The sequence below is a fragment of the Glycine soja genome, chromosome 10 (genome assembly GCF_004193775.1).
Source record: "Glycine soja cultivar W05 chromosome 10, ASM419377v2, whole genome shotgun sequence".
Taxonomy (NCBI): domain Eukaryota; kingdom Viridiplantae; phylum Streptophyta; class Magnoliopsida; order Fabales; family Fabaceae; genus Glycine; species Glycine soja.
The window spans coordinates 17,988,639-18,060,727 of NC_041011.1; the positions used below are offsets into that span (position 1 = coordinate 17,988,639).

The 72,089-nt window shown below is 36.6% G+C and overlaps 1 protein-coding gene, 1 long non-coding RNA gene, 1 other non-coding gene and 2 pseudogenes across 3 annotated transcripts; 4 read left to right on the forward strand and 1 right to left on the reverse strand.

The window, feature by feature from the left end:
* Window positions 1-421: 421 nt before the first annotated feature.
* On the forward strand, window positions 422-6,438 carry LOC114371492 (annotated as a pseudogene).
* A 1,806-nt stretch (window positions 6,439-8,244) lies between these two features.
* Window positions 8,245-9,577, forward strand: LOC114370398 (annotated as a pseudogene).
* Window positions 9,578-11,658: 2,081 nt separating this feature from the next.
* LOC114370399 lies at window positions 11,659-23,129 on the forward strand. The gene is made up of 3 exons (XR_003657825.1): window positions 11,659-11,887; window positions 17,018-17,064; window positions 23,023-23,129. It is a non-coding gene; the product is annotated as an uncharacterized LOC114370399 (long non-coding RNA).
* A 594-nt stretch (window positions 23,130-23,723) lies between these two features.
* Window positions 23,724-25,750, forward strand: LOC114371493. Its single transcript, XM_028328912.1, has 6 exons — window positions 23,724-23,980; window positions 24,080-24,820; window positions 24,899-25,152; window positions 25,259-25,426; window positions 25,505-25,609; window positions 25,693-25,750. Exons 1-6 carry the CDS (start codon window positions 23,813-23,815, stop codon window positions 25,748-25,750), a joined length of 1,494 nt encoding a protein of 497 aa, XP_028184713.1. The 5' UTR covers window positions 23,724-23,812.
* Window positions 25,751-52,306: 26,556 nt separating this feature from the next.
* On the reverse strand, window positions 52,307-52,413 carry LOC114372784. Its single transcript, XR_003658347.1, has one exon. It is a non-coding gene; the product is annotated as a small nucleolar RNA R71 (small nucleolar RNA).
* Between the last annotated feature and the right edge of the window lie 19,676 nt (window positions 52,414-72,089).

A 72,089-nucleotide genomic window follows, 5' to 3' on the forward strand; every position in this document is an offset into this window, starting at 1 on the left:
AAAAAAACCATTATATCCAAATCATTTTAAAACTTTTATTAATAAACATACAAACACGAGCAAGAATTTAATAACACTTTTCATATATTAAAGAAATTGGAATATTAGTGATAATAACAGAGAGTAACAAGATGTTACTCCTACAGGACCTGATGCTTTTGGTCTTTCTGCATTATTTTTAGTAGTGGAAAGTGGAAAGTATATGATCTTAAGGTATATCTGCCCTAAAGATCTCATAAGAATCCTTGTTAAGAAGGATCAAAGAACTGAAAGTGCTAATATCCTGCCAAGTTTAGTTGATTGCAGAGTTTTAAGAGTTGTTGTAATACTTTATTTTATATTGCTTTATCTTAATTTTAGGCACATGTAATTTTTGGTTTTAGATTTAAGATAACTATCTTAATCTTTCAAAAAAATTCCGATGACCCTAGTTATTGAACTTGTTTTGCTGTCTTTTTTGTTCTTTTTTATTTCTTACTTATCATGCAGCTGGTATATTACCTAGTTTCCTTGGTTCTTTTATTAGTCTTCTCAAGAGGAGGCTATAAAACAGAAGGATGTCCTGGCTACAGAAGTTTCCTCTCTTAGAGGAGAGTTGCAACAAGAAAGAGATGAGCGAGACCAGCAATTATCTCAAGTACAAACTTTAAGTTCTGAATTAGAGAAAAAGAATCTAGGAAACACTCCTACACTGAATTGGACAGCTTGACCTTAAAAGCTAATGATCTGGAGGTTGGTTTGTATACCCTATTTATTTTAATTAAATATCACACCATTCTGTTATTGTGGAGTCACGAGAGGATGAGCTTCCTTCCTCCAGGAAAAATGTTATTTGAAAGATAATCTTATAAAGGCATTGGAAGAGCAACTAGCAAGTGCAGAGAAGAAACTGCAGGTAATCAAGAATTTTTTTAAAAGTTGTATACTACTAGGTATAGAACCATTTGATATATTTGTCAGATAAAGAATGTGAAATTTTACCTAATTGCTTAATTCTTTAGTTGGTCCTTGACATATATACATTATGATGATTATTTATCTTATTCATAGATTTTGTTCCTTGTTAGGTGTCTAATATATCTGCATACGAGACAAGGACAGAGTACAAAGGACAACAAAAATTTGTGAATGAGTAACAAAGACGCTTAGGAGTAGATGCAGAATATAAACTTATAGAAAAGGAGAGGCTGAGGAAAAAATTACATAATACCATTTTGGTAATTCCCTGAACCAAAACGTTGATAATAATAATAAAATAATAATTGACACCTTAATAATCTTCATATTAACAGGAGTTAAAAGGGAGCATTCGTGTATTCTGTCGAGTGAGGCCTTTATTAGCTGATGAAAGTTGTAGCACAGAAGGCAAGATTTTCAGTTATCCAACATCAATGGAAACTTCTGGACGAGCCATTGACCTAGCCCAAAATGGTATATCTGTTGTGATCATGTATTTTAAACAATTCTTATTTCATTTTCCTTGAATTAGATTGTGCTGTAAAAATATCAACTCATGTTGCTCTTGTTTTGTTCTTAGGCCAAAAAATTCTTTTACATTTGATAAAGTTTTTACACTAGAGGCATCACAAGAAGAAGTTTTTGTAGAAATTTCACAGCTTGTACAAAGTGCTCTTGATGGTTACAAGGTAATTTCAAAGTTCTTCTGTCATCTCTAAAGCACTATTCATTTAAAATCGTATGTACATATGGATCAACCATTTAATGCACTATTACTAGTCAACTTTGGAAAAGCAGAATTCTAAAACCCTTTATTTTCTATACTCACTTTCATGTTGTATTGTATTTTTGCCCTTCTTTGCCCTTTGATTCTTTGGTTCAGACATATCAGTGTTATGAGACACATGTCTATCTGTTAGATTTGGTGTTGGATGTTGCCTTTCTAGCATGAATGTTTGTAAATCAATATATATACTATATACATTGATGTCTAATAATATGGAGATGTTTTTTCTTTTCCAGGTTTGCATCTTTGCCTATGGTCAGACAGGGTCAGGGAAAACCTATACAATGATGGGAAGGCCTGGACATCTAGAGGAGAAGGGCTTGATACCTCGTTCATTAGAGCAAATATTTCAAACAATGCAGTCTCAACAACCTCAAGGCTGGAAATATGAAATGTAGGTAACAGAGTATTTTTCTTCTTAATTTTTCACCATTGCAATGTGTATAAAATTTTAAATATGACACAAAATTGCCGATAAGGTTTTCCTTGCAAAATTTACAGGTGTCAATGTTGGAAATATACAATGAAACGATCCGTGATCTGATATCTACAAGCAAATAGCTTAAGAGGTTGCATTTCTTTTAAATCAAACATGACGCAAATGGAAATACACAAGTTTCTGATCTCACAGTAGTGGATGTTCATAGTGCTAAAGAGGTTGCATTTCTTTCAAATCAACCTGCAAATAGCAGGTAACTAATTTCTAGTGTTTATTCTATTGTCTTGTAAGGTGTAACAAACTAATTTCTAGTGTTTATTCTATTATCTTGTAAGGTGTAACAAACTATTGCATCTTTTAGCTATATAGTGCAAAGAAACGGAAAAGGAAAAAATGATCAAATCACACTGAAACGGAAAATAACTGAGATCGTGGCAAAGAAAACCCAAAAATTTCAAACTCGAAATCCAAAATCACAAAAACGCTAGCCATGCAAACGAAATCCAGCAAGCAAAACAACTAACTGTCAAGTAATTATTCAAAAATCGATGATTTTGTTTTTGAAAACTAAAATATCAAGAGACAAACATTAAATGAGATAGGGGACCCAATAAATAAGCTATTTAGAAAAAGTAAAAGTCAAACACATACTTAAGAAAGTTAGATTTGAAGAAATGTATTAGTATAATAAAATCTATGATATGAGCCAATTTTTTTTTAATTAAAAATGTAAATATGTATATTTTAAAAACATTATGAAAAACAAAAGTCAAATGTATAAATAAGAATGTTAGATTTGAAAAAATTATTATTAGTATAACAAAATGTATGGTATGACACAATTTTTTTATTTACTTAAATTTAAAGAAATTTAGCTTTAAATCATTTTGAAAAAGAAAAATTCAAACATATATAAAATAAATTACATTAAAAAATTGTGATTATAACATTTAATTATGTTAGTATAATACATTGAATAACATTGGAGCTAATTTAATCCATCTTTTTCTTCTTTTTCTACATTATACTTGATAATTTCTTTTAATTCTTATAGGTACGTAGTGAATTTATTGTGATAGATTTTAAAAATTAATCAAATGTTACGGTGGTAACACTACAAGAAAAGGGGCTTATACCGACAATCATAACAAATTGGCTTAAAAATCTTAATTGGACATATATTTTTGAAGTTTTAAGCTGTTTTTAAACTTTTAAATATTTTTCTCTTGCTCTTGTGACCATTGGCCATCGCAAGTAGAAAACAATAAATCGAGACCGATGGTAATGCCACCATGAGCACCGCCATGGACAAGGAATGAAATAGGTTGATATCCTCTACGTAAATTGGTGACAGAAGCATTAACAAGGTACAAAAAAATTCCATCAACTTTCTCCTCTAAACCTTATCCTGATTTTTTTATTTCTCTTCACTTGCTAAAGAATGCAAACACAAGTTATTGTGTTGATTTGATAAAAAAAATATTGAATTAGGAACTAATCTTTTTCTATCAACTTAATTAGTAGAAACATTTAAATTGCTTAAACTAAGAGCAACATGACAAATTTTTTTTGTTTTGAGCTTTTATTGTTGATAGCTAACAATATTTATTTATGGTTGCAATGTATTTTCATGCTAGATCATTAAATATGTTTCAGAATACAGAATAATTTATTCTTCTTAAGAATTGTGATTTTTAAATCACAATTGGATCTAGATTGGTCTCGATTTAGGCACAAATTACGATATTTTTCAGATCAACAAAAATGTTGTTGTTTGAACATTTTTTCTCTGTACATAATATTAATTTATGTATATCTAATTTTTAATATTTCTATTCTTTATTGTTATTGTATTTTTCTAATTATCATGTGATGTCTTGGATTTCATTTGTTAGGTTTTTTTATCATTCTAATCACATTGATAATGATGTTGATTCAACTATGTTATTTTTTTCTGACCTTTCTCTTAAACAATAGTCAAGATGTACATGTGATTGATAACACCAATTCAATATATACCCTATATTGTATATAAGATTATATTTATGAGACAATATTTGCCTTCATGAAATACTTGATGTTAAATATAAAGTATCCAAAACTACAAATAAAAATAAAAATTCTAACAAAATCGTTGATGTTTTTCTCTCAATCCCTCTTCATCTCCAAAACCACCTTCTCTTTCAACCCTTCTTCATCCCTAACTTCTCATTTTTCCTTGTCAAGATCATTAAAATACCCTTTGCACACTTTTCCATTAAAGCCCTTTGTTTGTTTTATTGTTTGATCCAAAAAACAAAACACTACCTTCTCTAGTCTTGGGGCTATTGTCCATCGCAAGTTAAAAACAATAAATCATGACTAATGATAATGCCACCTCTAGCACCACCATGGACAAGGTATGAAAAAGGTTGACATCCTCTACTTGAATTGATGATAGGGGTGTTAGCAAGATACAAAAACTATTTCATCATCTTTCTTTTCTAAACCATAACTTGATTTTTTTTATTTCTCTTCTTTTTGCAAAGGAACACAAGCATGAGTTACTGTGTTGATTTGATAAAATAAATATTGAATTGGGAACTAATCTTCTACTATCAGCTTACCAAAATCATTGAAATTTCTTAAATTAAGAGAAAGTTAACGGATTCTTTTGTTTTTAGCTTTTATTGTTGATAGCTAACATTTTTTATCGATGATACCATTGTATTTTTGGCTAGATCATTGACAATATTTCACCATGCAGAATAATTTCTTCTTTTACAGCATTGTGATTTTTCAATCACATTTGGATTTAGATAGCTTCTGATTTAGACACAAATTATGATATTTTCTTGATCAACTAAAAGGTTGTTGTTTGTACATCTTTTTATCTGTATATGATATTAATTTATGTATATCTAATTTTTAATATTTCTACTCTTTATTGTTATTGTATTTTTTTAATTATCATGTCACTACTACAAAATCAGCTTTCTACGTCAGGACTTCTACGACGGTTGCAAAGAACCGTCGTAGAAGGTGAACCGGTGGCATGTTTGTAATTAAGCGCATGAGAACGACGACGTTTGCCGTTACCCGTCGTAGACATCCAACTGTAGTGGCATTTCGTAATTAGGTGGGTAAGTTACAAAGACGGTTTTTGGGGAATAACCGTCTTTGTATCGTTAATGGTAGCATGTGGCAACCACCTGAGTGGGCCCACCAGAATACAAAGACGGTGGTCTGGTGAGACTGTCTTTGTTTTTAAAGTACTTTCACATGCCAGCCACGTGATTTGAGGATTCAAAATCCAAAGACGGTCGTATCCAGATACCCGTCTTTGGATTGTTGGTGGTTTCACGTGTAGGCCACGTGATTGGAGGCGTTCAAGTACCAAGACGGTCCTCTCGAACACCCGTCTTTGTATCGTTAATGGTTTCACGTGGAGGCCACGTGATTGGAGCCATTAAAGTACAAAGACGGTCTTTGGCCAAAACCCGTCTTTGTATGGTTACAGTATAAACACGTAATCATCTTCGTCATTTAGTTACGAAGACGGTCTTGCCCTAGACCCGTCTTCGTATTTAATGCGTCAACATACAAAGACGGGTTTGTTAGAAGAGCCGTCGTTGTATGTTTTGTACAGACACGTGGCGGGCGTCATTCAAAGACGGTCTTTGCTAGGACCCGTCGTTGTATCCCAAATTGTATCACGTTTACGGCACGTGCTTGTTACTTTCTCTTACTTTGGTGCGCCGTATCACTTCTTTGCTCCATTTTTCGACTACTTACCCTTACTTTGGCGCCCTAGCTACACAGACCTTCTTCTCTGACAAAGAGCTTCGTCTCCGACAAACAGCATCTCGTGTCCGTTGCCTCTTGTTCCGTTTGCAGCCGCCGCCGACAAAGGTAAGCCTGCATTTAGGTCTTCTTTGGCTATCCCTTCATTTGCATGTGTTATATTCCTTCATTCATTTGACGATTCTGCTTCCTTGTCGTCTCAGGCCCTTTGTTGTTGTTGGTTGTCTTCATCGTGGTGTACATCGTAGTGTTTAAGGAAGATAAGGTGGTTCCATAAGGTAAGATACATTGTGTGTTTTGTGACAGAAACTATGATTTTTGTTTAGGTTCTTATGTAATCTGCAGCTATGGCTTGTAATTTTATTTTTTTGCGTTTCAGTGGGGTTTAAAATCCAAAGACGAGCTTCGGGAACGGCCTGCTGCAATCCTTCATCAGTGGTGTCATCCTGTGCCACATTATCAGTTTCGTTGAGCATCGTTTGGTCTATTGTGCAAGTTAGTACACTGAACTTCATGAAACCCCCTATGTTTAATTTGAGCTTTAGATTTGCTCTCCATCCTTAGTTGTGTCTATAATTGAATAAACTCAAGAATAAATTATATATACGGTTGTTGTTAGCAGTATATTTTGTTCTATCTTTTGGTTCCTTACCAATCAACCCTTTAGGATATGTGGAATCAAAAAGGCTGAAACAAAGAATTTATTTATTTTGATCCCTCCTCTGTTTTGATAATTAATTTTTGTTTTTAAATAATGTTCTTAATTATGTTATCTATACCACTTTCATCTTCACCTTTTTTGTTCCAAATGTTATCTATGCCACTTTTTATGTAATAAAATTGATTGGCTCTGGGAGGTAGAGTGAATGTGAAGTCAAGAAAAAAAAAATAAGAACTACAATATAATATTAAATAATTTAAATCAAATGGTTTTAAGATTTAAAATGCACTACATATTATAAAGAATTCTTAGAAGTGTCTTCTCTTTTTGTCTCCTGTTTGATTAGGACCACGACTAATAGGGAAAATGCTCGAGCAAGTTAGAACTTGAAAGCATTTGAAAATTGTTGTTCAATGTAATAGAGGCTATGTTGGTTATTAATAAAAAGACAAAAAGTTGATAATTCTAACTCTTTTAATTGAAGCTATGCCAATTATGCTTGGTGTTAGTTAGTGTGTCTTTGTGCAAGGGATGATGACTCTGCCTTGTGATCTTTAAAAAACAAGGAAGCTCTAACACATGTAATCATCAAGATCTTGTCTTTAATGAATGAAATCTCAGTAATGCCCCTTGTCCCTTGCCCCCTCTTTCTATAATTCCCAAGGGAAAGGGTTTATTGAAGTCAACATCATCTCGAAAGATCTCTAATTTGTCATCTTACCGCCTACAGAAGGGTTTATTCACTTTTTTGTTCCAAATGTTATCTATGCCACTTTCTCCATTTATTTATTATTTTAAAATATCAAGAAGGTATTGCTTTTTTCCAATAATATCTTAAAAACAAATGTACTAGTAGAAGTATAACTTTAACTATACAATATAATTAATTATTTATAAAATAAGAAAACTTTAATCACATTAAATTATTTTATTATAGTTAGAATTAATATAGTTAGGTTGATGAATATAGGGGTTTATCATTACCCACCAAAACTTATCAGAATAATGCGCCATTTGAAAACAGGAGTAGCGAACAGTGAAATGGATCAAGTTTCTTCTTTTTTATGTATTATGAATTTTATGATACTGTTTTAATAACTTCAAATCTGTGTGTGGTGTTAAAATAACTATGTAACCTCGTGACTCAGATTAAAAAAAGAAGTCTTCGGGATTTTGGATTTTATATATTCAGATACTCTACAAGTTATGGGGTCCAACTCACTCGGGTGTCTTGTAGCACCAAATTAGATTCCTTTCGGTTCTATTTACCAATTATGTGTAAAGAAATTTTTGTTCTTTTTTTTTCCTGAGACTTGAGAGAGAGAGAGAGAGTAGGCACAGCAGTACCATATAACTGACTTTTATTATCTTTCCTTCAGTTAGGTTCACTTCACTTCATCTTTATCAACTGCAGAAAGCAGGAGAATTATCTTTTCTTTCTGCAGCCACTTTCTCTCTACAAAAACAATCCAATTCCTCCTTCATTTTCTCAGTACCCTCATTTAATCATTTTTCGTGCTCTCACATACAGCCTGTTTGCCTGCCACACTCTAACACATTCTACCTACCCCAAAAGTTCTGCGACTAATTCTCCAACCCCCCAAAGCACCAAACTGATCAAAAGATTTGGTGAACAAAACAAACAAGTTGTACTTGGTAACCATATCCTTCCTTCTTCTACTTCTTCAATCTGTTACATCTCAATTTGTTACACCTCTTAACTCTGATGGGATTCACCTGCTTAAATTCAAATACTCCATCCTCAGCGACCCATTATCAGTCTTAAAGAACTGGAACTACGACGATGTAACACCATGTTCATGGCATGGTGTTGCATGCATGCAGTGAAATTGGAGCCCCTGGTACCCCTGACTTTTTCAGAGTAACTAGCTTGGCCCTTCCCAATAGCCAGCTTTTGGGTTCCATTTCTGAAGACTTAGGCTTGATCCAATACCTTCGCCACATCGATCTTTCCAACAACTTCCTCAATGGCTCTCTACCCAACATTATCTTCAACTCTTCTGAACTTCAAGTACTTTCCCTCTCAAACAATGTTATCTCCGGTGAACTACCTCAGCTAATTGGTAAAATGACAAACCTTAAACTTGTCAACCTCTCCGACAATGCCTTTGTCGGTTTGATCCCAGAAAAGCTCTCTACTTTACCAAACTTAACCATTGTTTCTTTGAAGAGTAACTACTTTTCTGGTAGTGTCCCTAACGGGTTCAACTACGTGGACATTCTGGATCTGTCCTCCAATTTGCTCAATGGTTCTTTGCCAAATGAATTTGGCGGCGAAAGCTTGCGCTACTTGAACCTCTCTTACAACAAAATTTCTGGAACAATACCGCTAGCATTCGTGAAACAGATTCCTGTAAACACAACAGTGGACCTCTCGTTCAACAATCTGACAGGGCCAATACCAGGATCTGAAGCTTTGCTCAACCAGAAGACAGAGTTTCTATCAGGGAATGCTGATCTCTGTGGTAAGCCTTTGAAGATTCTTTGCACTGTTCCCTCTACTATGTCCTCTGCTCCACCCAATGTTACCACATCTTCACCAGCCATTGCAGCCATACCAAAAACAATTGACTCAACCCCTTCAACAAAGTCAACAGGAAGCACCACCAGTTCTCAGAATGTGTCACAAAGTGTCCTAAAACCTGCCACCATAGCAGCGATTGTGGTAGGAGACTTAGCTGGCATGGCCATTCTGGCCCTCATCGTTCTCTTCATGTGTTAACGTTCTAGTAGGACATTTTCTGTATTTGATGACCATAAACTGATAAATAAATGTTATTTTATATGAACAATCTATAGCCCTTATTTTTTTTTTTGTTTAGATTGAATCTTTCTTGGTAACTAATATGAATTTTGTTATTCTTATGTTATGAGCAGTAATTTGGGCTAATTGGAAATTTAATTTCAATTACTGCTTTGTTTTAATTCATACACTAGTAGCATATTGGTATAATTGCTTGTAATTAATTATATTGAGAAAGTACTGATATTTTTATACTGTGTCTATGCTGGACAAGAAGCATATATATATATATATATATATATATATATATATATATATATATATATATATATATATATATATATATTACTGAAAAGGTTAATAATTAAACTCTTTAAGTCGGTTGTACTTGTATTGGTTAGCCAAATTCAAATTGAATAGTCCAATATTTACAAATAAATAAAAATATAGCTAAAAACAACTTTGCAAAAGCAATACTTCTATATTTTTTCAATCAGCATGTGATTTATGATGTGTTTCACTTGGAAGCCGAATAGGTGACTGGGTTTATATAATTTGTTGGTTTGCTATTGGGAAGTTTAACCAATTACAATGAGCTAACATGAAGTCAAACTGACTCTAATTTGTTCCTTATGTAATAAAGCAAATGCTTTGGATATGTCAAGCTAGCATTCCTTCCTGAAGCTTTCTAGTTTTGTTTATTTGTTATTTCTAAAAATTTGTGGTGTAATTGATTTGTTTTATTAGGCTGTCCCCTCTTTGATATGGTTTAAGTATTGTTGTTTTTTGAATTTTAGTCCTCTTTTGGATAGATCTCTGGTAAAATTTGATTGCATTTTGGGGAGAAAGGGGAAAGCCTGGAAGAGACAAGACTTGAGGAGTACTTTCTTGGAGGGGGAGGGATACAAATATTATGCTCAAGATAGTCCTCTAATAGAGACCAATCAAATAACAATACTTCCGAGTTCTTGACTTCTTTTACTGCACTATTCTTTGTCTTGTTCTGAGTTTGCCCTCTACATCTAGATTTGGAGGTTCCGGTCTTCATCTTTTACATCTCGCCTTTACTGTCTTGATCAAGTTTGATTAGGAGGCTTAGCCATTGTCTTTTGTGCTAGGGTCTATTCTGAAGGTTCTGGTTTGTTCTGGTTGTTTCTTATATTTTCCCTTTGTTACAGATATTAGTTGAATTGGCTATTAGATGATTGGTTATAGTTAGTTGAAGTTGTTAGTTGATAGGTGTTGATTCTCTTCTTTTATGCAAGGGACATTATGCCTAATTGTATTGTTTTCCTCATTTTTTCAATCAACTATTAAACATAATTTCACATATAAAATCTGGAATTCAATCATATTCTATATTAAACTATTAAATTTTATGAAGGCCAGCACTTGGGTTTCCAGCAACTTTGGGAGATTAAAATCCCTCCTAGAGCCTTATCTTTTGCTTGGAGATTGTTATGGGATAGACTCCCTACTAAGGACAATTTAATTAAGAGACAAATTCTTGTTGACAATGACCTTTGTCCCTTCTGCCATAGCCAACCCGAATCCGCCTCTCATTTGTTCTTCTCTTGTGCTAAGGTTCTGCCTCTATGGTGGGATTTCTTTTCATGGGTGAAGGAAGACAGGGTCATCCATTGCAGGCCCATTGATAACTTCCTCCAGCATCAGCCTTTAGCAGGATCAAAGGGGTCTAATAGAAGATGGAAGATGTGGTGGATAGCAGTTACAATTACTATCTGGAAGTCCAGCAATGAGTTGATTTTTCATAACAAACCATTCGATATCTCTAAGCTGGCTGACTCAACTCTTTTCCTTTTGTGGACCTGGTTGAGGGGATGGGAAAGGGACTTTATGGTTCCTTTCCAGTGTTGGTCTTCAGCAATGCCTCTAGTCTTTAAGTAATGTTTCCATTGTAGGGCAGGGTGGGGGCTTGTTGTCTATTGTTTGTTTTTGTTCCTGCTAGTACAAGATTCCTTCTATGTATATCTTGAAGTACCTCTGGTACTTTTTATTAATATAAATTATCTTTGCATTTCAAAAAAAAAAATATACTATTTAATACCTTTAACAACTAGAAAGAGTAAAAAAAGAAGAAAAATAAGAACAGAAATACCAAGATATTAATGGATGTATAAAATTATGAATGATTCATATATTACTAGGATGTTCTTATATGATAGTATTGATATACTGTTATACAATGTACAAGATTTATTTGTTTAATCATAATAAGTGCAAATTATTGTGACTGCTTTACTTAATGGATGTCTTACGATTGAATTTCATTGTGACACACAATATGTTATGCTTAATTTTGGACACCTTGTGGATTTTGCATTAATTTGTTGGATGTTTTGTGCAGTCTGGATGCTGTAAACCTGCAGAAGAATGCCAGTTTAGCTATGTGAATCCAACGACATGGACGAAGCCCACAAATGTGACTAATCAGAGCAATCCAATTGACTCTTGAATTTGATATTGAGTATTGAGGTGATTATTACATAACTCTCCTCATTAACCCGTGCTTAGGACAAGCTATATATAAGACCATATAGGTATATACAGTTCGCTAAATATCTAAACATAGCAAATATTACTACCTTTATAATAAGTTGCTTTTTGACAATATTTTAGCTTTTTTTTTTTCTTGTTATATATGCTCTGATCTAATATGAAGTGGAAATTGAACTCCTGGTTCCAGAAAATCCTGTATTTAATCATGATAATAGTATTTTCTATGAACAAGCTGTTTTGCTTTATTTTTTTCTGGGTTGATTCTGATATGAAAGCATTGACTTGAATTTTATTTCAAAGTATATTATGTGCTTTAGTATAGTTCATGTGATATTGAAAAATAATAAATTTGGTAGCTTTGTGTTTAATTTTCTTATAATCAGCAGTATGCAACTTGGATTAAAAAATTAAATTTCAATTTATTGTTGGTTGTAATTGATATGGTTAAGGACACTAGCATAACTCCTATCTTATAACTGTGAATTCAAGTATCCAAAGCTACCTTCCTCAAATAAAGTGCCTCAAATAAAACAACCCCAAATGAGTACACATCTGATTTCTTGGTCAATTGATGCCTCCTGAAATATTCAGGATCCAAGTATCCAAAGCTACCTTTCAAGGGTGTACTAACATGACCTTGATTGCGGATTTGATCTTTTGATAGCCACTTTGAACCCATTATCAATAACACCCTTGTAAACCTTTCCAAACCCTCCTACCCCTATCACATTTGACTCATCAAAATTCTTGGTCGCTTGTTTCATCTCTTGTAAGGACAAATAACAGCACAATCCTTGAGCCATGGCTGATATGTTGGCACTACCAACACTCTATAATCAGATGAATATAAGGTCTAATATCTCCAATCCATTACGAAATGTAAATATGGTAGATCCATTTCCTCTCTTTCTCCTTTTCGGCTTAAATTTCCCCCGTCCCTCTCTTCTTTTCATCTGATATGAAGTTGATGCTATGGACCTCATTCCCCTATTATATGTTCATTCTTCCCTACCATGTTCTTTTCCATTAAGTCCAAATATCTCCTTGGACATTCTTATTCTTAAACCTTTTCTCCATTTGTTAAATTTCGTTGTTTGTTTGTTCATTTGGCTTAGGAAAGCTGTGATTGCAAAGGACGAATTGCAGCTTCTTATCTCATATACAACATTTGTTGTTCTGCCTCCCATCATCATGCTTTGTATTAGACAACACTGAGCATGGACCGATCTTGGATTACAGCACCTCGCATAAGCGAAGCTTATCAACATGGGGTTGAAGAGTTTTTGTCATTTGCCGAAATACATTCAGCAACCACAGATGGCAACTTTTTCTGCCCTTGTGTTAAATGTGTCAATGGGAGGCGTCATTTGTTGGATGACATTAGATCGCATCTGATATGTGATGGCTTTAGCCCAACGTACACAAAGTGGATATGGCATGGTGAGTTGGTTGGTCATACAGCAACATGTCCACCTCATCCGGTTGAGCTACAAAGCGGAGATCTCATGGAAGACATGATACGTGATCTTGGGCAAGAAGGCTTTCAGGAATGTCATGCAGATATTTACGATGCTCTTCAAACAGATGCGCATACGCCATTGTATGTTGGATGCAAAAGCTTTACTAGGTTATCAGCTGTGCTAGCTTTGGTTAACCTAAAGGCTAGATTCGGATGGAGTGACAAAAGCTTCACAGAGTTGGTTTTGTTATTGAAAAATATGTTTCCTGAACATAACAACTTACCAAAGAGTCACTACGAGGCGAAAAAGATATTATGTCCCGTAGGCTTGGAGTACCAAAGAATCCATGCATGTCCGAATGATTGCCTTCTCTACAGAAATGAGTTTCTGGATATGCGATTCTGCCCCACTTGCGGACTTTCACGGTACAAGGCCAACATTGGGGAAGGTACTGAAGGTTCAGCCACCGCTAGTAGTCGTCCAACAAAGGTTTGTTGGTATTTGCCAATAATACCTAGGTTGAAGCGGTTGTTTGCGAGTGAACAGGATTCTAAATACTTAAGGTGGCATATAGATGAAAGAAGAATGGATGGTATGATCAGACACCCCACTGATTGTACACAATGGAAGACATTTGACTCCTTGTATCCATCTTTTGCACAAGAGCCTAGAAACCTAAGGCTTGCGCTTGCCTCAGATGGAATGAATCCCTTTGGTAACTTGACCACCAATCATAGTTCGTGGCCGGTATTATTAATGATTTACAACTTTCCTCCATGGTTGTCCATGAAGCGCAAATATATGTTGCTCTCTGTGATGATAGCAGGTCCAAAACAACCCGGAAATGATATTGACGTGTACTTGGCTCCTTTGATAGAAGACTTGACCAAACTGTGGGTTGATGGGGTTGAAGTGTATGATGCAAATGCTAAACAGTCATTCAACTTGCGTGCAATGCTCTTCTGTACGATTAACGATTTTCCCGCTTATGGTAATTTGAGCGGATACAGTGTCAAAGGACACCATGCATGTCCTATTTGTGAAAAAAATACTTGTTACATCCAACTAACCCATGGGAAGAAGATAGTGTATACAAGGCACAGAAGATTTTTAAGCCGAAATCACCCATATCGGCGTTTGAAGAAGGCGTTTAATGGAGATAATGAGGTTGAAATAGCGCCTGAACCATTATCTGCTCATGATGTTTACCAAAGGGTCAGAGACATAGAAACTACCTTTGGTAAGACACAAAAAAAGGACATGTCTGCGAAGAACATTTGGAAAAAAAGGTCAATATTCTTCGATCTCCCATATTGGTGCAATCTGGATGTTCGGCATTGTTTGGACGTTATGCATGTGGAGAAAAATGTGTGTGATAGTTTGATTGACACCCTCCTTAACATTAAGGGGAAGACAAAGGATAGTGTAAAATCTCGACAGGATTTGGTTGAGTTGGGTATACAGGAGCAACTACATCCAGTTTTACGAGGTGCTAGGACATATTTGCCCCCAGCATGTTACACAATGTCCACAGCTGAGAAAAAAAGTTTTTGTCATTGTCTAGCAAATGTCAAAGTTCCTCAAGGATACTCTTCAAATATGAAGAGGCTTATGCCAATTAAGGAATTGAAATTGATTGGCCTGAAATCCCATGATTGCCACGTACTAATGCAACAACTTTTACCAGTGGCCATTCGTGGAATCTTGCCTGAAAAAGTTCGTAATACCATCACTCGCTTGTGTTTTTTCTTTAATGCTATATGCAGCAAGGTTATTGACCCATCGCAGTTGGATATTTTGGAGAATGAAGCTGCCATTATTTTCTGTGAATTGGAGATGTATTTCCCCCCCCCCCCCTCATTCTTTGACATAATGATCCATTTAATTGTTCATCTGGTTCACGAGGTTAGGTTGTGTGGCCCGGTTTATTTACGATGGATGTATCCGGTTGAAAGGTTCATAAAGGTGCTGAAAGGATACACAAAGAACCAATATCGTCCAGAAGCAAGCATAGTTGAAAGATATGTTGCTGAAGAAGCAATAGAGTTTTCATCAAATTATATAACTAACGCACAACCAGTCGGTGTTCCTCAAAATCGGCATCAACCCTCGAGTCAAGGTAGGGGAACTCGAGGATTTGATGTTGTCACCATGAATTTGCAAAGGCTGTCCCAAGCGCATCTATATGTGTTAAACAACACAGCAGAGGTGATGTCGTACTTACATTCTCACAAAAACCAATTGTCAGCTAAAAACCCAAGAATGAACAAGATGAGGTTGTTGCAGGAACATAATAGAACTTTTGTCAACTGGTTCAGGCAGTGCATTTTTGCCGATGCCACAGCTTTCGAAACCCTCCGACTATTAGCCCTTGGCCCAAATCTGAATGTGCCCACCTGGCAGGGATATGATATCAATGGCTATGCTTTCTACACAAAGTCACAGGATGCAAGAAGTACCATGCAGAACAGCGGGGTTAGTGTTGAGGGTGAGGCAGCTCACTTTAGTAGTGTTTCTGATAACAATCCCATTAATGCGTCAATGCCGTACTACGGAGTCATTGAAGATATATGGGAGCTGGATTACGGTCAATTTAGAGTTCCTGTGTTTAGTTGTCGATGGGTTCATGCGAATACAGGGGTCCGCAAACACAAAATGGGCTTTACTTTAGTTGACCTAAAAAACGGTGGTTACAATGATGAGCCATTTATAATGGCAGTGCAGACCAGACAAGTTTTTTATGTTGAAGATCCGTCTGACCCTACTTGGTCCGTGGTTATACAAGGCAAAAAATTTGATATGACCGACTATAGTCATTATGCACCCTTTGATGTGACTGATATACCACATGTCAATGACCAAATACCTGTGATTGAGGCCACCGACGAAGATGATGTTGAACATGCAATGAGACATGACCATCATGAAGGGCTATGGGAAAATAACGACACCTAACTGCCTATCATTTATGTGGTAATGTTAACCTGCATAACTGCGTAATTTACTTAGAGTACAATAGTGTCAACAATGACACCAATCAGCTTTTGTCGCTCATTAACACAACTGACATTATTCCTCACCCACACCCCGCTTCCAAAATTAATCTATAATAACCACTCTCTTGCCTAAATATTCATACTTTCACCATTATTAAATACTCCATTTAAATTAGGTTCAACTAGGTTCAATAAGTAAAAATAGGTTACTAAATTGATTCCATCTTTTTATATCCCACCCTATAACTTCTTTTCATAATATTTAGTAAGTTCATTTACTTTTATTATGACTTTATTATTATTCTCATTTATGATAAATATATAAGTATTTAAAACTAAATAAAATGTATAATAAAAAACAAAAACTGATATTATCTTTAATTTTTATATGAATAAATAAGTATATTTTTTCTCTAAAAGTAGTAGTATTAATTAATAGTCTGATGTCTCTTGATAAATTAATACTCCTTTCACTCATTTCGTAGTATAAAATAAATACTAATTAACTAGCTAGCCGCGCCCATAAATTCATAGTTGTAATGTCAACATTATGTTTGTTTTTAAAATGTGGTTTTGCTTAGTGTGTGTTGTAGTCTGAAATTTCACAGATGACATTTCATGTTCCTAATTGATGGGTTTTTCTGGAACAGGACCATTACAGCAAGTGAGGGATCATCACCAGGAAACAGCTCTCATTGTAAGTTTGCATGCTTAACATACCTTAGTTGTGTTTGCATCTCCTTAGGAATACTATTTTCTTATGAATGATGACTATGCTTTTGTGTTTGCATTCTGTGAATTTAACAATTATTTGGTCTGTTGATAATTTGTTTGATTAGTTTAACTATTTTAGTTATTTGATTATGATATAAACATGCCTAGGAAATGAATTTGGTAAATGAAGTTATCTAGTTAGTAGGATGAATTTTCACTATACTAACTGGTAGTATAAATTATGTTTATAAATTACTATAAATTTTTACATGTCTATCACATATAAATAAAATGTCTGATGTGTAAGACTGAGACACATTTAACATGTCTTAGAACTAAAAAAATGATAAATGACCAAAGCCTAACAAATATTTAATTAGTCAAAATTTAATTTATTAAAAATGATAGTTTAAGAGTGAGACACATTTTACATGTCCTCTAATTAGTCAAAATTTAAGAAGTTGTGTTGTGTTGTGAGTGAGTTTGTTTAGTGAGGGGTGAGAAGGTTCTTATATAACTAGCTTTCTTCCAATACCTTGAGCTGTTCTAGAATTTGTAACCTCTCTTCCTCAAAGTTGGCCAATGATTCCTCTAAATATATATTGGCAGATCATAGCACATTCTACCAGTGCCCAAGGAGAATAGAGAACAGAACAAATCATGTGTATAATAAGTTCACAATTTTTTTTTTTGAAAGGCAAAATATATATTATATTAATCATAAAAACACAGCAGTACCAGAAGTACTATTGGTGATATACAAGATGCAGAGCATCTAAAACACCCACCATACAGAATTAGACAACAAGTACCCCCCACACATGCTAATAGAGACTAATTTAGCCAAAAAAATCTCCAAGATTAGATGACCAGTAGTTAAAGGAAGTGCAGAAGTTTTTATCCCTGGACTTCATCCAAGACCACATTTTGAGTTAAGAATTCAAAACCAAAGCTGATCTTGGTCAGAGGATAAAGCCCATAGCCATCTTCCCAACAAGGCTGCATTAAAACTAGTAATGTCCTTAATCCCAAGACCCCCCATCTCCTTGGGAAGGCAAATTTAAAACGATAACTTAAAAAAATGAAAATTGAGATGGGTTTTGTGTTACGGACCAGCGGTAGGATATTTATTAGTGTTAGGGAGCAGGAGCAGGGATCAACCTATTATTGGCCTTGGTGGTGTTGTCCCTCACCTGAGAAGTGCTTGACAACCAAATGCTCTTCCCAGTCATTGGTGAGACTCTTTCATTATGGCAGAATACTCCTCCTTTGTCATCTCCTCAGGCTTTCTCATCCAAATGGGCTTGTGCTTGTTCACCAAGGAGCATTCATGTGACACTTCCTTAATCTTCTTTTTCTTTTTTTCTTCCTTCTCCTTCTCTTCATCAACATCCTCCACCTAAGTAGATGAAAAAAATAGATATTGAAGTAAAATTGTAATTAAAAAAATACCAAAAAATAAAAAAGTAACATTTTAAATGACTTGTTTAGATGTTATTCCTTATGGTTCGAGTAATAATAACGATTTCTTTTTTGCATAAAACAAAGAGGGGAACGAGCAACAATTTGAAGGTTGTACATTCAGGAACTAAAGAATTCAAAATAGCTAGTAATAAGAGGGATTTGTTTTTAGGATTTTCTGAGCACCAAGAGCGGCTACGCAAGAAGTTTGCACTTGAGGAGGGAAGGATATTTGTAGCTAATGAACAACTTTGTTAACTATTTGTCCTTTAGACTTTCCTGTTTCTTTTTGTTAATATGTAAATAACAATAGTATAAGGCTATGGCGTAAAAACATGGTCTATATTTACTTCTAAAATTGTTAGGGGTAAAAAAGACCATGTCCATAAGCCATAGCCTTATACTATTTATATTTACATATTAGCAAAAGAATTAGTCAAATCTGAAGGACAAATAGTTAAGAAAGTTGTTCATTAGCTGCAAATATCCTTCCCTCCTCAAGTGCAAGCTTCTTGCGTAGCCACTCTTGGTGCTCAGAAAATCCCAAAAACAAATCCCTCTTATTACTAGCTATTTTGAATTCTTTAGTTCCTGAATGTACAACCTTCAAATTGTTGCTCGTTCCCCTCTTTGTTTTATGCAAAAAAAAATTGTTATTATTACTCGAACCATAAGGAATAACATCTAAACAAGTTATGCATAAAATGTTACTTTTTTATTTTTTGATATTTTTTTAATTACAATTTTACTTCAATATCTATTTTTTTCATCTACTTAGGTCGTTTTTTAATATAAATATGAATTTAAAGGTGATATACTTATAATATAAATTACTTGCTAATTTAAAGGTGATATACATATATATTATTGACATAAAACTTAAAGTGGATTCTTGAACTTCAATTTTTTGCTGATCAGCCTTTCAGGTTTGATCACAAAACCACATGGACCAAACAGTTCATTTAATTCAGAAATAATACACGTAGTCAACCACTAGTGTAGCAGGAAAATAATGGAATCTGATCCCCCACCGTTGCTTGTTTTTGACCATTTTCTTTCAAATCAAGCTCATTCACTACCATCTGTTGTTGACATCATCATCTTTTCTCTTACCTCATATTCATGAACCTTCATTCTATATACTTGAAGCTCCTTTTCTAGCTCCACCAAAAGTTTCTCCCTCTTCATCATGAGCTCATTCAAGAGTTGCAAAGCCTCCTGATCATACTCAGATTATTCTTCCATCATTCTTTGATACTGCAAGGCTTCCATCTGCATTGCTGCTTTCTCTTCTTGAAGCCTATTTATCATTGCCATTGTTTGATTGGCCGCTATAGCATATGCACTACTCTCTTCTTCAAGTTCTGCATATAGAGTACTTAAGGCTTTCCTTTCAGATTTCAATGTTGATTTTAAGTTATCAATTGTTACCTCACCACCTTCTATATCACTTATCACAGTTCCATCCAATGACTCTTCTGTTCCTGATTCTTTTTTTATTAATTACTTTTTCATTGACCTTGCAAAGCACAGGTCCAGTGTTGTAGCAATTTAAGCATGAATTCCTTCCCCTTTCTTTTCACATTCGGAGGCATTATCAAAGTGTGTAGGTGCTAGGTTCTATGCTTTTTGTTCCTTCCATTTTGAAGAGGAAAAATAATATAGAAAAAAATAAGGGTATTTAAGTCTGTTTAAATAAACTTTCCTATCCCTTTCTTTTCACATTTGGACGAATTATTAGTGTGTGAGCTCATGCTTTTTGTTCCTTCTTTCTGTTTTTCTAAGTGCTCCAAACAAAGAAAAGAATAAATAATTTGGTGTTTTTCATCCTTTCCATTTTTTTTCTAAACTAACTGTAAGAGGACTTTGGTAGGGGAAATTTTTTCATTTTCTAGAAATCAAAGGTTAGAAAACTTAATTTTTCATGTTAGGTATCAATTTTTAAAAAATAATTATTGGGAAAGGATATTTTTTAACAATATTTTATTAATTAGTTGTCCATGAAAACTATTCAATGGAAAAAAGGTAAAAATCTTATTTTCACAAGTAATTTTTCTTTTAATACAGTGAAAATATCTTCTTACTCTTTAATAAATTATTTAATGTATCTTTATTAAATTATTTAATGTAGTAAAAATATCATATAACTCTTTGGTTGGTTATTGGAATCTTAAATAAATTTCTTAGAAAATATAATTCTTAAAATTCATAATTTTCAAAAATCATGATTATTGGTTATCATAATTCTTAAAATATCATATAACTCTTTGGTGGGTTTGTTCATCAATCAATTATTCTTATCGAATAAGCTTGGTTATAGAGTTGCCATAACCTTAAAGTGTCAGCAGTCAAAACAAGCAACATTTTTATACTCTACATTGGGTTGTACAGGGAGAGGCATTCTTGTAAGCTTTTCTGTTTGTGTCTGTCTTTGCCAGCAAATGCTTTTCCTCATGGGATTGGGGCCATGCCATGTGTGTTTGTTTAAGTTTTGTGATCATACCAATTCTCACATCACTACCCATAGGCTTAGGCTAGTTGAATCTTTGTGGTAGGACCTTTAGAATTGCAAGCAATCAAATATATGGTATCATAATTGATGCAACAAATGAGTTGTTATAACAAGTCTACAACTTCTGCTTCCCTTTAGAATTGCAAGCAATCAAATATATGGTATCATCAACTTTAGTATTCGCCAGGTGAACGTGGGGACCATGTTAGTACCACTCGTGATTATCCACAGCATGAAGCTTTCACAAAATATTGACATCCAAAACAAAAAGAAACACATGACAGAAAAAAGTTCATTTAGCAGTTAATTTAGGACCAAGCCTGTCAGAGTACAAAGTTAAGATTCCCTATTACCTATAACAGATCAACAAGTACAGAAGCGAGAATCCCACTGGACAGTGCATTATTTCATTCACTACTGATATCAGTTTTCATTCTAAAATCTAAGTCACCTGAAAGTATTTCCCTTGATCCAAAGTTCAGAAGAAAGCCCTGCTTCCATAAAACACACGGGAGTTAGTGCTCCTTGGTGTCTGTATCTTCTGTTCAGAGCTAGAGTTTCCCGAACTAGTTGGTACACTTTCAAAGTCCATAGGAAGCTTCATTTTCGCCAATCACTCGGTGAATTGCTGCATGCTTTTCATGTACATGTCTACAAAATCCATAGAAATGTTCAATAAATTTTTCATTTATTGATTTCTTAATCTGTGCACTTAATATACTAGTTAGCAGAAGAAAAGATAAAAAGGAATGAAAGACAGAAAAGAAACAATTTTCGATATTCTTCACTTGCACACACATTATTTATGTTAACTAATTCTATTGGCAGAGCTCTCAACTAACTAAAAAAGGTGATTTTTCCTTAATTCATTCAGAATAATCGAATCATTCATTTTTAATAGGATTTTGATCGAAAACCAAACCAATTACCAATAGGTTCAGCAAAAGAACCTAGTGAAGTCAACATTCATGCTCATCTAAACAACTACTTTCCAGCTTTGCCAAATACTTTACAAGTCCTACGCAGAGGATTCAGGATGGCATTTATTGACAGAACATGACCAATATGAGATTATCTTATATATAATGATGTTGCGCTATTTATTAATTAAGCATTAGAAGATAGAAACATATTATTCCTATGACATGAAGGACCAAATGCCTTAGCCAAACCATATACTTCAAGACTGCTAGTCACTTCAATAGACAATAGCAATATATCAACATAATTAATATTCATGGAGTCTATGATGCCAATTTTAGATTTCAGTTTAAAAAAACTAATTGACACTAGATAAAGTAGCTCAATAGATATATAAGTTAAACTCAAAGAATTGAAATAATCTATGTGAGACTTTTTAACAACCAAGATATGATTGATACCAGAAAATACATGTCTTTCAAGTTTCACCATGATCCATATAATACTCAAGTTTAGAAAATAAAATATATGTTTCATATGCATAAATGTTATGCAACCACAGTTTTTCAATTTCAGGGTTAGGTTCATTCTTATATACCAAAAATTTGTAGATGATTAATAAAGAATTCATCTCATAGAGGCAACCACAATTTTCTCATTACATGATGAATAAAGAAATAATCTCATAGAGGAAATCACACTTTTTCGATTTCAGGGTCAGGGTCAATCTTGTATATTGAAAATTTGCAGATGATGAATATAGAATTTCAACTCAGAGGCAACCACACTTTACTGAATTGAGGAACATGGCCATTCTTGTATACTGAAATTTTGCAGATGATGTGTGTTTCTGTTTGAGAAACATGCTTTTCAATTTCAGAATAGGTTTCATTTTACTCTCCGAATGCAACAATGTGTGTGTTTCTGTTTATGTGTATCATATATAAGTGTTGCATAACCACTGAATGCATAGACAAACAATGCTAACAATTTGTGTGCAGTAATCGTTACTTGGTGACTACTTAAGACTGTATTTTGTTTCAGCAGGGTCATTCGAATGACGACACCTCCTCCATCTCCCACACAGTCCGAGATTCCTTCTGATGGGACGTCTAGGAAAACTAGACAAGCCACTCGGCTAAGAAGATTGACAGCAAGAACATTGGAGCAAGCAAGGGCAACAGTCAGTGTGAATCCAGCGACTGGTAGAGGATCCGGACCTCACAAGGATCAGTTTCACAGTTACCTTGGAGTTGTGGCACGAGACAAGATTCCAATTGTTCACGCTAGCTGGAATGATGTACCTGAAACACTGAAGAACATGATATGGGATGACATATTGGTAAGTCCCTCATGCTGGTCATTTAATATTTGTTACATACATTCATGTTTATGCTTTTTTGTTTGACACACATGTTTTGTAGGCAAAATTCGACATCCCCGAGGGTGATAATGCCAAAAAGAAGGTGATGTCAACTGTGGCAACGCGTTGGAGGCAATTTAAGTCGGCGTTGACAACTAAATATGTGTATGGTAACACTGACGGCCAAGCAAAAGATGATCCTTTGGTTAAATATGGCATTAATGAAAAAGATTGGGCCGAGTTTGAAAAAATGAGGCAAACCCCTACCTGGCAGGTTATTTCCAGTTTTAATGTTTTGAGTATGTTACAAACTGTTAATGCTTTTCCTTGGAATACATGTTTTGCATCATAGTTGACAAATGCTCATTTTTTGATTTCAAGGGGATACGGAAAAAGGCACAAGAAATTCAAAAGTACAATGACTCTCCGCACCTGTTGTCTAGGGGAGGCTATGAGCTGCTAGAAAAAAAATTAATGGCTGAAAAAATGAAGATACGAGAAGAACAAGCAGCATTTACCGAGGACCCTTCATTGTACCTCCCACCATCACCAATTTCTAGACACGAGAAATGGAAGAGTGCACGCACAAAACAATATGGCCAGATGACATCTCAAGCCGCCAAAGAAATTGCTGACAAAATTGTAAGCAACTCTTATCATTAATTGTTACTGACAAACAAATCAAAGTTTTCAATGACAACTTCCTTTATGCCTTGGTCTTGTTTTGTGTTATATGAACAGGACTCTTTGGAAGAGCAAAGCAGGCAGGGCAGCATTGTGCCTTCCGGACGTGACGATATTTTGAACATGGCTATTGGAAGACCGGAGCATCCTGGTCGTGTACGTGGGACTGGGACAGGGGTTACAATTACGCAGTACTTTGGTCCATCATCGCGTCGGTCTACCACTTCATCAAACATCACTGTAGAACAGTTGGCTGATATAATTGGTAACCTAAAAGAAGAATGGAAAAGACAGGCTGAACAAGAAAACATTAAAAGAGAGGAGGTGTGGATGAGGAGGGTAGAAGAGGAAAAACAGCGCACTATGGACACATTTAAAGGACAAATACAAGAAGCTATCAAGTTGGAGTTGTCACAAATTGCATCACAACATTCAGCCCCACTTCAGCCAAATGATATACAAGTATTAGCAGCAAGGGTAAGCACGAAGGGAAGCTGTGCAACAGCAGAGACAAATGCATTAGCTAAAAAACCCTCTGAGTTGAATGGTGACAATGTCGGGCTGCATGTAACCGTTGAGAACTCCAACAAATTAGTGGCAGTGGGCAAACGGTGCGACAGTTTTGGCACCATCCACAACGTGCCCTATGCTGATGATGTTGTTCGCGTGAGTGTGGTGGAAGTTATTTTCGGTGATGCGGAGGTTCCAATCCCTACATCAGAAATAAAGTTTGTCAAAGAAGCTTTAGGTAGTTTTGTTCCATGGCCAACACATTTGGTCAAACCCATCTTGCCTGAGGTACGTAATAACATTAATTCCTATAATTTAAAATGGTTACTTACGTAAGTCTTTTTTAAATGTTTTGTACTCCTGTAGGAAGCAGAGAAGGATGTGAGCTCACCATTGAAGACTGTTGAGGAGGAAAAGGCAGCTGAGGTTATTGATCCATTGGGAGAGTTGGTGAAGAACTTGTTCGACATTTACCAAAGGCCTGTTGAGGTGTCATGGGATGGTGCTAAATTTGGGATCAATAATGTCAAAGATGGCTTCTTCATCACACACGCTGATGTGAGCAAGATAATATTAGGAGACAAGTGTTTAAACATCTCCATTCTACAGCTATGGCTTATGTAAGTGTATACCCATATTACCTCAAACATTTGTACACTGTAAATTGAGTTAGCTAGTTTAAATAACCTATTAACTGTATTTTATGACACCATGAATTTTACATAGGTTTATTCATGATTGGAGTGCGAGCATTGGTTATGGATCATTGTATGGGTTCCTTGAACCTCAGTGTATCCACAATGCAAGCAGTAGACGTCAAGAGTGTGAAAATTACATTGGAAGGTGGTTGAAGGAAGCAGGAAAACAAATTTACATAGCACCTTATTTAAACCAGTAAGTTGAGCAAATAATGTTGGTCGAGTACGGTAATGTTTAACATATTGACTTAATGAAGTATCTTTACCTGTTCAGGGCCCATTGGCAGCTCGTTGTATTGTGCCCAGGCGACAATGTAGTGGTTTGGTTTTGTTCTTTGAAGAAGAAGCCGGATGCTGCCATCAAGGGTGCAGTAAACAGGTTAGTGCTGCCTCTACCGTGCCTCAATACTCCTACAGCAAACCACCAATGATCGTAATGCTTTGTTTCTATTTTGAAAATAGTGCAATGAAATCAGTCACCAAAACTGCAGAGGGAAAGCCACCTCAGCATGGGCCTTAGTGGATTGAAGCAAAGGTACATGTTTATTTAAATTCCAAATGCCATATGGATGTCATTTCTGTTTGCATTGACTGAATTCACAACGTAATGTGTGTGCGTATGTCGTGTAGAGTCATCTTCAAACAGGAAATTACGAGTGTGGATACTATGTTATGCAATGGATATGGTGCATCGTAAGTGGTGGATTGAAGGATGACTGGATTCACGTATGTTTCTGATTATTGATTTACTTGTTAATGTAATTAGACGTCATTAGTTTTTACCTGATGCTATGTGATTTACTAAATTCATATATACATGTGCAGTGGTTTTCTGATCGATCACCGCTAACAGAAGAGACCATGACCACACTCCGGCATAAATGGGCGGCCTATTTTATCCAAATGAAGAAATGCGAACCAAGAAAAAATTTGATAACTTAGGAACAGTTTTCGTTTCCGCCAGAATTTTATTTGTCTGCTGAGAACAGTACATTGTTTAGATAACTTGAGTTGTATATTGAATTTAATTTTCTCTCAGCTTGAACAATTTCCTATCCAGCCCTTCAATGTGGTCGTGTGCCTTGAACAGTACATTGTTTCAGTTAATGCTTGAGTTGTATACTGAATTTAATTTTCTCTCTGCTTTTTGTTTCACTTAACATTTGATAACTAACTTTTTTGCTTGTACTTAATTGTCTATCATAATGTCGTCGTGTCATTAACTTTTACTGCTACAATTGCTGATTTAAACCCAGCTAGGTAACTTCTGCTCAGGGTGGTGCTGACAAGGACTACAAGGAGGTACCCCCACCTCCTTTGTTTAAACCTGCAGGTGACCTGAAATTACCATCAGGGTGGTGGTCACTTTGTTGTTCCTCTAAATTACCATATTTAAGTCTATGATCTATTGGGTTTGTTTGTTCTTGTTGTTGCTACAGGGGGACACATCAACCAAGCTGTGACCTTCAACAGATCTTATTACAAGGTAATCACTTCAATGAACAAATGGTTGAGTCACTAGGGATCCTTAATTAAGCTCTGTGTCTTAATTTAATGACATTAAAATCAACAAACATTATATATCATGCATGTATCCTTCTAAGAAGCATTTTCATCTGCTTTTAGGATTTTCAAAGTGCTTATATCATCTTTTTATTCCTTAATTATGTGCTCTTATGATTAAATTTGACTAATTAAATGTATATTTCTCCCGATTATTATGATCAGGTTCAAATTATAGGACAATTGTGCACGTACTATATCCTGAACAGCCATCCACAAGGCTTGGGTTAAAAAAAAACCGTGGAACCAACACATTATTACTGCACAATTTGCTGTTAAAAAAAAAACATTCCACGACGGTTCTAAGGAAATGACCGTCGTAGAAATGTGATGTTTCTAAGACGGACATACACAGCAAACCGTAGTAGTATTAATTCCCTATTTTACGACGGTCGTCGGCAACAGAAGACCGTAGTAGTATGAATACAATTCTACGACGGTCCATGCCATACAACCGTCGTAGAACACGTTTATCTCAACGATGGTGTTGTTACGTGACCGTAGTAGTATTAACACTGTCTCTTACGACGGTCGTCCGCAACAAAACACCGTTGTAGTGATATGACCCTTCTACGACGGTTCTGGGTAGACAACCGTCATAAAACAAGATTTTTTCTACGACGGTGTTGTCCCCATGGTCGTCGTAGTCTGTTGTTACTTCTACGACGGGGCTGTTGGCAGCCGTGTTAGAATTGTGGACCATTCTACGACGGTCCTTTGGAAACAACCGTCGTAGAACAAGATTATGTCTACGACGGTGCTGTCCCCATGACCGTCGTAGTCTCTAGTAAGTTCTAAAGACGAGGCTGACCGACAGCCCGTCTTAGAATTCTGTAATATCTACGACGGTTTTCTATGACCGTCTTTGAAAGCCATTGAATTTATTATGTCGTCACAGACAACGACGGTCTTCAACTGACGTAGTATACCCATTTTAACCGACGTTGAATTCTGCTTTTGTAGTAGTGTGTGATGTCTTTAATTTCATTTTTTAGGTTTTTTTTTATCATTCTAATCACATGGGTAATGATGTTGATTTCATTTTAATTATCATGTGATTGTTACCCTATATTGTATGTAAGATTGTATTTATTAGACAATATTTCTCTTCATGTTAATTTAACTATGTGATTTTTCTCTTGACATTGTGAAACGATAGTAAAGGGAACCTATGATTGATACGGTTGAATTCAATATATATCCTTTATATATTGTGTATAAGATTGTTTGCATTAGATACTATTTGTCTTCATGAAATACTTGAGTGGTAGATGTACACCCCATCACAATTGTAGCTTATGAATGAGATCCGTTCAGATTGATAGCTATATTCAATTTATAACTATAATTATTTTACATACTCTTTTATTTACTTATTTAATGTGAAATTTGTTAGAATTTAATTATATGAATTGAATAATATAAAATATATCATTTACTAAATCATTAAATTGTATACATTAATTGTATTTTTGTATTAAATTAAATAATACATTAATGAAGGAAAAGTCCCTAGAGCAAAACGTATCTCTTTGAAATCAACCACTCCTCTCATATTACAAATGCGGGTATGAGGGCGGTTACGTGTATTGCTTATCATGCGAGTATGAGGATGTTTACTATTATACTTTTCCTACCCTACCTATTGTCATCCCTATTGATGACCCATTTATGTGTTGTTGCTCATGATGATGATTTCTTTATACTAGTAATGAACATAATTTAGATTTGTAATAAAATACTCATATAGTGTTAAATGATTTTTTTAGAATAGTTTATAATGCCATTAATATAATATTTGTCTTGGTTATTATTTTATCAAAATTTTAGAAACATTAGTAAACATGTTATTCTGAAAAAGTAAAAGTCAAACAAATATTTAAGAAATTAGATTTGATGAAAGGTATTACTATAATAAACTCTATGGTATAAAACCAATTTGTTGTTTGATTAAAATTTTAAATAAATTATTTTATAAAACATTATGAAGAATAAATTTCAAATATACACTCATATATATATATATATATATATATATGAAAAATTTATTTGAAAAAGTATTAGTATGATAAAATGTATGGTATGACACAATTTTGTTATATAATTAAGTTTTAATTTCATTTTGTACATCATTCTTGATAATTTCATTATGTGGTTATATGAATGCAGTGAGTCTATTCAGAGAGATTTTAAAAAATAATCAAATGTTTTGGTGGTAATACAACAAAAGGGGGCTTGAATTTTTAAATGATTTTCTTTTTCTTTTTTGACACATGTCCCAACATTATTGTGAAATTAATTAAAATTAATTTTATGAATTTATTAATTAAAATATATCATTAAATTTTATACATTAATTGTGTTTTGTATTAAATTAAATAATACATTAATGGTGGAAAAGTCCTTAGAGCAAAATGTATCTGATTGAAATAAACCATTATAGTCATATAAATTTATGTTGAAGGTTACAAGTGTCTGTGGGTGGAGAATCACGCTTTCTAACTTTTTGCTAAAGGTTCTATCTCAACACTTAAGCAAGGTAGGACGGTCAAGAGGTGAATCTAGATAAAATTTTGAAATTATGTTTTCCTTGATTCAAATTCTCAGATTTTCTTTTTTTGCTTGTTGACCATATCTCTATCTGTCCAAGTAATCTATTTTTGATTTTGTAATTCTTGGTTGGATTTGATAAAGGGTTTTCAATAGCATCAATCTGAAAATGAGTGAGAATGAGAATACCCAAAACTTGGACATTGGAGGTGAGTTAGTCCTTAGCCTCTAATATATAATTATGATGTTTTACTAGCATATTTTAAATATGGTTCTTAGATATAATATGTTGATTTACTTAATTATTTTATGTCATATTTCCTCTCTTGATATGATTCTTATGCATAATGGAAATCAAGAATATGTATATGTTCAAGAAAAAGTGTTCCATATATTTTTTGGCAAGAGGATGTGAAGGAAGAGTAGAAAAATTAAATTTACGATACAAAGAATAGCATAAATTTTGAAATTACATGATTAAAGATGTTGGAATGTCCAGGGAACACTCAATAAAGTGAAAAAAATATTCAACCATTCATTTTAAAATGAGTAAATCTACCTGTTACAATAATGCTATGCACAATGGGATACTAGTTGGGCTAAAGGGAAAAACAAAGGTAGGAAATGTTTTGCTTACTCATTTCTTTGTGAAAATATGAAACACGGTAGCATGAAAAGTTCATGTAAAAATGTTTTGACAGTAGAATTCAAATAAAAAAAAAATATTTGTTGATTTGAATTCTACTGTCATTGGAGCAAGTGAGGCAATTCACAAGAGAATCCTTAATCTAGGTGAATGCTCAAACACTAACATGGATATTGATTCGTATAGAGAAACAATCTTTGGTAGGTAATTAATTGATTTTGATGGACAAACAATGCCCCCTAATGATACCTCTAAAAGGTATTGTGGGTTCCATAGAAATCTAGCTGAATTCACTATAAAAGAACTAGGGAATCCCTACATGTTATCGAAATCTTAATCCAAACATTCTCACATATTCCACAGAGCTATTCATGATACTGTTTTTCTTTGTTGCTGTCAAGTGTCACCTTTTCTTTCAAGGTACCTTTTTTGTGCGACTCCTATTACGATTCATACTTTCTCTCTCTTCATCTTACATGTCTTATGACTAAAGATGGATAAACCTCCTACAAAGTATACAACCAGAATTTTCCATATATTTTTTTAATGTCTTTCCATTTCTACGAAATGTTACAAAGAATTTTGGCCATTCTTGCTTTGCACAAAGTATGCTCTCTTTTAGAAGAAGTTGGGTTGGAGATTAGATTTGGTCTTGGTTATCATCTATAACTTAACTGGTCATGGTTTTAATCTTGCTTCTCCTATGGATCTTATCCTGGTTGTTGGCAAATTAGTTGTTCGCCCGCAAGCTAAAGATGTTGTTCTTGCTAGTTTTATCTCTATGGTTTGGGCGATCTTAAGTTGCCAAAATCAAGCCTGCTTTCATAATCTTTTTGTCTCATAGCAGCAAGCAATGATCCTTATGTTTGCTCATATTTTGCTTGTGGGCCGGTTATCTTACTTCAAGCTGTATGAGATCCTCTTTGAGTGAGTTTCAGGTCATCAAAGCTTTTAACATCAATATTCATGCACCCAAGGCTGGTAAAATCATTTCATGGTTCCCTTCGCTATGGTAGGTTATTTCATGATTACTCTGGTGCTTTCTTAGGAGGATATGTTTTATATGTGGGTATCTTTCTTTCTTTACAACTGAACTAGAGGGAGTTGTTTTGGCTATTTCTATAGCTCATTCCAAAGGTTAGGGCAAGCTTTGGCTGCAGGTGGATTCCCTTTTAGTCCTCAAGGCTTTTAGTGTTATCAATGTGGCTCCTTAGGATTTAAGAAATGTCTGGATGAATACTTTATTCTATTGTGGCCCAAATGGAGTTTCGTGTCTCCCATATTTTCTGAGATAGTAATGTATGCGCTGATCATTTGGCTAATTATGGTGTAGAATTACTCTATTATGTTGGAAGATAAACTTTGAATTTGGATGAGGTGTACAAGGGGAGATACTTGGTATTGCAAGGACAAAAAAATAAAGGTAACCTTTGTTATTTGGATGGACAAGCCTTGAAGAGAAACCATGATTGCAAAGTGAAGAAGAAAATGAAGTTTTCTAATATTGTAGAAGTGTTGGGAGATACTTCCGTTGGAGGAGGAGTTTGTTCACTTTCAAATTGATCGAAGGATATTTCTCTTTTGGCTTGAGGGGGAGAATTGTAGTGTTTCAAGCGAAAAAGATAAGGTGCATTTAATACATAGTGGGAATTGAATTTTTATCACAAAGGTTTAGCTGGTTTAAATACAAAGTGAAAGATTGCATTTTACTAGATGAAACGTATTTGATTGGATGAATTGGAAGTTGTTTTTCTTTCAACTTCCTAGAGAACTTAATTATTTATTATAGTCAGTGTCAATCTTCACTATAAATAGAGAAGAGAATTAATGGAGAAGATACGCATGAAGAGAGTGTGTGTGAAAAGAGAGATTGTGAAACAAAGTCACTTTGTTGAGAGAAAAGTGTCTTTGTGTGAGAGTGTTATCATTTCTCGTAACCGTTGAGTGTGGTACTCAAGTTTGTAAAGTGATACACTATTTGGGGTGGATTACAATCTTCTAATCAATTATGTGATAGGAAAATATTGTTGAGACAGTTCCGTGGACATAGGTAAGAGGTGTCGAACCACGTTAAATTATTGTGTTTGTTATTATTTTTCTTCCGATGTAATCTTTGTTGTGTTCTCATGATCCTTTGTAGGTGTGAGTAATTTGAGGGAGCGTTGATTATAGAACAAATGTATACCTTCCTTTATACATGTTATTTCCCAAATTGTTAATTAAGATAACATCCACATTCCTTTTATATTGGTCTTGCTAAATATTGCTCCTTATTCTCGATAAATTATGATCCTTACAAATTCAATGAATATGGGACCATAATTGATTACTATCTTATAAAGTTTTTATAATATTGAATGTATTACACTTTTAGAATGAGTTAATTTGCTCAGTGAAAATTATTTGGATGTGTTGAATTTGAAGATTTGGAGAAAGATGAGGTTTCAAAAAACAAGGCAAAACAAACAGACATAAACGAGGTTCAAGAAGCATTAAAAACAAGGTATAATTTTTTTTAATAATCCTCCTATTTATTTACTAAGTACTACTAATAAATTTAGTCATTTTTATACTTTTTAGTGTATATTTAATTTCTGATCAACTATATATCTTTAACTTTTGCATTAATAGTTCTAAGAAGACTACTTCGGTAAAAAAGAAAGAGACAGTAGCGGGAGAGAGTTCAACATCTACAACGAAGAAAAGAAAAACTTTACTAATTAGAGCTTCTAATGACATTGATGTATGATAAGCTAATTTTTTATTCTTATTTAGTGTATATTTACTTTTTTATAACCTGAACTTATAGTTTACTTCTGAGTTTTAGATACCATGTAATAAATTGTTAATATATCTTGTTTGTAACTAGTGGTCTTGTTTGCTTGTATCCAGGTCATTATGGAGCTGCGTAAGAAACGGCATACGACAAATAAAAGCTCTGGAACAAATTAATATTGACCAATGACGAGACAATCTTAAATTATATATTGGGATGCCTTTAATTGTTGTTTAATTATTATGCCATTTTGATTTTGTTGTTGCCTCAAATTTCTTGTTAAACTTTTCCATATTTTTCAATTCCTCTATTTACAACTAGAATGAGAATCAAACATGTCATAAATGCTTGAACTTTAGATGATAATTTGCAACTACACATTTAGTTGGAATTGGTAAGAATTTTTTATTTCAATATTCAATATTCAATTTTTCTATTTCTTTTATCACTAATTGTGAAAGTTTGTTTATAAAATGTGAGATCAACACTTGTAATCATTCTCGCATCATTTTACCAACAATTACATAATGGAGAAAAATTTTCTCTGTTAATTTTTACGATTATTGGTATTAATATGGTATTAGTAGTATCATTCACCATATTGACTTGATCTGTTTGTGTCAATTCACTCTCAATCTGCTTCTTCTCTTCAAAGGAAGACTTGAAAGTCATTTTTTCTATATCCTTTCTGTAAACATGGCTTGGTTCTTGCTTCTTAGTCATTGATTAGTGTGAACTACAAGTCTTAACCTGGGATTACATAAATTGGAGTTTTTCCATCCTTCATACATTGTGCTCATTATATAGATCCTTATCTATTCCCAGAACAATGAGGAGCAAGCCAACCATTTTCGTTCAAGTCTTCCATTTTCAATGAAGATGCTCATACGAAATTCTAAGATGGTGTTACACCTTTGAGTTGCTCGCTTGGAAGGACTGTGCATTTACACCTTTAAGCCACTTGTTCGAATTAAAGATGGTCTTACAAAACTTATATCAAACATTGGGAGACTCAATTTTGTAGCTTTACCTTATCGTTGAAAAAGGAAGGAAAGTTAGAGAAGGCAACACAATCCTTGGAAGACTCATCCAAAAAGTGTGTTGAGAATTAAGATTGCATGCGTAAAATTGACAATTTCAACTAAAAATTATGAGTTACAAGCTTACCAGAAGCGCCAATCAGTGGACTTTGTTGCTGGCGATTTTGTCTGAGCTATCATGAGTAAAGATCGTTTACCCACTCATTAATACAACTAGCTTATTGCTAGCAAAATCGAGTCATATTCATAGTCCTGATGCTTTCAATGTTAATTTCCTTATTGTGGTAATGCTTCTTCTGATGATGAGATGGCTTTTGATCTGAGGATGAATCTTCTCCACCCCAAAAAGGATCCTGCAGTGCAAGATTGAGCAAAGTTGACCAAAAAAAGTCATCCGTGTCCATTTTTTAACAAAGGAGTACACCTTTTCCAATGGAAACGACCTTCTAAGGAGACTGCATTCCCTACTAGCAATGTGTTGATTGATATTTTAGCCAAATTCTATTGTTAAAGGGTAAAATTTGCAATTTTATCTTTATTGTTTTTTAGTCAAATTCTATCGTTTAAGAGACCTTGAAAATACCCTTTGCACATTGTTCCATTAAAGCCCCCTACTTATTATATTTTGTGATCTGAAAAACAAGACCATACCTTCTCCTACTCTTGTGACTATTGGCCATAGTAATTTAAAAACAATAAATCGGGACTGACGACAATGCCACCTTGAGCACCGTCATGTACAAGGTATGAAATAGGTTGATATCTTCTAACTGAATTGGTGACAGGGGTATTAGCAAGGTACAAAATATTTTCCATCATCTTTCTCCTCTAAACCCTAACCTGATTTTTTTTATTTCAATTCACTTGTAAAGGAACACAAACACGAGTTACTGTGTTGATTTGATTAAAAGAAAATACTGAAATGGGAACTAATCTTATGCTATCAACTTACCATAAGCATTTAAACTACTTAATTAAATTAAGATCAAGCTAATGATTTTTTTTTTTGTTTCAAGCTTTCATTGTTGACAACTAACATTGTTAATTGATGACCGTGATGCATGTATGTGCCAGATCATTGACAATGTTTCATAATGCAGAATAATTTATTCTTTTGCAGCATTGTGATTTTTCAATCACACTTGGATTTGGATAGGTTTCGATTAAGGCAAAAATTATGATATTTGCTTGATCAACTAAAATGTTCTTTGTACATATTTTTCTGTGTATATAATATTAATTTATGTATATCTAATTTTTAATATTTCTATTATTTATTGTTATTGTATTTTTCTAATTATCATGTGATGTCTTGGGTTTTATTTGTTAGGTTTTTTTATCATTCTAATCACATTGGTGATGATGTTAATTTAACTGTGATTCTATTTTTCTGACCTTGCTATGAAATGATATTAAAGATGTACTTGTGATTGATACAATCCAATTCAATATATACCCTATATTATGTATAATATTGTTTGTATGAGACAATATTTGTTTTCATGAAATACTTGAGTGGTGGATGTACACCCATCACAATTGAAGATTATGAATGAGAACCATTTATATCAATAGCTATATTCAATCTCTAATTATAACTATTTTACATACTTTTTTATTTACTTATTTTACATAAAAAAGTGATTAATGTGAAATTAATAAGAATTTAATTATATGAATTTAATAATACAAAATATATAATTTAATAAATCATTAAAAGAAAACTACATTTGAAAAACTAATTACAATAATTAATACTATGAATATAATATATTTAATACCATTAGAGCTAATTTAATCTCTTTTTTTTTTCCTTTTTTCTACATCATACTTGATAACTCCTTTTAGTGCTTATATGTGCATAGCAAATCTATTGTGAGAGATTTTCAAAATTAATCAAATGTTTTTGTAGTGACACTACAAAAAAGTGGTCCTTTACTTGCAATCACAACCATCTGCCTTAAAAAATCTTAATATGAAATATATATTTCAGTAGTTCTATATTGTTTGAACATTTTAAATGTTTTTCTTTTTCTTTTTTGACACTTGTCCCAGCATGTCACTTATGATTCTTATTGTGGTGGCATGTTTTTTGTTTATCGTGTCACCTTCATAAATATTAAATATAAAGTATTTGAACAACAAATAAAAATAAAACCCAAAATAAATCCTTGAAAACCGATGTTAATGTATGATAAGTTAACATCAGTTTCTTCTAGAAAACTGATGTAACATTAACATCATTTTGTTAACATCGGTTTTTTTTATTTATTGAAAACCGATGTTGGACTTACATTTTCAAATATATCAGACACGAGCCCTATTTGCTCGCGCTTTCTTCTTCTCCATCTGAGCTCTCTTCTTCTCTATCTAACCTTATTCTTCTCCACCTAGGTACATTTCATGACTCTTTCTACTCTGTAGCATGTTCTATTGAATACCTAGGTCTGTTTGGGGAACTTGTGCTCACTGCAAGGACCTTTGTTTGTTTCTACTGCAAGGATTTGGTTTGTGGAACTGGTGTTCACTTTGCAGTTTGTTTGGGGTGTTCACTCGTGCTCATAGGGTCTCATTTTGATTGAGGTAAGTCGTGCTCACTTTGTAGACCTTTGAATGCTTAATGTCTATTGTAATGTGTATAGCACCATGGCGGCCACTTCTCACTTTGAGTGCGATGTTCCAATACTTGTGACCACTGCAGTTTTGGCAGAGTTTCCAAAAGTAGAATAATGGGTAGCATAGTGTAGTGTAGTGTTGTTCATTTTGATTGAGGTAGTGCAGTGTTTCAATAGTTGTGATCACTGTACTTGGTCTCATTTTGATTGAGGTAGCATAGTGTTTTTCATTGGGGCAGGGCATGAGGAGATTGAATAATGGGTACGTAGTGTTATCACAAAACCCCTAAATACTTCCCTAGATCAGAAGTGAGCACAAAACCTGATAAATGACTAAGATGTCTTGCTACATGATGGTTGAAGTTATGCATTGTATCTTCTTGAGCCAAAACAATGTTGTGAGTGCATGATTTGTCTCCCAGTGACAAAACTACACTTGCAGTGATCAACCAAGCTTCCTATGTGCACTAGCAAATTAAAAAGGCTATGTGGGTTGGCTGACTGATTAATTATAAGCAACAACTTGTATTGAACTTAATTATATATATGTTTTGGTAACATACTGTCTTGTTTCATACTAGTGAGTTTTTTTCTTAATTTGTCGCATTTGAAACATAAATACTTTGATGATAAGAGAACAAAAGTTCACTGCTTAATTGACCTCATGTAAATTTAATTTAACAAATCCATATGATCAGTCCCTCCAACTCATTTGTCCATTAGTACTCATTCGATCATTTGAGACTAAATATGTTGATTGTTGAAGAGTGAATGTACTACTTACTTCTGAATATATGATTTTTCAAACTTCCTTTCTGAATAACTCACAAAGTAGAAGCTTGTTTTTACAATCGGTGCAGTAACCAATAAGTTTGACCATATTTTCGTGGTGAAGCTAACCAATCTGTTGGATAAACAGGGAGTTGTAGGACCAACAAAACTTGCAGATAGGCCGGATCATGAGGTCGATGATCCCCTATATTTGATGACATTAACCATCCCACAACGTTTTCTGAAGCCATTACAGGTTATGTGGGATGCTACCGTGTTTGGGGTGTTTAATGAACACTTCCCCTTGTACATAAAGAATGAAGATCTGTCTGAAATAGCACACAATGGTTAATGTCTCATCATATCTATTATACAGTTGTAGATTCTATAAGTCAATTTAGATTATTGTTAATTACCTAAATTATTGTTTTAAATTCATACATAATTTACTTTGTGTTAACAACAATAGGCATATGACTGAGACAAGTATGACAGAGATATAGGCAATCGTAATTTGAATCAAAAAGTTACATGAAGAACTGGATGTCTACCTAAGAGCCTACCTGAATGGGTAAGTTAAACTGAACAAACGAATTTAAATAATGTATAATACTATAATAACCTATATTGGTATCCACTGCAGTGCACATTGGCAAATGGTCATCATTTTGCCTAAGGAAAATCTTTTCGTCTGGTTTTCTTTATTGCATAATAGGTCAGACAACTACCTGAAAGGAATAATTAACTGGTCAGTGTTATTTTTCAATACATTTGCATTAGCATTAGTCAGGAACATCAATATTTTAATTGTACAATAAGAATCCTTGATTGTATTCAACAGTGCTTTGAAAGGACTTGACGATACTCCACAACCTAAATCCAAGGCTGGTGCTAGGTGGATTGTTGTTAAAGTAAACAATGCTTCTACTTATATTTTATGTATGTGTAGACTAATTTGTAGTTAACGTTGAATATCTAAATTTCATTATGTATTTAGTGTAATAGACAAAAAGGAAGCACTGAGTGTGGATATTACGTGATGCACTGGATGTCAATTATAATCGTAGGAAGTTTCAAGAATAATTGGGAAATAGTAATTATTTATTTCAAACAAATTTGATTTTGTTATGATTGGTATTATATTATTAACTTATGTTTTATCTGAAAGTTAGAAATGAAACTTAGGATGTTAGGCAAATTTATAATTTTAGTTTACTTAGTTTACTAGCTTGCTTTAAATTTTTTACAATCCATGTCTCCTTTTAACATTGAACATTTTTTATTCATAGTTATTAATAAATTTGTCATGGAGTTTTTCTACTAAAAACTGTTTCAAAATATAATTCAAATTATATATGTTATGCTGTGTGGTATGACTTAAAATTTGCAGGTTAATTTTTGGGATTATTGAAAAAATAGACAGTATATTAAAAAGAATTCTTAATAACAACATCGGTTTTTTAAAAACCCGGTGTTAAAACGTTAACTGATGTTAAATAACCGATGTTAACAATTATACTTTCAACGTTGGTACTTTCAACATCGGTTAGTAACCGATGTTAAAAGCTTACTTTCTAGTAGTGATTACTGAAAGTTAGCTTACATTGTTTACTGTACATTTTTACAAAACAACTTACACACAATCTAAATCAACATCTTGAGGAATATGAAGACTTTGGGAGGAGTGGATGACATCTACTATGCCGACCTCATCAACAAAGTTCTTTTGGAATACTAAGTCTTCCATGTCTTCAAAGGAATGGATGATGACTCCTAGCAGTCCATTATCAACAAGGGCAGCTTCATCACTAGATAACAACACTTCAGTGTTGTAAACCTGAAGGTAATGAAGGTTGACATCAAGAGGAACATACTTATTCCTCTAGTGAACTAGGATGACATTCAGCAAAAGAGGCAGAAGAAACTGGCCAAGGCTATTGCTAATAAAGACAAGGCTTTGGAAACTTTTGGCCTTGCTATAAAGGTTAAAAGGATCCTTAGGGAGCAAAAGGGAAAGGTCCAAACCAAAAAGCCTACCCATCAACAAAAGGAGGAGGAAAAAATTGTTATAGAGGAGCAACAAATGAAGAAGAAACATGAAGTGCCCAGACCCTCTCTTCTAGTGTAGACTCAGAATTCTGCTAAGGTTTGGGTCACAAAGATTTTGAATGAACATTAAGGATTTCAATCTCTCTACATTCTACAGCCACTTGAATACAAATGCATGAGATTAGGGAGACACAACATGGATAGATGGAGCCTACACAAGCTTTCACAAGAACCAAGATTTACTCTTTCAAGTTTTTCTGTATTTGATAAGTCTAGGATCTCAAATTAAGTCTTGGAAGCAATAAAGATCAATTGCCATTCAACATGGAAGGTTTTGTAACAGAAAAAATACATCAGAATACTAAAAAATCATTAAATTCTTACTCGTTACTTTTTTTGAAAAGAGAAACCTAAGCATACAAAAAGCACATCATCCTAGCCACTAGGTGTGGCTTTTGTGAATGAGCTACCGGTTACCACTTAGAACTCTCTGTCGTACTTTAGACACCAAAATAAAAATGTATTATGTATAGCCCCTTTATATTAAACAAAAATACCACACCACGACTAAGGTTAGTGTTTGGTCTTAGTTGAAAATTGTAAAGAAACACACTATTAAATTGTCAAGGGTGGGAAACATTCATATTAAACAAAAATAATCAATCCACAATAAGTCTATAACCAAATTTGTATTCCTATAAAGAGGAAAAAATTAGAAGAAGAAATAGACAAGTGTTCTGCTTTTTTATTCTTTAATTTGAACATAAAAAGAAAAGCAAATGTGTGCATATTTGACTTGGTTGCATCTTGATTGAAGTGGTATATTTTTTAATCTTTAATTAAGACCAAGAAAGGTTGTTATCTCTTTATATTGTAGTGCTACTCTAGAGTTGCTAGCTTTGGAAAGTCTGACAAAGAAATTAAGAAGTAAAAGACATGCAGAAGTTTGCTACACATAGTCCCAATCAGCATAAGCATGCATCGATGATACTATATTATATAAAAAAAGAAAGATATGCTAAACCAACCTGGATGTAATCAAGTACATCAACTGTTGCAACCCGTGATCCTCCTTCTTGTTGAAATGATTATCCACTAATAAAGTTTTTCCTGAAATAAGAACACCTCAAAACATCCGTGTTAAACTCAATGTTGTTAATTTGATGCAGCAATCAAAATAGTTGACAGTGGTCTTCCCGTAATATTAGCTCAAAGATTTCGATTCACAGCCCTAAATTTAAAAATTTAGAAGCAAGGGCTTACAACATTGATCATTTGGTATGAATGGATTTTAAGGAATAACTTCACTCATGACTAAGGCCTATCAAAAAAGTTCAGCACAAGTTCAAAATTAACAGCACAAAAGTAGAATTGTAGTTACGATATACCCCTTAAAGTATTATCTACTCCTTTCTCCTATTTGAAGCAATATTTTCATTGAAACTAATGGCTCCTTGACAAATCTTTTATTAATCATGCATGGAACCTAAATTATAAGGGTTGGACATGAATCATCTCTAGACCCTAGGCGGCAACAAGGAGAGAGAAAGACACGTGACCTACACTCCATGCCTTTCTCTTTCCTTGTCGTTACACCGTGCAAATGGAGATTAGGGGGTTCAGTTAGTTTATTTTAGAGAATAAGTATCTTTTTCTTTTACTAATTTTCTGATATTTGTATATATAATTTTATGATATATCTACACAAAATGAGAAAAGACTTTGTAAATTCTAAATTAGTAAAACCCAAAAATGAATAAAAAAAGACTAAAACTAGATAGTTGGATCACACTATAGAAGTTATGTTACGACACATCATGTTGTTTCATGAATTCTGAAATGTACAAAGCAAAGCAACACTACATCAGTAAAGGCAAATTTTTGTTTCCAAAAGGGATAAACCTGATCCATCATTCCCACTTAACAGATAAGCCTAGCATATTTAGTAATAAGCCTAATTTGATCCATCCATTCGTTATTTGTTCGTTTCTATAGTATATAATTTTTTTATGTCCATAGTATATACTCTCTTTTTTATGGCCAAAGTATTTGTTAGAGTTGAGACATAAATAATCCTCATCCAAAATTATACTTCACATGACATTAATAAATCATGGGGTAATAGTGGTAGCTAAAAATGGTAGTATGATTTGTTAATAGGTCAATGCAAAAAATTCATTCTCGGTCATATATATTAGAAAAATTCACAAAGGACAAAACTATTAATTATGAAAGCAAAGAATGAACTAAATGAATAGAGGAAAAACAACATTCATAATAGAGGAAAAAATAGTAAGTTTAGAAAGGAGATCATCCAAAGGGAAATAGTTCTCAGCATCTACCTAGTCTTTTCCTCCATCTACAAGTTAATAAATCCTACTATTAAGTTCAGAGCCATCATTCTCAGCCTACATGATCATTTTCACTTTTTAGCTATGTCTACAATTTGTCTTGAGTTGAAACTATTTTATTAGAGTTAGCCACTAAAATTTAGCTTGTTACAAGAAAATTATCATACAAAATTGGTCAAGCTTTTACATCCATTAATCAACAATTTAACACGTATATGAGATCAAATTTCCTTTTCAGAACTATACTTACTAAAATCTAGAGTTGTCCCTCGTCAGGGTGGACGTGGCCAAGGTAGGCTCTAAGATCTCGCACGTCAGACTGAGAGTAGCCTTTGTTAAAAGGACAAGTGGGGGGACCTGCAAAATAAAGGACTTCGACACTGAAATAAGTACGAGAGTTAAGTGAGAATAAATTTTGTAAAAGGGTGAGATAGAACCTGGTACTTATAGAGTGGAGTGGAAGCTGCGGGTCCTTATTTGTTGGGATTGTTACGGTGTTGTAACAACCCTTGCAGATAATGACTAGCTTGTAGATAATTGTAGCTTACAGATAATGTGTACCTTATAGATAATTGAATACTTGCCACAAGATAAAAAGGTCACAACATATTCAAATAATGGGTACTTAGAGATAACCTGTCAGTTTGGGAACCCGCCTACTAAGCGTGGAACGTCCATGCTCATGAGGCAGGGCTAACATGGAGGGCAAACATGTGTATTTCAGGGCCACATTGCTTGTCACGCGTATTTTGTGGACCCTGGATAGTACATAAGCCCCCTAAGCTCTAAGTCGGCTTGTCAACGAAACAGGTTGTCTAGTGATGCAATCTTACCCCCAAGGGTATTGGATAGAAGAATCCAATAGGATTGGGCTAGAGCTACTAAAGAAGGCCCTAGGGTTCTCATGATCCTCAGGGTAGATTTCTGAGCCCAGGGACTTTTTGTGTATTTTCATGTATTTTGTCATGGGGTGAGCTTAGCTATTATAGGGGGTGTGTAGCTAACCTCTAGCTTCTCTAGGAATCTTCTCAAGGAAGTGTCTGAAGGAAGCTTCTCAAGGAGGTGAGCTTAGTTATTAGAGGGGTGTGTGTAGCTAAGCTCTAGCTTCTCAAGGAAGTTTTCTCAAAGAAGCTTCTCAAGGAAGTTTTCTCAAGAAAACTTCTCAAGAAAGCTACCTAGTCTATAAATAGAAGCATGTGTAACACTTGTTGTAACTTTGATGAATGAGAGTCTTGTGAGACACAACTCAAAGTTCAACTTCTCTCCCCCTTTTTCATCTTCAATTTTGTGAGGCATGTCAAGCTCCCCAAGCTTGGACGACTGTTGTTTAGGCTTCTTCTGGCAAGTTGTCTGGGGTGGACATGCTTTTGATCTTGCAAGCAAAATTAGACGTGTCAGGTGGATGATGTCCTTATATATGACGATTCAGCCCTTTTCTGATCATTGGAGGATGCATTGAAGACAAATGTTTCGTTTTGTCTTTTGCTGATGGCGAGTGCAACACACACATATTACTCTTGCATATGTATCACTCATGGAGTGGGTGTGTATTGAAGATGCAATACGTGGGTGAGTGGAGCTGCATCATGGTTTAAAAAATTAAGGGACCATTTTAGCTTATGCGAGTTACCTAAAAGTCACGCCTCCACTAATGGAGTGAAAGTTTGATTTTTGATTGTCACCATTTTCGAATTTTTGCTTTCTCTGGATACAAGTGTAGCAACATTTACAATGTTTGATCGATATGTTCATCAAATTCTAAATAGAAGGGCTTCCGAATTCCTTCACACCCAAAATGGAAATAATGCAAACATACCCATAATAATACATAACTTTTTCAATTGCTCTTTTATTTTTGAAATCAATCTCACAACTTACAACCTTATAGAGGGGTTCTAAGCCTACACCAACACATAGTGGTGTAGTTTCAACTTTTAAACATTTGCTAACAATGAACATAAAAAAAGGTGAAATTGTACAAATTGACATTATTTTTTTATTTTCACTGTTAACAAAATTAACTAAATATTGAGATACATTCATAAACCGCGCAACACCTGGGTAAACATCTAGTTATTAACTAAATATAGAGATAAACTTTATTGTAAATGGAATCAATACTAGAAAATAGGCTTTTAAAATCGGTTAATTATTAATGACTTTTAAAATCGATGTTGTTTTCTGCTCGACAACATTTGTTTCAAGAAGAACCGATGTTTTCGTACATTCACAACATTGATTTTTCTAAAAATCAATGTTGTTTTTTTGCAATTTTATTTTAATATCTTGTCTGTTTTTTAAATTACCCCAAACTTAAAAATTGAAAAACATAACTAGTCCACATAGTTTTTATGCAATTCAAATTTTGCCCAAAATAATTGAATAATTAGTATCAGATAAAAGAAATGTTTAAAATAATGAAAACAATAATGTCAATACACACTACTAGAAAAAATGCTTTTAACATCATTTATTTTGGGCATTTAACATCGGTTTTGAACCAAGGTTAAAAGTATTAATGTTAGCATCGGTTATAAAAAAAAATTGATTTTAAACAAAACCGATGTTGTAAAGTAAGAAATAAACCAGAAAAGGTAAAATATGCAAAAACAAACCGATGTTGTGTCAAAAATAACATTGGTTTTAGTGAGCTATCCTAGTGAGTTTGATTTAATATAAATAATTCATATATACAAGTCAGTATCATCTTTAAATGCAAGAAAAACCTTCACCTAGTGGTGTACCACAATAGAGTCTTCGATCATTATGTGGTCCACATCTAGTCCTAGTGAGACATCCTCATTGGCATACTTGTGGAGAATGTGCCTCAAACAAAGACATGCACAAATACTTATAGTCATATTACACTAGACACAAACCTGTGTGTTGCGCGGGTTGATAAATAATTAAAGAAATATTTATATAAATTATTTGTTTGATAAATTAAATTTTAAAATATAATTGTGAATTATATTTTATATTATTTTTTTGTTAAAGGAGACAAAAAAATTATGTATAAATTAAGATATTTTTTATTTATCAATATATTTAGAAGGGAATATTCTAAAATTGGAGGCTGACCACTCAACAAAAGTTGATTAACCTGAAGATAAAAGTAAGTATTATGTATAAATTTGATAAGAGCAATATTAGAATAAAGTGAAATTGACATAATAAAGCAGTCTAAGAAATATATTTAATGAAATAAAAAATAGTCAACCATAATGGTAAAAAACATAAAAATGATGTAAATAAACACCAAAAATTGTTCATTTAAATAGACCTTTTGTATTTATTTCCTTTTTCCGGTGACTTGTTTTTGAATTTGTTTTTCTTTGGTGTGATCCATTTTAAACTTAAAAGTAAGATTAACTCTTCATCAAAGGATGTCAGACCAACTTGTTTATTCGTCTTTCTCCTTAATGGACTTTCAAAGATTGAATAAACTTCATTTGATGATGAAGATGCATCTTTTGACTTATTGGATGCTTGTAGCTTTGAGCTTTTACTTATCACAAATTGTTTTTTCACACTTTTTAATAGATTTTCTTCTTCTTTTGATGATGAAGATGCATCTTTTAACTTCTTCAATAGTTGTAGTTTTGGACTTTGATTTCGGACAATTTGTTTATTTTCCTTCTTTCCTAATGGACTTTAGGAGATTTGATAAACTTTTTCATTAGATGATGAACATGCACCTTTTGACTTGTTGGATGCTTGTAGCTTTGGGCTTTAACTTATAATTAGTTCTTCACTTGACTCATCCGATGATATTTGTTGTGTTGAAGTGGGCTCCTTTTTTTCATAAAAATATTAATTAGTGGATGAAAGTGCCTTTATAAAAGGTATTTAATATGGGGTATGTTAGCCTTATTTTCATTTCGGGTGTGAAGGAGTTCAAATGCTTTTGTGTTTAGAATTTGTTACACATCTCAATCGAAAATTATGAATGTTGCTACATTGGTGTCATCATATACTTTCAATTTTATCTTGAACCAAACAAGATTTCAAAGTTTTTAATATTTATTTAATTATGTTATAAAAAATAATTCATTATATACAAAACATTAAACCTTGTTGGGTACTTGGATGATTGTCTGCATTCTCTGCAAGTGTATTGATTTCCCTCTTTTGTAACTTTCTTTTACCATCTCTCACATGCAACATAATTCAAAATTCAACCGAACCATCGATCTCATTGATTGTTGCATGAATTGTGAACACATTATCCTGTTATTTTATATATGTTAAAACTAAGAAAAAATAAAGTATTATTGAATATTATGAACATGAAGGTCATGATAGGGTTGCATACATGTGATTTTGATACCCATCTCATGGACATTATATCTTGCAAAGATCTTCTATTTTTTGACATTCTCTTGTCAAGATCAATGTTGGTAGAATTTGGAGAAGATAGTTCTTTTATTTAATGTTGCTCCATTTTTTCTACAAAGTAGTTATTTAATATGAAATTTATAATTTTTTAGCTACATCAATCAAAGAATTAGAATGAACTAACAATTTTGTTTGTTGAATGTTACAAAATGTGTAATCAAATAAAATAAAAGAAGGAAGTTCATTTTACTCTATTTGAACTTTACAAAATCAGGATTGTCTAGATTGATATTGATCCTTGTACTTGAAGTTGAGTTGATTGAATACTCATCTAAAAAATATTATTAAAATATATTTGTTAGTAAATTAAAATTACTATAGTAAATAAAATATAATAAAATTATTGTAAGTAGAAAGTATGATATAGACTACATTGAATTAAAATTATTTATTTATTAAATAAGTTTAATTGAAAATAATATTTAAGAAAGTAAACAAACATCTAGAATAAATAAATAAATATCAAATTAAATAAACATGCAAATATAAAAATTAAGAGATAGGAAATTATGGATCAATTTTATTTAAATGTTATTTAGAGATTATATATATATATATATATATATATATATATATATATATATATAATTAGCGTTAGTTTCACTTTGGTTATTAGTCAAGTGATCTAAGGAAACCTCCAAAGAAAATCGTCCAATTGATTTTTTTTTATTATTTTATTATTATTTTTCAAGATATTTTGATTATTTTATTATTTATTTTGCTTTTTTTTAGTTTAACTGAGATTACAGCGTGAACGATCGGTTAGATTTTGTTTTAAAAGTGATTAAATGATATTACAACACAAATGATAGGTTGAAATTCATTTTATCATTTATTAGGTAAAAGCGCGATAAAGACGAAAGAAAAGAAAACCGAAAATGAACGAAATAAAGATGAAAGCCAAAAAAACAAGAAATGAATTGAAAGTCTCGGATTCAAAAACTTACTTGTTGAAGAACGAAGAACGAACGAAGAACGAATGAAGAACGGTGAATAACAACAGAAAACCTTCACGGATTCGCTCACGGAAACATCTCAAAAGCATTACGGAAGCACCTCGGCTTGGATTTTCTTCACGGAAATAATTTTTTCCACCAAAAACAGATGAAATACATAGCTAGGGGGCTAAGGGATCCTTAGAACAACCCCTTTCAGACTATTTATAGGAAAAAGGGGGAGGAGGTTGCCGCCCAGCTCGCCCAGGCGAGCTGGGTTGCTTCCTCCAGAAGCAATCCAGCTTCGAAAAATACTCTGGAAGACCCACTTCAAAATTTCAAAATTGCTATTCGCACCCCCCATTTTGATATGTTCACCCCCTTCTTTCGTAATTTACGGAAAAGTTATCAAAGCCTATAGGACTAGATTTTTTTTCTTTTTTCTCTTCCTTCTCACCCATATTAAGTGAAATATGCTTATTTAGGGTTATGGGAATTTTACGAAAACATTACGGGTGTCCCGGAAGCCCATTTTTTAACAAAACAGGGGAGGTGGTTGCCACCTAGCTCGCCCAGGCGAGCTCAGCTAGCCTAGGCAAGCTAGGGTGCTTCCACCTTAAGCAAGAAAATGCCCAGAAACCTCTAGAAGAGCCCAAAATTGAAAATTACTATTTGCACCCCCATTTTACTAAATACACCCCCTTTGCCCCTTTTTTGCTGATTCTTTTTCCGTAACGTTACGGAACCTCACGAATTACGTAACGATGCTTGTTTTCTTTTTGTAATGTCACGAAACTTTACGGATTACGCAACCATCCCCTTTTCGGCTTCTGGAATGTTACGGAACTTTACGGATTGCGCAATAATGTTCTTTCAACTCCAGACATGTCGCGAAACTTCACGGATTGCCTAACGATGGGCGTCAAGTATCTCGAAGTGATCAAGTGAGGGTCGCATCCCAACAAACAGATGGTCCCCGAATGAAATTAGGGTATGACAGCACGTGTATTAATTGTTTCTATGTTCCCATCCTTTTGGCTGGTTTTCCTTATTAAATAAAGTTGCTTGATTTTTGCATTGGATTACTTCTGTTTTGTTGTCTAAAAGTTGTGAAAACATGTTAATCAACTTCAGTTTGAGCAATGATTGTTGTTGATCCTCAACAATTTGGGCTAAAACCCCAGTGTAGTAAACACTGTGGTGTATCAAGAAGAAGTAGCAGAATATGAACGAAAGGAAGGGAACATGGGGAATTATCATTAAGTTCTACTGAGAGAGACACATAATGAGAGGTAGCCAAGCTTCAAATATTTGAAGTTCTAGCTAGTACACTTGAATTATTATCTTTTTTCTTAAGCTCCTTTACCTCTGCCTGGTAGTGGCTGGGGTTGAGTAGGCTTATGTGACAGGGCAGCAGAGATTGGGAAGTTAATTTATGGTTTTGGGTGGCAGATGAGTGATTTCAGTGATAAGCTAATGATAAAGTTTCTGTGGGGATGTAACTGTGTTTAGATGTTTTGAAGGTATTTCTAGATTAAAGGTTAACATTCATAAGACCTAAACCTTGCCGACAAGATGAAAATGGTTATGGGGAGGCAAACTTGCAGAAAGAATTTTAAGTGTCATGATTTGTTGGCTCTAGCTATCTGCTTGGAGCCAACTATGTAATTGGATTTTTGGATGTTACTATTATTCATCAATTAGTTACCATTGTCTGCAACGTTTTCAGTTTAGAGTGGAGGCATGTGGAGAAGCATGTGAGGATGACTAAGTACTATGTAGTGCATATATAGGTCATGGGAGAAAAGCCTATTGGCAAATGACTGAATTGATCTTTCTCCCAAAAGAAATGACAGGAATACGCTCTTTTAAGCACACTCCTTCTTCGCATCTTCTGTTGGTCAAAGAAAAGGCATGAGTAGAATCTTAATAATAAAGGCACTCTCTAAATGATAATGTTCTTCTTCTTTCTATGATAGTACATGATAATGGTAGAGGACGTAGCTACTTGTTACAATATAACTACCGTGGTACTCCAGTCAAGGGAAATTCGATAAAGTAATAGTAGTAAAATTGTGCACATCTGATTAAGTGGAGTCTTTGTTTTTTACAGTGTGGGAAGCGTGTTAAGTACACACATCTCCCCCAACATTTTCACATCAAAGAACCAAAGTAACTAAAAGCAACAAATAATTGCTTCCTAGAATATATGTATTATTTTTCCTTTAAAATAAGACTTTGATCATGTATGGTTATTAGTATTAGAGTAAATTACTCTAACATGTCTTTAAAAAAGATTATAACCATGAGTTTTTGTGAAATTAAACATTTTTTTTTTACATTTATACTAATTTTCTTAATTATTTAAAAAACTGTCATACCCTAATTTCGTCCGGGGACTATTGCTTGATGGCATGCAACCTTTGATTGACCGCTTCGAAGTACTTGGCACCTTTTGTTGCACAATATGTGAAGTCCCGAGATGCGCCGGAAATCAAAAGGAAGCGTGGTTACGCTATCCGTGAAATTCCGTAATTTGACGGAAACCAAAAGGAAGTATTGTTACACAATCTGTGAGTTTTCGTAACTTTTTCGAAAGCTAAAATACATGATTCGTAAGGTTCCATAACCTTACGAAAAGAAAATAAGTGTCGTTACGAAATTCGTAAAGTTTCGTAACGTTACGGAAAAAGAATCACAAAAAAAGTAAAGGAGGGTGTATTTAGTAAAAAAGGGGGTGTATATAGCAACCAGGCCCACTTGGGCTGATGTGCCATCATTTTCTTCTATTTTCTAAACCCTTTTTGCACCATTTTAATTACTGATTGGTCTTAATTGTCAATTAATCAGGCAGTTTTATTATTTGGGCTCATTTAGCTAATTTGATGTTTTTAATCTAATTTCAGGAATTAATGAAACATTGGGCTTAATCCGGATTGTGGTTATGAACTTGAAGAGGGCAAATAAAGCAGCGCTTACCTTAGTTAATTTCTAATTAGGAAATTTCGCAATTTTATTTTATGTTGTTCAGAGTTTATTTCGTTTTGGGGCCAGAGTATTGTAATAGGGCCCAGTGACTTTGAGTGACTCTTTTTAAATAGCAGCCTTGGGATTCGTGTAAGGCATTCTGTTATGCTATTCATTATTCAGAGCTTTGTTTTAGGGTTTTCGTTTTTCTGTTTTGAGGCTTCTGAGTTCGTAATGCAATTTTACGTTTTCTGCTTCTAATTACAATTTCGTTCTTGCTTCTTCTTCTACTCTCATTTACGTTTCTGTTCCATTTTACATTTCTGTTCGTTTACGTTTCTGTTCATTTACGTTTCCGTTCATTTACGTTTCTGCTTCATGTTTAAATTGCGTTTTCTATTTGAATCCATGGAAGGCTAGATTTTCTGGTGTTGTTTCCTTTTGAGGACGAAGCCCAACTCTTTTTGAGGTTTCGCTTGTAATGTGGTTTCCTGGCAGTTCTCCCTTCACCAGTATCCCAAATTCGTGAATATTAATCAGTGCACGCTTCGTGTTCGATTAATTGCCTCTGAGCCTAACTTGCGTTCATGCTTAATGGATGAAGGGCTAACTGGTGTATGTGGTGCCTAATCACGTATTGAAAACCCTAAGTTGATTTTCGCTTAGTAAATTGAAGTAGGGTTGGATTAAGTGGTTGACTGTTAGGGACAAATTCTCCATAACCCAGGATAAGAGAATGGCTTCTGAATCAGAGGAAACAACCCGTTTTTAATATTAGTAGTTTCGTATTCCAGTTTACTTGTTCTGCTCCTTAATCACAAAACAAACAACCCCCCCCCCCCCCAATCGTTACTGTTACTGTTACTGCAAGTATATTATGAACATTTGGTTTGTCACTGCTCGTTGGGAAATGACCTAGGATCACTTCCTAGTTACTGCATTTTCATGTTTATTTGATTCGGGTACAGCCTCGATCAAATTTGGCGCCGTTGCCGGGGAGCAGTGTCCAAAGGTTCATAATAGCTAGCTAGTGTGTGTGTTTAATCCTTTCGTGTTTTATGCTTAATTGTTAGTATTGTGTTAGTATGTGTGTTAGTGTTGTTTAGTGTCCTGGTATTTTGTTTAATGTGTGTTCTGTTTCAGTTTTCCCATTAAGCGTTTCCCCTGTTTCAGTCTTGGGTGTTTTGCTGTGAAGGTTGTGCTTGCGGCAAAACAGAGTAGTAGTAGAAATCAATTAGAGACGGATTTTAGCGACCACCCATGCTGAATTATTTGAGATTTTTTGTTTTAGTAGCTAGGGTTGTTATTTTTGGCTGAATTTTTTTGTGGTAACTTCTTTTAATCCATATTTTGTGAGAAAAATAGCTAGAGCCTTTAGTTTGGCCAGATTTGAAAGTTCCAAAAAACTAGCAAATTTTGTGTTTGTCAAAACTTCAAACGGCCATAACTTTTGCTCCGGTTATCAGAATCGCAATTATTATATATGCATTTGGGGTAGAAAAAAATTTCCTACGCCGTGGTAGCCAGCCAAAGGCTGGCTGAGGTCTCCATCGTCCAAAAAAAGCGATTCTGTCAAAAGTTTTTTATTTTTCAAGTTTTATTCACTTATTTTTCTTAACCTACCAATTTTTGCTTTCATAGTTAGACTTTGAATTTTTGTCTGAAATTTTTTGTGCTATCTTCTCATCATTTTATAAGGTTGCTCACAAAATTTCAAGTCATTTGGATATCATTTGAGGGTAGCTGTAGTTCAAACCTACACCTTTATTTACATGACAAGGCAACTAGTTGTGTGCATGCTGAATGTAGTGTATGACTAGAGGCAATCCATTTGACTTACAACCCTTTGATCCTGAGATAGATAGGACATTTCATAGATTAGTTAGGCATCATTTTATACCTTTTGATCATTCTGAGCATTCCATTACTGGTGAATCTGTGCATTCTGTTATTGGTGATTTTGAACATCCTGATCTTGAGCATTATAATTTTGAGCATTCTAATTCTGAGCATTCTGATTTTGCACATTCTGAGAACATGGCACAACCTCCACCTCGTGAGAGGACTCTAAGGGAAATGGCTGCACCTGATTTCACCTATGAAAGCTTGTGCATCCAATACCCTGATGAGGATATCCCATATGTTCTTAAAACTGGACTGATTCATTTGCTTCCAAAGTTTCATGGCCTTGCAGGTGAAGACCCGCACAAAAATTTGAAAGAATTTCACATTGTCTGCTCCACCATGAAGCCCCCAGATGTCCAAGAGGATCACATATTTCTAAAGGCTTTTCCTCATTCATTAGAGGGAGTGGCAAAGGACTGGCTGTATTACCTTGCTCCAAGGTCCATCACGAGCTGGGATGACCTTAAGAGAGTATTCTTAGAGAAATTTTTCCCTGCTTCCAGGACCACAACCATCAGGAAGGATATCTCAGGTATTAGACAACTCAGTGGAGAGAGCCTGTATGAGTACTGGGAGAGATTTAAGAAACTATGTGCCAGTTGCCCCCACCATCAGATTTTAGAACAACTTCTTCTCCAATATTTTTATGAAGGACTCAGTAATATGGAGAGAAGTATGATAGATGCTGCCAGTGGTGGAGCCCTTGGAGACATGACTCCTGCTGAAGCCAGAAATTTAATTGAGAAGATGGCTTCCAACTCCCAGCAGTTTAGCGCCAGAAATGATGCCATAGTCATTAGAGGAGTGCATGAGGTAGCTACAAACCCATCTGCATCATCTGAAACTAAGAAGCTTGAAGGCAAACTAGATGCATTGGTTAACTTGGTAACCCAGCTGGCCTTGAATCAGAAATCTATACCTGTTGCAAGGGTTTGTGGTTTGTGCTCCTCTACTGACCACCATACAGACCTTTGCCCTTCCATGCAGCAACCTGGAGCAATTGAGCAGCCTGAAGCTTATGCTGCAAATATTTACAATAGACCTCCTCAACCTCAGCAGCAAAATCAACCACAGCAAAGCAATTATGACCTCTCCAGCAACAGATACAACCCTGGATGGAGGAATCACCTTAACCTCAGATGGTCCAGCCCTCAGCAACAACAACAGCAGCCTGCTCCATCCTTCCAAAATGCTGCTGGCCCAAGCAGACCATACATTCCTCCACCAATCCAACAACAGCAACAACCCCAGAAACAGCCAACAGTTGAGGCCCCTCCACAACCTTCCCTCGAAGAACTTGTGAGGCAAATGACTATGCAGAACATGCAGTTTCAGCAAGAGACCAGAGCCTCCATTCAGAGCTTAACCAATCAGATGGGACAATTGGCTACCCAATTGAATCAACAACAGTCCCAGAATTCTGACAAGCTGCCTTCTCAAGCTGTCCAAAATCCCAAAAATGTCAATGCCATTTCATTGAGGTCGGGAAAGCAATGTCAAGGACCTCAACCCGTAGCACCTTCCTCATTTGCAAATGAACCTGCCAAACTTCACTCTATTCCAGAAAAATGTGATGACAAAAATTTACCTTACAATTTCTGTGCAGGTGAATCTTCTTCCACAGGTAATTCTGATTTGCAGAAACAACACATTCCCCCTCTTCCATTCCCTCCAAGAGCAGTTTCCAACAAAAAAATGGAAGAGGCAGAGAAAGAGATCTTGGAAACGTTTAGAAAAGTAGAGGTAAACATACCTCTGTTGGATGCAATAAAGCAAATTCCAAGATATGCCAAATTCTTGAAGGAGCTGTGCACTAATAAGCGGAAGCTTAAAGGAAGTGAACGAATTAGCATGGGCAGAAATGTCTCCGCATTGATTGGTAAATCTGTTCCTCAAATTCCTGAAAAATGCAAAGATCCAGGTACATTCAGCATACCTTGTATTATAGGGAATAGTAAGTTTGACAATGCCATGCTAGATTTAGGAGCCTCTGTGAGTGTTATGCCTCTGTCGATTTTTAATTCTCTATCTCTAGGTCCCTTGCAGTCAACTGGTGTGGTAATTCATTTAGCTAATAGAAGTGTTGCCTATCCTGTTGGTTTCATAGAAGATGTCTTAGTTAGAGTTGGTGAACTAATTTTCCCTGTTGATTTTTATATCTTGAATATGGAAGATGGATTTTCTCAAGGATCAGTTCCCATCATTCTAGGCAGACCCTTTATGAAAACTGCTAGAACTAAGATAGATGTTTATGCAGGCACACTGTCTATGGAATTTGGTGACATAACTGTTCATTTTAATATTCTGGATGCTATGAAATACCCATCTGAAGATCTTTCTGTATTTCGTAATGAAATAATTGACCATGTTGTTGATGAATACATGACTGATCTTTATTCTAATCTGCATGCCTCTCACTCTTCATGCATTGAGTCTGAAATTGTACTTGATCATATGTCTGAATTTGATGCTGAGAGTGAATCTGAGAGTGATATTGATTGCATGCCTGGTGGTGGTGTTTTACCTCTTGAGATTGATTTTATAGAGTCAGATAGGACTAACCATGTTTCAGGAAGTACACATACCTCTGACTTTCTTTATGAGGTAAAGGCTGAGAAACCATCCCCTTCTACCACTGTCCAGCCGACCACACCAGAATTGAAGCCTCTGCCATCAAATTTAAAATACGCTTACTTGGATGATAGCAAGAGTTTTCCAGTGATTATATCTGCCTCCCTTGCTGATGAGCAAGAGGAGAAGTTGTTGTCAGTTCTCAAGAAGCATAAGAAGGCTATAGGCTGGACCCTGGCGGACATTCCTGGTATTAGCCCATCCACATGTATGCATCGAATAAATTTAGAGGATGGAGGTAAACCAGTAAGACAGCCACAGAGAAGACTCAACCCGGTGATTCTTGATGTAGTGAAGAAGGAGATAACCAAGCTTTTGCAAGCTGGAATCATTTATCCTATCTCCGACAGCCAATGGGTGAGTCCCGTCCAGGTAGTCCCAAAGAAGACCGGCCTCACAGTGATAAAAAACGAGAAGGAGGAGCTAATTCCTACTCGGGTGCAGAACAGTTGGAGAGTCTGCATTGACTATAGGAGGCTGAACCATGTTACCAAAAAGGACCATTTTCCCCTGCCATTCATTGACCAGACGCTTGAACGCCTGGCAGGTAAATCCCACTACTGTTTCCTTGATGGTTTTTCTGGTTATATGCAAATTACTATTGCTCCTGAGGATCAGGAAAAGACCACATTCACCTGCTCCTTCGGCACTTTTGCCTATAGGAGGATGCCTTTCGGCCTGTGCAATGCCCCTGGTACCTTCCAGCGGTGCATGATTAGTATTTTCAGTGATTTTTTAGAAAATTGCATAGAGGTGTTCATGGATGATTTCACTGTATATGGATCCTCTTTTGATGGTTGTTTGAATAGTTTGGAAAAAGTTTTGAATAGATGCATTGAAACTAACCTTGTTCTAAATTTTGAAAAATGTCATTTTATGGTTGAGCAAGGTATAGTTTTAGGCCACATTATTTCCAATAAGGGTATTGAAGTAGATCCTGCAAAAATTTCTGTTATTTCACAATTGCCTTACCCCTCTTGTGTGCGAGAGGTGCGATCTTTTCTTGGTCATGCAGGATTCTACAGGCGCTTTATAAGGGATTTTAGCAAAGTAGCCCTTCCATTGTCCAACGTGTTGCAAAAGGAGGTGGAGTTTGACTTTAATGACAGATGCAAAGAGGCTTTTGATTGTGGTTTTTATTGGCCCCCCATCTTTAAAGATGCGTGGAAGATCTGCAGCACTTGTAAGCAGTGTCAGAGAGCAGGAAATACACTTACATGGCGACAACAAATGCCTCAGCAACCTATGCTATTCTGTGAGGTGTTTGATGTCTGGGGTATAGATTTCATGGGTCCTTTTCCTGTCTCTTTTGGTTATGTTTACATTCTCCTTGCAGTTGATTATGTTTCAAAATGGGTGGAAGCCAAGCCCACTAGAACTAATGATGCTAAAGTTGTCGCAGACTTTGTAAGGTCTAATCTGTTTTGCAGGTTTGGAGTACCTAAAGCAATTGTTAGTGATCAAGGAACCCATTTTTGCAACAGGACAATGCATGCCCTGCTTAAAAAGTACGGGGTGGAACACAGGGTATCCACACCATACCACCCCCAGACCAATGGACAGGCAGAAATTTCTAACCGAGAAATCAAGCGAATTTTAGAGAAGATTGTGCAGCCAAGCAGGAAAGATTGGAGTACCAGGCTTGATGATGCTCTCTGGGCACATCGGACTGCCTACAAAGCACCCATAGGAATGTCTCCTTATTGGGTTGTCTTTGGAAAGGCATGTCATCTTCCAGTGGAAATTGAGCACAAAGCTTACTGGGCAGTGAAGACTTGCAACTTCTCTATGGATCAAGCTGGTGAGGAAAGAAAGTTGCAACTGAGTGAGTTAGATGAAATCCGCCTAGAAGCCTACGAGAACGCCAAGTTCTACAAAGAAAAGACCAAGAAGTTCCATGATAGCATGATAGTTAAAAAAGACTTCGTGGTTGGGCAAAAAGTGTTATTGTATAATTCTAGGCTTGGACTCATGAGTGGTAAGTTGAGGTCTAAGTGGATTGGTCCTTTTGTTGTTACTAATGTTTTTCCTTATGGTACAGTTGAGATCAAAAGCGACTCCACAAACAAGAGCTTCAAGGTCAACGGACATCGACTTAAGTCATTCCTCACGAACCCTTCTTTAGTGGACATAGTGGTGGAAGAGACTTTCTTACTCCACCCTACTCTTCCTCCACCATGACTTAGGGAGTTTTTCTTTTCCTATCTCCTTCCTTGCTTTTATTACACTAGTCCGATTCTTTTTGATGATTTAATTGTTTTTAATCTTTTAATTGTGCTACATTGAGGACAATGTGTTGTTTAAGTATGGGGGGAGTGTTCTTTGGTTTTGCTAGTTTTGTTGGTTTTGTTAATTTGTTAGTTGTGTTAATTTGTTAATGTTGTTAGTTTCGTCGGATTTTTAGTTTAATATTTTGGGTCAATTTTGTGTGCACGTACGACTTTGCATGTTTTTCTTTGAATTATAGGATATGTTCAAGAAATGGGTAATTGTTTTTGAAAATAAAAGTTCTTGACATTTTGTGACTTGAAATCCTTGATTCTTCTCTACATGTCATGATAGTTTTGAAAGCTCAATTTGAAAGTGATGAGTTTACCTTTGTGAGAATTTGAGCCATCCATCATCATAATCATTTGGTGTGTTTTGCCCCATTGATTGCTTGCACAATAGCCTTGGCTTGATTCTTGTTGATGCGTCCTAATTCACATGCATATTTGGAAATGATTGAGGCAATTTTGTTCTTATAAGCTTCTAGCCAAATGGACTTACCTTGAATTAATTCCTTTGATAGCCCTTTTGAGCCTTGTTTCCCTTTCCTTGTTTTGAAGCTCACTACAAGCCTTAAGTGAAAAACCATGATATCACCATATCCTTAAGGAATTTTGGAGCTTTGGAATTGTTTTGGGAATAAGTGTGGGGGGTTTTTGTTTCATTGGTCAATTTGTTTTGTTGGCTATGCTTCATGATGTATTTTGGGCCATACTTGATGTACATTGTATATTGGTTAAATGTTGGACATGCTGAATGAAATGTTGTTTCTCAAAGGCTATAGAGTAAAAAAAAAAAAAAAAAAAAATCGAAAAAAAAAGCAATAAAGTTCAGTGAATAAGATCTTAAATGGCACAAGAATGATGAAACTCTTGGTTCTACTCTTCATGTTTAAATTTTATCTTTACTTCTTTTTATTTTCTTATTTTTTCTTAATACGCACTTATTCCCCATTGCTCCTCTATTCCTTTGGGATTTAGCCACTTATTCCATATTTTTTCCATACCTTGTCCTTGGCCCCATTACAACCTTAAAAGACCTTTTGATCCTCATGTGCTTGTGTTTATGGGTTGATTGTCAATTTTAGAATCTTGCCAAGTTTATGTGGTGTTTGCTTTCATGGGTGCTTTGAGGGTAAATAGTAGCCTAGACACTTGAGAGATAGAGAGTATATCTTGTTAGGCTTTATCACTTTTCATTCTTGAGCTGATTAACTATTTTGCCATGATTGGGTTGCTTGGATGAATTTCATGAATGTCTTGACTTTTTGGATCTCCTTATGTTAGATGTTACCCATTCCTTTCATTCCTTGATGTTCATTGAGAAATATGTGAATGTTTTTGTCTGTCTCTCTTTGATACCCTTGGATTTTGTTCTTTGTTTCATTTTGCCCAGGAGTGCAAAAGGCTAAGTATGGGGGGTTTTGATGTGCCATCATTTTCTTCTATTTTCTAAACCCTTTTTGCACCATTTTAATTATTGATTGGTCTTAATTGTCAATTAATCAGGCAGTTTTATTATTTGGGCTCATTTAGCTAATTTGATGTTTTTAATCTAATTTCAGGAATTAATGAAACATTGGGCTTAATCCGGATTGTGGTTATGGACTTGAAGAGGGCAAATAAAGCAGCGCTTACCTTAGTTAATTTCTAATTAGGAAATTTCGCAATTTTATTTTATGTTGTTCAGAGTTTATTTCGTTTTGGGGCCAGAGTATTGTAATAGGGCCCAGTGACTTTGAGTGACTCTTTTTAAATAGCAGCCTTGGGATTCGTGTAAGGCATTCTGTTATGCTATTCATTATTCAGAGCTTTGTTTTAGGGTTTTCGTTTTTCTGTTTTGAGGCTTCTGAGTTCGTAATGCAATTTTACGTTTTCTGCTTCTAATTACAATTTCGTTCTTGCTTCTTCTTCTACTCTCATTTACGTTTCTGTTCCATTTTACATTTCTGTTCGTTTACGTTTCTGTTCATTTACGTTTCCGTTCATTTACGTTTCTGCTTCATGTTTAAATTGCGTTTTCTATTTGAATCCATGGAAGGCTAGATTTTCTGGTGTTGTTTCCTTTTGAGGACGAAGCCCAACTCTTTTTGAGGTTTCGCTTGTAATGTGGTTTCCTGGCAGTTCTCCCTTCACCAGTATCCCAAATTCGTGAATATTAATCAGTGCACGCTTCGTGTTCGATTAATTGCCTCTGAGCCTAACTTGTGTTCATGCTTAATGGACGAAGGGCTAACTGGTGTATGTGGTGCTTAATCATGTATTGAAAACCCTAAGTTGATTTTCGCTTAGTAAATTGAAGTAGGGTTGGATTAAGTGGTTGACTATTAGGGACGAATTCTCCATAACCCAGGATAAGAGAATGGCTTCTGAATCAGAGGAAACAACCCGTTTTTAATATTAGTAGTTTCGTATTCCAGTTTACTTGTTCTGCTCCTTAATCACAAAACAAACAAACCCCCCCCCCCAATCGTTACTGTTACTGTTACTGCAAGTATATTATGAACATTTGGTTTGTCACTTCTCGTTGGGAAACGACCTAGGATCATTTCCTAGTTACTGCATTTTCATGTTTATTTGATTCGGGTACGGCCTCGATCATGGGCCTTCCAGATTCTTCCTCCAGAAGGCGGTTGGTTCTGGAGGAAGCAACCTGGCTCGCCAGGGCGAGCTGAGCTCGCCTGGGCGAGCTGGGTGGCAAGCTCCTCCCCTATTTTGCTATAAATAGGGGGAGGAATGAAGAAGGAAGGGGTTCAGCCTTCTTGGCACTTCGTATTCTCTTGAAATTGCTGAGGAAAATTGTTTCCGTGTAGAAAATCCAAGCCGAGGCGCTTCCGTAACGTTTCCGTGGGTAATTACGCGAAGATTTTCAACCGTTCTTCAACATTCATCGTTCGTTCTTCGTTTTTCTTCGGTCTTCAACCGGTAACTACCCCAAACCGAGCTTTTCAATTTATTCTATGTACCCGTGGTGGTCCCCATTTGTTTCGTGTACTTTTATTTCTCGTTTCATTTACTTTCCGTACCCTCTTTTGACGTGCTTCAGTCATTTATTTAAGTCATTTCTCGCCTAATCAAAAAATAAAATAAATTTTCACCGATCATTTGATTTGTACTATCCGTTAATTTCTGTTAAAATGAAATCCAACCGTTCGGTCGTGTCGTAACCACGTTGGAAATCAAAAAAGAGGTAAAATAATAATATAATAATAAAAAAATACCTTTTAGTAAAATAAAGCAAAAAAAATCAATCGGACGTTTCTCTTTGGGATTTCTCTTTCTTAATTGAATTGACTAATAACTAAAGTGAAACTAGGCTAAAATCAACCCGCAAAGTCAAGCTCGTCCACAAAAAATCATTAAAAAAGGATTTGAAAGTTTATTATCTCAATTTTTCTTACCAAGTAAATGGATCATTTTTAAGGTCCAACGCCTTAAAATGATCACCTTCCAAGTAAAAAGAATCGCTTGATTCACCCTTAAAGAAGAACTACGTAGGTCTGATTTCCTCTTCGATGGAGGGTACGTAGGAGCAAGAGCCCCACTTTTGTCGACCTCAAAAAATAAAAAGAAATAAAAGTTAAGGTAACACAATTTCCACAATTCTAAAAAATAAGACTGTTGTCCTTTGAGACAAACGTGAGAGGTGCTAATACCTTCCTCAAACGTAAATACAACTCCCGAACTTGGAATTTTCTTTCTGACCGGTTTCCTTCGGTTTTTCCGACGTTTTCCACAAATAAACGTTGGTGGTGACTCCGTGCATCTTTCCTCCCTTGGAAAGCGCACCCGCGCAAACGGGCATGTTGCGACAGTTGGCGACTCCACTGGGGACTATTTTTGTGAGTTAGGCCTATTTTAGGAAATTGTGGAATTGTGAAACTTTGTGTGTGCATTTTTGAACTGTGTAAATATAATAACTGCTATCTTTTCCGCATTTTTACACTGCATTCTAAGCACCCACGGGTTTGAGTAAAAAAGGGGCCCTATACCCGGGTTCATGGGAATCTAAGGAGTGGAGGTGAATCTATGATCATGCTAGGTCTCCGACTTGCTTGATAATAGTGAAACCTCGTCTAGAGCTTTCTCTCTTTATAATATGTTGTCGTTGGTATTCCATACCGCCACAATATTATTATATTGAGTGATGATACCTCTAGAAAACGGCCATGTGAGTTATGAATTGTTGGGAGTAGTTATTAGAAACCCCTAGATATTGTCCTATAGGTTCCCAAATAGGGGCATGGAGCGAACACGCTCCGTGCCATTTGTTCTCATGCATTTTTCTTCGAATAGCACGTAAATTATAGTTTTGCTAGTGATATTTTGTTTCTCTAGAGCAATACATCACTTTTTAATACACATGTTGAGGCGCCATAATGCCTAAAACGTAGTATTAAAAAGATGGATCTTTTTGGTCTCGTATATGTAAATTACCCCTTTGTTGTGTTTTCTTTCCGTTTCATGCATGCGCATTGCATCATTCATATCGGAGTCTTGATCCACCCCTTTTTTAGGTAAATGATGGGGACAAATCAAAACGGAAAAAGATTTTATCAAGTCAAGATTAAGGGTCTAGATGTCACCAGCCTCAAGGAGTTGGGACGATTGATGGGACCTCTCCAAAGGCAAGCCTTCCGCAAAGTGTATGGAAAGATTTTAGATTTGACCGCGGTGGAGGTATTTACGGAAGCTGTTGTATCCCTCGCCCAATACTATGACCAGCCGTTGAGATGCTTCACGTTTGGGGACTTCCAAATGGTACCGACTATTGAAGAGTTTGAGGAGATATTAGGATGCCCTCTTGGGGGAAGAAAACCGTATCTTTTCTCCGGGTTTCTTCCCTCCTTGAGTAAGATTGCAGCTGTGGTCGGAGATTCGGCAAGAGAGTTGGATCGCATGAAGCAAACTCGAAACGGCGTAGTGGGCCTACTGCGGAAATACTTGGAAGGCAAGGCAAGGGATATGGCAAGTCAAGAGAAGTGGGTCCCATTTGCGGATATACTAGCTTTGCTGATCTTTGGGGTTGTCCTCTTTCCGAACGTGGACGGTTTGGTGGACCTAGCCGCAATTGATGCTTTCCTTGCATATCACCATAGCAAGGAAAGCCCAGTGGTGGCTATCTTGGTGGACTTATTCGATACATTTGACCGAAGGTGTGAGAAGAACAGCGCACGGATCGTCTGCTGCTTGCCCGCTCTTTGTGTGTGGTTGGTTTCGCACCTATTCCAACAAGACATAAGACACCCGTGTCCACTTCAAAGTTATCGCTCGTGCGTCGATAAAAGAAGAGTCGATTGGGACCAACACTTGGCTGGGATAGGAGGCAGCACAATTAATTGGTTTCCTCGATGGAAGGAAGGAAATGAGGGAGTTCTCTTCTCATGTGGGGACTACCCTAATGTTCCGTTGATAGGGACGAGGGGTTGTATTAACTATAATCCCGCACTTGCCGTAAGATAGCTAGGGTACCCCATGAGGGGAGCGCCAATGGAAGAGAACCTCTCGCCTTTCCTTGTGAGAGATTTCGGTGCATAAAGTCTCGAGGTTGTACAAAGAGTCCACAAGGCGTGGAGAAGTCCATTGAGGAAAGATAAAGAACTTAGGGGCATCCGTAATGGTGTCATCGGTGGTTATCATGAATGGCTAAGAGTTCATACGTGAGGGTTAGATTGGCTCTCCAAGTTGAAATTTATCGATGAGGAGAACTTCGAAGCTCCGAAGGAAGATAAAGAAGTCCAAGCTCTAAAATTAGAGCTAGGGAAGGCAAGACTCGCCAAAGAAAAATTCAAGACAGCCGCTACAAACATCCGGAAAGAGTGCACCGAGTTACGAGAGGAAAACGCGGCCACTGCAAGAGCCCTTGAACAAGAAACCAAAAGGGCCCGCAAGGAGGAACATGGTCGTGATAAATTACGAGGAGCTTTGTGGGGCAGCAACAATGAGCTCAAGCTCCGGAGAGAGGAAAGGGACCAGTCACGGGTGCATGGCATGATCTTAAAGGAAGAGTTAGCTGCTTGCTCTAGATCCAAAAGGAGTTTGGCTCAACACTTGGAAGCCACGGAGCAAAGCATGCTAGCTATCATAGGGCAATACAAGGAAGAGTTAAACCAGTCGTTGACCCATGAACAAAAGCTAGTAGAGGACTTCCCACAAGTGTACGCCGAGAAGGAAGCAAGAGGGAGGGTGATTGATGCATTGCATCAAGAAGCGACCATGTGGATGGATAAGTTCGCCTTGACCTTGAATGGAAGTCAAGACCTCCCACGACTATTAGCCAAAGCAAAGGCCATCGCTGAAGTGTGTACAACCCCTGAGGAAATTCACGAGCTAATCAACTACTGTCAACACATGATAGATTTGATGGCCCATAAAATTAGAAACCGTTAGGCTCTGTTGTAACACTTTTGTATGATCTTGGCTAGATAAAAGCTTTGTTCCTTTTTATAAAACGAGAAGTTCTGAAACTCATCACGTTATCTAAAAATCTTGAGGTGGATCCAAGTGCTCCGATCATTCATTAGCATATTCATGTTTTGGTGGCATACTCACCATTGTTTGTTTCTTTAGGGAACTCACAATAACTAAGAAAGCGCAGAGGCACCCCTATAACACTCGATCCAGAAAAATGGATAATGAAGAGGGAGTGCAAGAATAGATGAAGGCCGACCTATTGGCCTTAAAAGATCAAATGGCTTCTATCACGGAGGCCATGCTAAAGCTTCAGAAAACTATAGAGGATAATGCCACGGCGACCGCCTCCAATACAGCTAGGGAAGCGGAACCGGTGCTACAGCCTGCAATAAAATTAGGCCGAGATAGAAACACGACGGTGTTCGGTCGGAGGTATAGTCCTCAAGCTTACCCTTATGGCTTGCCTCCAGACTTCACTCCCCGTACCGCTCCGGATGATTTGAGCCAAGCCCCTACCTTCGAGGGGCAACTCCTTCCTTATGCCGATAATTCCCTGCAAGAAGACGATGAAGAAGATGCCCGTCTAGGCCCTCTACTGCCGCTCAAGGATCCGGCCCCCCATGAATTGCCCCAACCAAACATAGTCCGCCATGTCCCGTCTCCACCCGCACCCGTTAAAGAATCCGTTCCCTTTGCAAAAGATAAGGGAAAGATTGATTTACTTGAAGAGAGGCTGAGGGAGGTAGAAGGCCTCGACAACTACCCGTTCTCGGATTTGGCGGATCTGTGTCTGGTACCTGACATCGTCATCCCTCCCAAGTTCAAAGTACCAGATTTTGATAAATACAAAGGGACGACATGTCCAAAAAGACATCTTCGGATGTATTGCCGAAAAATGGGGGCATATTCTACGGACGAAAATCTGTTGATGCATTTCTTTCAAGACAGCTTAGCCGGAGCAGCAGTGGCATGGTATACCAATCTGGAAGCTTCTCAGGTCCGGTCATGGAAAGACTTGGCAACTGCCTTCATTAGGCAGTACCAATACAACACGGATATGGCTCCTGATCGGAACCAGCTTCAGAACATGACCAAGCGAGAACATGAGTCCATTAAAGAATATGCCCAAAGGTGGAGAGACCTTGCAGCCCAAGTCGTCCCGCCCATGACTGAGAGGGAGATGATCACAATTATGGTAGATACGTTGCCTACGTTCTACTATGAGAAGCTGATAGGGTACATGCCAGCTAACTTTGCGGACCTCGTCTTCGCCGGAGAAAGGATCGAGTCCGGGCTGAGAAAAAGCAAGTTTGAATATGCCTCCAACATGGCCCCCAACAACATTAGAAGAGCCCCAGTGGTGGGCACGAGGAAAAAAGAAGGAGATACCCACGCGGTCACCACCACCCCAACATGGATGAAAGCACCCCAAAATATCCAAAACTCATACCAGCCCAACCCCCCGAACTTTTCAATCCGAGCCGGGAGCTCCCTCCCAACTCGAGTAAAAGGACCACCCGCAATAGAAAGAACGCTTGGCCAACACACAGCTCCAGCCACACCCCGGCCAGCCAATAATACAACTCCTGGCGCGAGCTATAATAATGCACGGCGCACCCCCCTCCCCCGAGAGATGATTTCTTTCCTATTCCCATGGCATACTCCGAGTTGTGGCCTTCATTATTGGAAAATCATTTGGTGGTGGCCATACCCGGGAAGGTCTTCCAGCCACCATACCCCAAGTGGTACAACTCAGATGCCAAGTGTGCATACCATAGTGGAGCCCCCGAACATACCATTGACTCCTGCCTACCGTTCAAATATAAGGTGCAACACCTAATTAATGCCGGTTGGCCATCATTCCAAGAGGAGGGCCCCAACGTTAAAACCAACCCACTAGCCAGTCATGGAGGGGCTGGCGTAAACGCCATTGAAGAGCATGGGCCGTCGGGGGCAAAGAGATTAGAAGATGTGGCTACATCTAGATGCTTCATCTACTAGTCGCTGCAAGCGGCATGCATGGTCTCCCGCGGCGGAGACGAAAAGGACGAATGTTTGTTTCACCTCGGGGAGTCACACGACATGGAAACCTGTCCCGCTGTGGAAGAATTGCTTCAGCGGCTCATGGACTGGGGGCAGCTCGAAGTGTCCAAAGGAGGGAGGGAAGAACCATAGATTTGCATGCAGTCGGAAGAAAAGAAGGTTCCCCCAACCCCCAAATCCCTAGTAATATGTTTCACTAGGAAAGGGACCGGCTCCACGCCCATGTACCCCCGGACAGCGCCCAAGCCGACGTCGTTTGCATATCAAAGCAATAAGGTCGTTCCATGGAAGTATACCCCTCACGCTTTTGGAGAAAGAGTTGCAACCGAAGTTGACTCCTTGTCAGCCAAGGTGACCAACATCACCGGCCTCAGTGGCGTAACCCACAGTGGTCGGGTGTTTGCTCCCCCTCACTCGACGGAATTGCCCTCCAAGGGGAAAGCGCCCATGGTCCAAGAGCCCACAGACGTAGCCACCCCCTCAAAAGAAGTAGATCCTTCGGTGGTAAAGGGAGCTGAGAAGAAAGAAGGTCTTCAAGGAAAGACAGTGACTTTGGAAGAGGCTCATGAGTTCCTTCGTCTCATCCAACAAAGCGAGTTTAAAGTAGTTGAGCAACTGAATAAAACTCCGGTGAGAATCTCTTTACTCGAATTGCTCATAAACTCTGAGCCTCATCGTGCATTGTTGATAAAAGTCCTCAACGAAGCCCACACACGACATCTCAGTTGAGGGTTTTGAAGGCATTGTTAATCATATAACCACCAATAATTATATCGCGTTTGCGGAAGAAGAGATTCCCATTGAGGGGAGAGGGCACAACAAGGCTCTACATGTGTCAGTCAGATGTATGGACCATGTCGTCGTGAAGGTACTCATCGACAATGGTTCAAGTTTAAATGTGATGCCAAAGACCACCTTGGAGAAGCTTCCTTTTAGTGCGTCACGTTTAAAACCAAGTTCAATGGTGGTTCGAGCCTTCAACGGTAGTCGGCGGGAAGTGATGGGGGAAATCGACATCCCCATTCAGATAGGCCCCCACACTTGCAATGTGGTTTTTCAAGTGATGGACATAAATCCCGCCTACAACTGCCTCTTGGGAAGACCTTGGATTCATGCGCTGGGAGTGGTCCCTTCGACGCTTCACTAGAAATTGAAGTTCGCTGTTGGTGGAATTTTGGTGATAGTGTCAGACAAAGAGGATATGTTGGTGAGCTGCCCCTCCTCCGCATCATATGTAGAAGCAGCGGTAGAATCTTTGGAAACAACTTTCCAATCCTTCGAGGTGGTGAGTTGTGCCTCTGTGGAAATGAGCCCGTTGCTACCTTCTCTCTCCAATGCGGCCATAATGGTGGCACGGGTGATGCTCAAGCACGGATATGAGCCCGGAATGGATCTGGGCAAGGACGGCCTCGGGAATGCCGACGTGGTCGATATTAGAGGAAACCCGTACAAATATGGGTTGGGGTATGAACCCGGGATGCTAGGAAGGAGAAATGCGCCGTCAAGATTCCGGGCGGATAGGGATGGCCCAACCATGTTAGCCAATGTTTCACCAGTGCCGGAATAATGTCCGAGGAAGAGGTGGCAGCAGTAGGAGAGGAGTTCCCTCAGGACCCGCCAAATTTCGTGCAACCATGCCATCCCGATTCCCAAGTGGGGAACTGGCGCGTGATAAGCCAGTCAGAGGTCTATACCGCTGATTCAATGTAATTAGAGGCTATAGATTCCTTTCTCTTTTGTTTTGTGAAACCTACCTTATTAAATAAACAAAGAGATCTTGTTTCATCTGTTCTTGCAGTTCCATCTTTTCTCATATCATTTTGCATGTTTTTGTTTCTTTTGTCTTGATTGGTATAGATATGAGGGTCGATTCTTTGAGGATCCTAACGACGAGGGTTTGACAATTGATTTCGACCGAGATGTAAGCCAAACAATGAACGAAGAAGAGGAAGAGGATGTCCTCTCACCAGAGTTGGAGAGGTTGATTGCTCAGGAAGAATGCGAAATGAAGCCTCACCAAGAGGAAACCGAACTGGTAAACTTAGGGACCAGAGAGGGAAAGAAAGAAGTAAAAGTAGGAACCAGTATGACCGCACCTATCTGCCAAGGCTTGATAACCCTTCTTGAAGAATATCAAGACGTCTTTGCATGGTCCTACCAAGACATGCCCGGTCTGGACTCCGACATTGTGCAGCATAAGTTGCCATTGAATCCTGGGTCTTCCCCGGTTAAGCAAAAGCTACGAAGGATGAGACCCGAAATGTCTTTAAAAATCAAAGAAGATGTGAGAAAGCAGTTCGATGCGGGTTTCTTAGTTGTAGCTCGATACCCGAAGTGGGTGGCCAACATTGTCCCGGTCCCGAAAAAGGATGGCAAGGTGCGAATGTGTGTAGACTATCGGGACTTAAACCGAGCCAGTCCTAAAGACAGTTTTCCCCTGCCACACATTGATATATTGGTAGATAATACAGCCAAGTTCGCCCTTTTCTCTTTTATGGATGGTTTCTCAGGGTATAATCAGATAAAGATGGCACCCGAAGATGTGGAGAAGACTACTTTCCTCACCTTATGGGGAACGTTCTGCTATAAAGTGATGGCCTTCGGGCTGAAAAATGCTAGGGCAACCTATCAGCGTGCCAGGGTAGCGTTGTTCCATGACATGATGCATAAGGAGATAGAGGTCTACGTAGATGACATGATTGCCAAATCTCGAACTGAGGACGAACACCTCGTCAATCTGCGTAAGCTGTTTGGAAGGTTGCAGAAATACCAACTGAAGCTAAACCCAACCAAGTGCACCTTCGGGGTAAAGTCGGGGAAGTTGCTGGGATTCATCGTAAGTCAGAAAGGGATAGAGATAGATCCCGAGAAAGTGAAGGTCATTCTTGAAATGCTGGAACCATGCACGGAGAAGCAGGTTCGAGGTTTCTTGGGCAGGTTGAATTACATCGCGAGATTTATCTCGCAACTCACCCCTACATGTGAGCCCATTTTTAAGCTATTACGTAAGAACCTGGCGGTCCTGGGGAACAACGACTGCCAAGAGACCTTCGAGAAGATCAAATAGAGCCTCGCAAATCCCCCGGTGCTCATGCCACCTGTAACAGGAAGACCTCTTTTCCTGTACATGGCTGTGTTAGACGAGTCTATGGGGTGCGTGTTGGGTCAGCACGATGATTCTGGGAAAAAGGAACAAGCCATTTACTATCTAAGCAAGAAGTTTACCGCATGTGAGATGAATTACTCAATGTTGGAAAGGATGTGCTGCGCCCTGGTATGGGCGTCACATCGGCTTAGGCAGTACATGCTCAGTCATACCACGTGGCTTATTTCCAAAATGGATCCCGTGAAATACATCTTTGAGAAACCGGCCCTCACGGGTCGAATCGCAAGGTGGCAGGTACTACTATCTGAATTCGATATTGTGTACGTCACCCAAAAGGAGGTAAAGGGAAGCGCCTTGGCAGATTATTTGGCCCAGGAACCCATCCAGGATTATCGGCCAATGCACCCTGAGTTCTCGGATGAAGACATCATGGCCCTGTTCGAAGAGAAGCGGACGCATGAGAACATAGACAAATGGATTGTCTGCTTCGATGGGGCATCTAATGCTTTGGGCCATGGATTAGGGGCAGTCCTTGTGTCCCCGGATGATCAGTGTATTCCTTTCACGACCAGGCTGGGTTTCGATTGTACCAACAATATGGCCGAATATGAAGCGTGCGCCCTTGGGATTCAAGCGACCATTGATTTTGATGTAAAGCTACTCAAAGTGTATGGAGACTCGGCTTTGGTAATACGCCTATTGAGAGGAGAATGGGAAACTAGGGATCCGAAGTTGATACTCTATCAAACTCACATCTTGAAGTTAGCCGAATGCTTTGACGACATTGCTTTCCACCACATACCTCAGGAAGAGAACCAAATGGCCAATGCATTGGCCACCCTGGCATCCATGTTTCAACTTGCCCACACGGGGATCTGCCGTACATCGAATTCAGATCTCAGGGCAAGCCGGCACATTGTTGTGCGATAGAGGAAGAGCGGGATGGGAAACCGTGGTACTTCGACATCAAACAATATGATGAGAACAAAGAATATCCACCAGGGATTTCCGACAATGACAAAAGAACGTTAAGGAGATTGGCTACTGGTTTCTTTGTGAGTGGTACCATCCTGTACAAACAAAACCATGACATGACCCTCCTACGATGCGTAGATGCCAAAGAGGTGAACTACATGATTGAGGAAATCCACAGGGGTTCATTTGGGACACATGCCAATGGGCATGCTATGGCCAGGAAGATCCTTAGAGCCAGTTATTATTGGCTCACTATGGAAAATGATTGCTGCGCCCATGTAAGGAAATGTCATAAATATCAAGCATACGCAGACAATGTCAATGTTCCGCCACATCCTCTGAATGTTATGTCCGCCCCTTCGCCTTTTTCCATGTGGGGAATAGATGTCATTGGGGCCATCGAACCCAAAGCTTCGAACGGTCATCGTTTCATTCTTGTGGCGATAGATTACTTCACCAAATGGGTCGAAGCGGCTTCTTATACTAATGTCACGAGAAGTGTGGTGGTCAGATTCATAAAGAGGGAGCTAATTTGTCGATACGGACTCCCTAAGAAGATTAGTACTGACAATGGCACCAATCTGAACAACAAAATGATGCAGGAAATGTGCGAGGATTTCAAGATCCAGCATCATAACTCCACCCCTTATCGGCCAAAGATCAATGGGGCTGTAGAGGCTGCAAATAAGAATATTAAGAAGATTGTTCAGAAGATGACGGTGTCATACAAAGATTGGCATGAGATCTTGCCTTTCTCCCTGCACGGATATAGAACCTCGATACGAACTTCTACTGGGGCAACACCGTATTCCTTGGTTTATGGGATGGAAGCGGTACTCCCATTTGAGGTAGAGGTCCCCTCCCAGAAGATAATAGTGGAATCAGGCCTAGGAGAGTCAGAGTGGGCTCAAACATGATGCGACCAACTCAACCTTATTGAAGGTAAGCGTTTGATGGCCATGAGCCATGGGCGCCTGTATCAACAAAGGATAAAGAACGCGTTCGACAAGAAGGTACGCCCGCACAAGTTCAACGAGGGGGACCTTGTGCTAAAAAAGATATCCCACGTTGTTAAGGATAATCGAGGGAAGTGGGCCCCGAATTACGAAGGACCTTTCATTGTGAAAAGGGCTTTCTCTGGGGGTGCTCTGATACTCACCAACATGGATGGAGAGGAACTACCCTCGCCCGTGAACTCCGATGTCATTAAACGATATTACGCTTGAAGTCTGGGGCAATTGAGGGAATCGCTGCATGTTCTTTTATTTCTGAGTTTTTTGTTCTTCTTGGTTTCCTCCAGGGATTTCCATCCGCTGTAATTGTCTTGTCACGTTTCTTTAAAAGAAGAGAAGATGGGTTGAGGCTTCAGTCCTTACTTTGGTTTAAAACATTGTGTTAGTTTGTAATAACCTGAGTCCTTTTCGCTTAGTTCATAGGGTGTCCCAAACGCTTATTTAAAACTGAACCTAACCAGCTTTAATTAAGAAGATCATTGCATTGAAAACATTCATGCATGCACATACACATGCATATTTTGTGATAACAGGGGCAGAATTGTCTTAGGCCACGGTCAGAAGTCAAGACAAAGTTGACAGCAGAAATCAACCAAGGTAAGACGATGGCCCGGTCACGATTTGCCGTGCATTGTTTGCTTCCTACTTTCAGGTACTTAGGGACGGATGCAAATGGAGGATAGGGTCACGACCGACAGATCGTCGTCCCTTCCCGGCGCTGGACAAGCAGAAAACGTCACTGCAAGGCAGCCCAGTATCCTTTGAATTTACAATAATTATTACTATTTTTTGTTTAAAATAAGTAATGAATGCCTGATCTAACTTAAGTAGGGGGGGCCATGGTTGTGTTTCCCCTAAAAAAAAAATTTGGTAGGTTAGCTCGCCTGGGCGAGCAACCCCTGCACCAGATTATAAAAAAGGAGGGAGGGGAACGTTTTCTGCACCCAAAAACTCCCCCCCCCCCCTCATTCAAAAAGAGAGAACTCACGAGGCTTGCAGTTTTTGCTTCCCCAAGCCACTTTTGGTTGCATTTTGCTTTCATTTTTGGTATTCCTACTCACTCCAGCAAGTAAGTATTCAATCGTTGAGTTTTTAGCTTTCCATTGGTGCCTTTTGTTCATCTTTTAGTGCTCTAAATTGTGAGAATGCACTCATATTTGTGGGGCAGTTTTGGGTTGCTTTTTATGCTTGATTTGTTTGAATTGAGGGGTTGTAGGGAATGGCCTTAGGCCTATGTTGTATTTTGAAGCAATGGGGCATGCCACATTGCCCCCATTATCTTGCAATTTATGCCTAAACATGCGCCCACCAAGTGCTCGGTGAAATGCCTCAATGACATATGAATATGGTTTTGTAAGATTGGGATTGTGGGATTGTTTTATATACATAGGGACAGCATAGAGGATTCGGAATAGGTGCCCAAATGCAATTCTAAGCTTAGAAACCCAAGCTCTTAGCTTCAATGCAAGGAAACATGGCTTATGTCTAAAAATCTAAATTTTGGTTTTGAAAGTGGAAAAACATGAAAATTAGGACATGCTTGAGAGGGTTTTCTACTAAGAATTTGGCTGCCCCCATGAGGGATACTTTGCATCTAGGAAACATGGAAAATACCTTTCAATGGTATGGATATATGGTGGGGAATTATCCCTCAAATGTATATAGATGGCATGGAATTTCCTTTTCAAATGCAAGTATGCACATGACGTAATTAGCTTTCCAATGTGCATATAAATAAATGTGAGTGAAACAACATAAATTTGTATGTTAAATACTTCAAATATGTATAGGTATTTTGTGATAGCAGAATATTTAGGATGTGATTAGGTGTAAATTTTGACACA

What these genes read in the sequence shown, in the direction of transcription:
- LOC114371493 (XM_028328912.1), top strand. Translation starts at nt 23,813, where the DNA reads ATGGCTGAAAAAATGAAGATACGAGAAGAACAAGCAGCATTTACCGAG. An exon ending in ATTCTACAGCTATGGCTTAT is followed by an intron (nt 25,153 to 25,258) that starts GTAAGTGTATAC and finishes AATTTTACATAG; the next exon opens with GTTTATTCATGATTGGAGTG. An exon ending in ATAGCACCTTATTTAAACCA is followed by an intron (nt 25,427 to 25,504) that starts GTAAGTTGAGCA and finishes TTACCTGTTCAG; the next exon opens with GGCCCATTGGCAGCTCGTTG.